Below are 72,089 nucleotides of genomic sequence, written 5' to 3' on the forward strand. Positions count from 1 at the left end.
GAGGAGAATCTGTTCAACAGTAGCGAATTAGACATTCTTCTACTGATGCTGGTGTCTGTGTCGCAGGAGAAGTGACCATGCTATGACCACAATAAGAAATCAAGTGCCATGATATTGTCCAATGGAGCCTTCATCCTCAACTTGGACTGTGATGATCACTACGTGTACAATTCAATGGCCTTTACAAAAGGCATCTCTTTTATCTTGGCTCGGGGGGTCATTATGTATAAACCCTCTATATCACGTGCATTCAAGGCCTATTTCTAAAATCCCTTATCTGTAAAATTTTCATTAATAAAATGTACCCCTTTTCTATACAAATCTGTAAATTTTTTCCAAATCTATTTTAAATAGCCCCTGATGTATATTTATTTCTGTAAATTTTAGAAATAAAAAATATCGGCCTTCTGTGGAACTTACGTGATAGAGTTACATATGATGAGTGACCCCCCCAAGCAGCTTGGTAGGGGCGGATAAAAGGCATGCTAGACCGAAATGACATGTATGCCAACCACAATACGGTACTTTTTGACAAAAACATGAGGGCTTTATATGGTGGCATGCCTAGAGATATAAGGAGCATGGGTGATTTTGGCAATGCTATAGTAAAAGAAAAAAGAAAGTCCATAATAAAGAAAAGCAATTGGAAAATAGTGATGACGATGACAAGCCCAAGTAGAATGAGGTTAAAAAAAGAGCAAATGGATTAAGAAGGCATTGGGTGGCTAACAAATCAAAGGTGGTGATAGGGGAGTCTATTACACATGGATTGAGTTTTTGCCATAGCAATGCGTGGGTTCCCACACTAGTAAACTGTGATCAAAATCCTTTTTTATTTGTTTTTTTCTCTACCATATAATTTTTGAATAGATTGTGGAAGTTATTGTAATTGTTAAATTGTTTGTTGTATAATTTCATTCTCAAACCTTTATTAAAGTGCTCTTTGATTTACTTATTTCCATTGAATACAATTTATGTTGTTTTTTAAATGTTATTTATGTAACATTACTGTATCTTTAGTTGAAGTGATTTTTAATTTTTTGATTTGTTGTAGAATTACGCATGAAATCTACAAATTAATATACTACAAAACATTTTTAAAAATAGCTTCTTGAATTTGAAAGTACATGGATGGGGTCAACGTTAGCTTGGGTGTAGCCAATCGCGGAACTATTTTTGGGGCCATTTTGGGGCTGCGATGCGATGCAGTTTTGGGTGAATATTTGAATTTTGCACGGACCCGTGCTCTCATTGAAAATTTTCCTGACGTCATGAAGGTGCACTGGCATAATAATGAGATGCAATCTATTTGTTCAGAACACCGCATAGCTTGACACATGGCATCTCTGCACTACTTCATGCAACGTAGTCTCTGGCCTACATCACTCGATCACTTATTATCTTGTAGCATTTTGGTGTAGCTTTGCCACCTATCAGTGGGCACGCACCCATGTAGATCATTAAAATTGAAGGTTGGCTTGGAGAGACCACCATGCTGATTCTTGCCATAATAATTAGACGCAATCTATCATTTTGAATACTGCTGCAGTGCAGTCCAACCATGTGTCATCATGCAGCCTTTTGCTAGTTCTTTGCCTACAACCCATGCAAATCATAGGCTAGCGTAGAGAGATCACCACACTGGTTTTTGGCATAATAATGAGACCCAATCTATCATTCTGAGCATTGCCTCAGCGTAGTCTCTGGCATGACTACCTATCATAGCCCAGAATTGAAGGTTGTCTTGGAGAGACCATCGTGCTAGTTCTTGGAGTTATAGCTCCGTTACCCATTTTTACATATTACGGGAGGAGATCTATGAAAGCCACTGTCCTGATTCTTGGAGTTATATATTTGTGTACTGAGGAAAATGTATTACGTTTTGCAACCAAGCAAAATGCAATTAACGATATGGCCCTTGAGGGGTCCCCTTTAGGGGCAAGGTCCATCTAGCATTGTTTGTTGAAGATGATGCTGTGGTAATGCATGCTCTTCGAGAACTTGCTTTAATGTTGTAGTTGCATTTATAGTGCTTCCATGGCATTTAAGCTTGTAGGTATTTCCATGAATTGTATGAACCACTTTTTCTTTCACCTCTGCCCAGATGGTCCAGTATGTGCCATGTGATAGTCTAGTTAACCATCGATATCCTCGATTGCAAATGGGTCTCCCATTAACCATGGGTTTCAATCTAGGTTTACAGTGTCTTGTGCTCAAATCTTGATCAATGCCTTGATGAAGAAAGCATGAAAACTCTTGAAGAAGATAGTTACGTCTATTAGGCGCTGTCTTACTCCAAATACCAAGGCGTATGGCTGCACAATCATCTTTCCCAACTTTTCTAATGCAAATTGTCTTGCAACAAACTTGCATAAGCATCCTTTCCATATTCTCCTCGGATAACATTACATGTCTCTTTGGTTCTAGAATTGATGCCATGATTCTTCGCCTCTTCACACTCACATACTTTCTTTTTGTAAATAGTGTCTTGCGTTTTCCACTTGTAAGACCATCAAACCTCAAATCCATTTCCCTTGAATCTTCATCTCTATAATCAAATGATGTGTGGGCTTGAGAATTATTTAATGCCTTATAATAGCTTGAAATGGCAATGTGGTAAACATGTTCATTGATGTCAATTTGTTGCCAATGCCTCTTGAATTTTGTGGTTGAACTCTTTCTAATTCGTAACTCAAGATTCTCCCATCTATATTCTCTGGCATGCTAGCAACAATATTATGAACAACATGACAAGTATCAAATTCTTTGCCCCTTTGCCCTGCATTTGAGTGGTAACATCATGATCATTGTCACTAATATCATCGATTCTTGTTATTGCATCACTTATCCCATTGATCTTTGCGTGTATTTTTCTTTTTAGTGCCATCTTATTATTCTCAACACAAGAGACAAGTCTTCTATATCAGTAAGCATGTTTGAGTCACTTGCAACACAAGAAAAGTCTTCTATACCAGTGAGCTTGTTCGAGTCACTTGCAACACAGGACAAGTCTTTTATACCAATGAGCCTGTTCGAGTCACTTGCAACACATGACAAGTCTTCTATACCAGTGAGCCTGTTTGAGTCACTTGCAACACAAGACAAGTCTTCTATACCAATGAGTATATTTGAGTCACTTGCAACACAAGAAACCTTTCTTGCATTAACATTTGTTACTATAATGTCCTCAATACTTATGAGCATGCCACTATGATACTCTTGATCACTACTATAGCTTCTTATCAATTTGGATCCCATTTGTGTTATAGTCCTTTTCTTCTAATAATATTCTGTTGTGTCTTCCATGACATTAAAGGAAACTATCTTGGGCAAACTTGATTTCAAGAAAGCTAACTCCCATTTACAAGTACTATGAACTTGTAGATGAGACGTAGTATTATGGACGTCTAGATGTGAAGTACTATCCATTGCACTTAATTATCTCCACTATACAGAGAAAACTCTGAGTATAGCTCTTAAAGTTGCCAATTGCTAAAACTTCTCCGGAGCAAGATAACATCTCTACTTTTTCCCCCTCAAAATAAGTTTTCTTGATATCTTGAAAGTATGTCTTCGGAACAATTTCATCTTGGTCCCAGAGCGTTTTGTGTGCTTGCATATCAAATATGTCACATTGTAAGATATTTCCCAATGTTTCAAAGTCTCCATGTGGATATTTTAAATGTACTTCAGGATTTACAACGTTGGTGATTATCATTACACATCTTCTCTCACCCCACAACATTGGAAATGATACACATTCATAGGATCAAGACTATGAATTCGTCCAAAAGCCACCACTTCATCATTAGGGAAGAATTGGGGTCTCCAAAGGGCCCCCAATTGGTGTTTTTTAATTTCAAGGGATTAGTGAGGTGTACCAATGGGAGTGCTCCATTCAAAGGACCTTTACAAAAAATTAGTCTTTTTGAACAAAGAAATAACCTTCACCATATAAATGCAAATTGCAGATAAAAATTTAGAAAAACCTAGTTGTTTGGCATATGCATAACCAGTTGGCTTTTCTCCCAAATCCTCTTAATTGGGATCTTCTTTACCTTGTAATTTTTTCTTCTTGTAGTCTTCTCTCGGGGGGGTCACTCATCATATGTAACCCTATCATGTGAGTTCAAAAGAAGGATATTTTTTATTCCTAAAATTTACAGAAATAAATATACATAAGGGACTATTTAAAATAGTTTTGGAAAAAATTTACAGATTTGTATAAAAAAGGGATACATTTTATTAATGAAAAAACTTACAGATAAGGGATTTTAAATATAGGCCTTGAACGCACGTGATATAGAGGGTTTACACATAGTGACCCCCCCGAGAGTCTTCTTCAAGTGCTTAACATTGGAAGAGCATTGAGAACTTGGCATTTTGACAAGATATCATTGCCAACTGAACTTCAAACTAAAAGAGCATTCTATGAACTGTATTGTAGCCCCACTTCATACCTCAAGCATCAACTTTAGCATTTACTTTAGCATCAAACTTCAAGAACTGTCAAAAATGCTTGCAAAAAATAGAGCAACCTTGGAGGATGAAATTCAACCAGATGAGAGTAGCCCTTTGAGGGCATTTGATGCACAATGAAAGGTCTACTAATGGAGAATACCCAGTACCAAGCTTGAGCAAAAAGTCGCGTATTTGCCCCTAGCATGGAGATGATTGACCCAAAGGGCACGGGAAATGGCTTAGAGATGGAGGAGAACAAGCTTAAGGAAATTTTGTGGGAACAGAGGGGAGAAATCCTTCATTGTGAAGAAGATGATGACATGGCACTCAAGGAGGGTGAATCAAGCTCTGATACCACATTTTGGAGTAGCAAGATGGATTCAGCAAATGAAGCAAAATGGAGTACTTTATTCATGAGATCTATGCCCAATATATAGGCATAAGTTACATCCAGGAGTGACCTCAGTAAAGCATGGATCTAGAACCACAAATCACTCCATTGATTTCTCAAATTAAGCCCATGAATCTCTCAATCACACTAGAACCTTCTAATCTAGTAGACCTGCACTCACACACTCCTAGCCCGTAGGCACACCCATACATCAATTTGTCCTTCACTTGGGAGAATTCATAGAAAAGAGAGGAGCATGCTTGGAACACAAGCTTATCTTGAAATCGCTGGAGACTGCATCAACATCTTCTTATTTCCACATTTGAATCTTGTGGATCAAGTCTATCTTGTGGGAAAAGTATCTTTTTTCTTTCACATTTGGAGGTCCTTGATTGTTCATCATGCAAACTATACATTGAATAGAAACTTCATAACTAAAGAAGCTTTCTTAGATGTGCAACTCTCATGCCATTTAGTGGTCCTATTGATCAAGTACTTTAACGAATTTTGTCCAGGCCTAAGGTGTCCTTTACATCTTACAGGTTCAGATGGAGTTAAAATCTTATTCACTAAGATTGGAAGCATGGTGGGACAAGAACGTGCTTATGACTTGATGTATATGCTACATAGTGCAGGTAGTATGAATAGGCTTGCACACTTGGAATGCAAAGAGGATAGTCCTCTATTTACAAGGGCACATAAGAAGCAATAACATGTCCGTAGAGAATTGAATCTCAAAGAGAACATGCCAGAAGCTAATCTAGGAGACTATGAGTGTGTGTCAACAATTGATGTAAAATGCATCGAAGCATTGACAAAGGGAGGACTAAAAAGTGCTCAAGAAAGGTGTGAAAGTTTGCATATGAAGCCAAAGGGTGATAATATGAAGGGGTGGATAGTAACTTGGTCAAATGCATTTGCAGATGCATATTCACAAGAATATGATTCTAAAGAAGAAGACCAACAAGCAGATCATGTGTTAGAAATAGATGATAATGACAACAATGCCTCCATAAGTCAAATCAGACATGTGGTGGATTTTCTCCTAGATGAACAAGAAGCAGTGAGCCAAGTTGCTACCATTGATGGTAAGACTCTCTACCTATGTTATATTTTTGTAACTATAGTGATCCAATTTCTATTTGATTTCTTCACACAATCCCTTGGTAGTACTTTTGAATACCTGGTGCTCAGTTAGTGATAGATTTCCCTCTATGATAGTATTTGCACTCTCTCTCTCTCTCTCTCTCTCTCTCTCTCTCTCTCTCTCTCTCTCTCTCTCTCTCTCTCTCTCTCCTTCTCTCTCTCTCTCTCTTCTAGTGTGGTGGTGAGCATAGTGGCATGGCAAGGGTTTTGGATTGTGTGATGGTGGTGCAAAACTCAAGGCACTGGCGATGGTTTTGAATGTTGTGAAATGGTGTAGACTACGCATGGCTCTTGAGGGCGCACACGATGGCAGGTTTATGGTGGCAGAATGGACTTTAAGGCATGCATGACGGGATCACCGGGTGTAGTGACCAAAGATGAGAGAGTGGCTAGATTGAGAGGAACATCGTTCAAAGTCTAGAGTAGTTGGCAATGCACCTTTCACAGCCACTAAGGCAGTGTGATGCAGCCGATGAGACCACCGCCAAGGTGGCATGCATGGTGTGGCCACTAAGGGTGGAGTTCCCAAGGTAGTGCACATGAGGTGGTACCTATCGACACAACTCTTGAGGGTAGAGCATTCAAGGTGACATGTTTACTTTAAAGGATCCCTCCCACCGATAGCACTATGCGCTCGAGCTATCATGGGCATCAAGGGAGTTTGCACCCAAGCCTCGATTATGAGGGTGTTGTCATATATGTCCCAAGTCCCGGTTCTGAGGGTATTGGTCACCTACAACCATATCATTTCTCATTGTAGCATAGGTGCTCACAAGTGTAGAATAGGTCTTCGGGTCATATTTCAGAGAGAAGTGTAGGCTAAAGTGTGGAAACCAGCTCTCGTACTTATTTAGGTGTGAAAGAGGGCTTGATCACAATGATGTATGGAGGCTCTTGCCTCGACGGGAGTTAAGGGTTTAGAAGGGGGTTGCAGGGTTTGGAAGTGAGATAAGATTGAGAGATCTAACTAGGAGTTCCAAGGTTGATAGAGGGTTGCACGGTTTAGGATATTTCCAAGGTTGAGAAGTAGAGAGCTAGTCTCCTTGACGACTTCACAAGCGGTAAAGGGTTGAGAAGTGAGGAAGGACGAGGTGGAGGGAGGAGGAGGAGGAGGAGGAGGAGGAGGAGGAGGAGAAAGGAGGAGGAGGAGAGATTGCAAGATTAGAGCATGCTACCACCATGATAGTGTTGAGGGAGCATGGACCCAAGGAGATCAAGTACATGAACACCATAGTGAATCCTAGAGTGAAGTTGAATATTGAACCCCAAAGAGACATATCTTCATTCCATTGAGAGATATTAATACATGTTGGTCTCTATAGAATCCATAAGAGCCTCAAGGGTGGGCACTGGGACTTCTTTTGTAGGAGACCCCTTGGATAACATTCCCTCAATTTTTGGAGGAAGCTTGAGGGTTGGACCTCATTTGTAGAAGACCTCTTAGATAAGAGTCCCTCCACTTTTGATCACGACAATAGGTCATCTTCGATGTTAAAAAATCTCACAACAAAAAACTCCTCAAAGTATTTGCCCGCCGTTTTGTTTGAAAATGCAACAAAATCCGAATCACAATCTTCTTCATTGGCATGGAGTCATTCAACATAGGCCTTTAGAATTATGAATCGTTGGGGAAAGTAGAAAGAGAAATGTAGAGGTAGGAAAACGGCCTCTCCAAGAAAAAATAACCTAAAGGCTCTTTAATAGGGTTAGGTCATTATGCTTGCCATAATAAACCTAATTATCACTAAAAGCACAACCTAATGAAGTCAACATGACTTTTTATTCATCAAATCAATATGTCTACACACAATAGTAAAATTTTTAATGGACTCTCCATAGATCCTTGGAGGGGCAAAAATAATTCGTGATCCTTGTTTTCTATTTTAGGCCATGGTAGTGTTGGAATACTGAAAAGAAAGAGTAGAGTGGACACAAACTCAGAATACTTGCTTATAGAATGAAGAAGAAAGAGGTCCTTAAGTAGGCACCTCATACAAGGTCACTGACATCACTGATGACCTCAAAGCTCCACAATCATCTCCTCAATCTGCTCCTAGATTCACTCAATCATCCTATGTGGCTTTTCCACCACCTAACTGTGCTTGTGGGCACCTAACTGTGCCTCTAGCACTCACACATAGAAACATAAGGTGTGCCTGAGGCATACACCTTGAGATATCCCAACAAACCCCCCCTCACGGAAATGCCTCAGGCTATGTCAAGGATACATCTAGTCTCATAGTTTCTCATGCCATCTCATGGTGGTCAAGGATAAATCTATGGCTAGGTTCTCATGCTAGCAAGGGTTCCCTTGGGTGTAAGTTAAACAGAAAGGGATACAAACAGACCTTCCAATGGTTATCTCCCCTACATGTACATGCACACAATGTCTGTAGGAGGTACCATGGAACAAAACATACACATGGCCTACATCATAAGGTGACCAGAGGTGTTTACAAAACACACAAAACACAATAGTTTATTTGCATTCATTTTGGAGGACTATCCAAGCTGAGTACCTTGACATAAAAAGAGAGATCTGGAGCATACATAGAGATGATTTAAAATGCATAATCTTCATGGGATGCCTCATCTTGTGGAGGCAAATTCACTATAAGTAGATTTGCATTTTCTGTCTTTGCTTTGGCTCTGCAGAACTTCTCACTATGGTTGTTTTTGCCACAGTGCTTACATGGATTAACTTTGAAGCAGTCCTTTGAAAGGTGATTTGTCTTTCCACAGTGATTACAAGGAGAGTACTTGCCCTTCTAGAATTTCATAACATAAGCAGTGTCATTGCCTTTCCTTAACTCCATGTGTCTTTCTTCTTCTTGGAGAGCTGAGATAATGCCTTCAAGGTTTGGATTGGGAAGATTCTTCAAAGTGCTTACAATGTGATCAAAGCTTTCAGGCATACTCTTAAGTAGTACTGCCATAGCATCATCAGGGGCGATAGGAGAGTTGATAGAAGCTAACTGAGTCATAAGACTCCGCATATAGTTGACATGGGCAGCTAAAGTAGTATCACTTGCCATCTTTAATTCAAAGAAAGAGATTTTAAGTGATAGTTTAGAAATATGAGAGCTTGCACCAAAAATCAAATCTAGCTTCTGCCATGCTTCCGATGGAGACTCCAAGTCAGATATATGATGTATGTAATCATCACCCAAAGCTAAAGCAATTATACCATATGCTTTTTCTTCTCTTGCTGGATCCCTTGCCTGTCGTGTCGGAGCTGAAGATTCCCCAGCATTTGAGGCCGTAGAAGAAGCGGTAGGAGTAGATTTGACAAGTCCCCATAAGTTCTCCCGCATTAATGCAAATTTTACCTTCATTTGCCATGTATGGAACCCCTTTCCATTGAACTTCTCAAGATTATATATGGTAGCCATGAGAGGGTCTAACCCAGATATTGGGCAGTGTCTATCTCTCTTACAAGGCAAAAATAACTGAAGGACTTCCAAAATATGAGCACTTAATGTAGCAAATAGTAGTGACTAGATTTCAAACAATGATGCTTCTTCTTACATGCTTCATAGAAGTGGATGAAATAAACATTTTCCAATCAAAACCAGGTCTAGCAAGTCAAAACAAAACTGAATCCACACTTGTACTGAAGTTATTGAAAGCTTCAAAAAACCAGAAATGCTAGAGTAGCATTTTATGTAGCATCATCTTCAAAAACTTGTCCGAAACTGTCAAAACTGAAAAGCTGAACTTGGAGGGCTTGTAGCTCACTCTTCAAAAAAAGGAAAAGAGGGCTTTCTAAAGCAAAAGAAAGCTCATATACCAGAGAAGGTCCAGCACAGAGGTTGGACGAAATGGTGCGCACTTTTGCCCGGGAGAGTTGCTACAGGCTGAAACTGATTTTTGACAATTTCTCCCTCGTTACTGAACCAAATGACCTGAAAAATGGCTCAAAATCTTTGTCTTGAGGTCGCCCATCTACTCCTAAGAGGGCTCAGGCAATGGCGGAGTATGTAGGGAGTATTGAGCAACAGAAGAAATTCGCTGTTTGGAGAATGGCAGCCACCACAGATGTTTTTTCTTCAATTGCTTGCAGGTGGAAGTTCGCCCATACTAGAGGAGTTTCCAGCTCAGAGGGTTTGGGCAATGGCTGTTTGTAGATGGAGAACCAAGCTCTCAAAGATTTTGGGAAGAAAGAGGAAAATGGAGAAGAAGAAGATGAAGAAGAAGATGATGATGTGGCAGAAATGGGCTCAAGGAGGATCAAAGGGCTCTGATACCATGTTGGAATACTGAAAAGAAAGAGTAGAGTGGACACAAACTCAAAATACTTGCTTATAGAATGAAGAAGAAAGAGGTCCTTAAGTAGGCACCTCATACAAGGTCACTGACATCACTGATGACCTCAAAGCTCCACAATCATCTCCTCAATCTGCTCCTAGATTCACTCAATCATCCTATGTGGCTTTTCCACCACCTAACTGTGCTTGTGGGCACCTAACTGTGCCTCTAGCACTCACACATAGAAACATAAGGTGTGCCTGAGGCATACACCTTGAGATATCCCAATAGGTAGATGAAGGAAAAAATAAGGTAGAATATTACTGTGTATTATTGGTACCATCAGAGCCTCAGAGTCAAAATTCCTTCGATGTCTCTAGAAGGAGCATGCTTGTTATGGTAGGTTTGAAACAAGGAAAAAAGATGGATTGAAAATAAAATAAAGGTTTCAACACAAGGGCATTTGCGGTTGTAACATCTCTAAACATTTAGCCTAGCTCCTTACTTCAAATTCATTCTTTTATTATTATTATTATTCCTTGTTACAACCCCCCGCACACACACACATGCCCAACTAAGAAAGGCCAACTGCATGTTGCCTATGTGGGGTTTCACAGCTACCCACTGATTTTTCATCTGCCCACAAAACAGTAAATGGTGTGCTGCCCCCAATAAAAAAGCATGCCCTCTGCCTTGAGTCTGCCTTGCATCTTCACACCCATGTGCCTATTTGCAATGTGAGACCAATGAATGATCATTCCCATGATTTGATCCTGTGCCCCTCCAAAGGTATGTTCCCATTTCCATCGGTTTTTTCAGCACAACCTCGCTAGGGGCAGCAGGCTAGAGCAACCAAAAAATTGCCATTTTAGGTACCCGTCTAAAGAGGACGTCCTAAAGTGAATTTAATATTAGAAAATAAGAGTTTCCTCTGCCCTCTCTCCCTCCACTGAGTCACGCCTTGGCCCTTGTCTCCCTCTCCCCCCATCTCCCTCTTTCGAGAAATGTGAGCAAGAAAACTGGTTTTTTCTACTATTGTTTGAAGCAGGACAGTGCGCTCGGCACCAAGTTCCTCTTGGTATTTGGGGGGTGGTTTTTTTATGATACTTTTTGTAGTGAGTTTGAGAGTTCTTTTGCATTTTTAAATTCAAAGATCATTGGTGATAGAAATTTCAACCATGAACCTTACAATCCATATAGTCTATTGCAATGAAATGTTCAAACAAAGTCCATGATCTTTAATAACCTACCATCGGTTTCTTTGATCCATAAACATAGCAATTTTGATGACTAAAAAATTTTGATAGAGGTAGCAAAAAGTATTTCCTATTAAATGTTGAAAACATCCCAACAGTATCAAACAAATAATCCATGTAGTCTATGGAAATGAAATGTTGAACAAAGCTACAAGTGCACTCTCTTGATTGTGGTTGCAATGCAATGTTCAAAAAAAGTCCATGCACTTGAATATCTTATCAATTTGTTTGATCCATAAACACAACAATTTTCAGGACTAGAAGGATTTGATACATACAATCCAAAAAGTACTGCCACATAGCATTTACAACCAAAGGTTAAAAACATCACAAAATCATGTGAAGTATCAAGCCAAAGGCATAGCTAGCATAATCGATATTAACCTCCATAATATCAAGCTAAGTTATCATGGTTGCCACATACACCCTTAAAGAGGTTGGCAGCTAAAAGACCCCTCTCAATGTGAGATATGGTTGGTGCATCACCATGTATTCCACATTGTGTCTCAATATATGAATGTAGACAAGGTGCACATGCTTGCAAGGCACAAATGGAACTTGAGACATTTGTTGTGTGAAGTCTTTGCAATTGCATGTGGGTTTACGAATTTTCATAGTATATGTTTGTCCTATAAGGTTGGAAGAATTTCTTACCAGTAAATCTTCATCAATATCCAACTGATGTACCAAATTCAAGGGTCTCTGAAGCTATTAACCTAAATGAACAATCAATGCACACTATTGTACAAGACTTTGAAAATAGTGTCACTTCATTTTGCGATGGTAAAAGAGGGTGAAATTGTTTCAGATTCATTTCTTATACCTCCCTATTTGTTGTGGAGTCCACACATCCGTTTATGTTAGAAAAGATCATGGACAAGAATGAAGTGTAATGCATGAAATTTTGTTGCTTTAAGAGATCACAAATTTAATTCCTTTTTCAATGGCCATGCTAGAGGTGCAAAATGGTGCACCAGTGATTCTATTTCTTAGTGACCATGCATGGGAGACATCATCTCCACAAAACTATAAAAATTGTAGCTTCTAACCCTGACTAAATTCCATTAGTTAGTTTTCCACACTTGCAACCAACATGTGAGAGCCATGCTTGAAAGTGAACCTCACTTTCCATCTCAACCCTAGATATGTATTGGAAGACATCACCTATGCCTTGTTCATGCACCATATTGTCAATAATAGCTACATTCCATTATGCTAAAATGCTATAGAAGGTGAAGGCCTCTCTCAACTGGAAAATTATTCTATTGTGGCAACAAATGCTATGAGTCCTCTTCTAGGACACACCATATACTCAATGCTCATATTCATGTTGATGACTATCATGAATCTCCAATTCTTTGTCAACATGACTATCATAGTCATGATTATCATGTTGATGACTATCATGAATCCCCAATTTTCCACCCACCCCTTTTTCTTTCCTATACTTTCAAGGTGTCCAAGGAGATATATAGGGTCATTTGTCAACACTTGCAACAGCAATGGTATACTAGTTATACAAAGCTAATTGCCTACTCTAGGTTAATATATAACTTAATCTAGTATAACCATCTAATGAAAAATATTTTCCAAAGAGGGACCTAATACAAAATGCATTTCTCTTTCATGTTGCTCACACTATGCAATTTGCACAATGCAGTAATCAAGTACCTAACACAAGCATCGTACAATGAAAGCAGTTGGTGTTTATGTAGCTCTGTAATGCTCAGAGTTCACCATCCACAAAGAAGTCACCATCAAATGCATTGCAATCCAAAAGCAGACAAAGATCACACCCAAATGGATGTTACTTGCATGAACCATGAATTTATCCAATGAGATATCCGATCCCCCCACCAAGGCAAGAATTGTTCAAGAATGGAATGTTGCTTGGTTGGGAATGAGTTTCTTCTCCACTATGCTCTCAAAATACGCGATTGCTTTATTGCCCATATGCTTTCAAAAAACGTGATTGTTGGGTCATTGTTTGCTTGGGTGTAGCCATATTTGGTGAGCTTCAGGGACTTTTCTGTATATAGAAATCTTGCATGACCCATAACTTATGCATTGCTCAACAGAATTCGACAAATTTTTTCTTGAAGTTGTAGTACACATTCCAAACTTGAACATGAGAGCAAAAAAATATGAAATAAGGATCTGGAACAAGACCATCAAAGCATTACAAGTGCTATGTTGCATGTGAAGCATGCATCTTGGAGACTATAGGGTATAGCAATTTATTCAAAAACATCAAAAATTTGTTCTATACATACATGCAACCAAGTAATCATTCAAAAGTACACTATATGAGCTTCTCCTCAACCCAAGGACATGCCTACATGAGAACATTAGGCATGTTGAGAGATGACGCTCAACATCATGTGATTATATGTGCATAGCACCATCATGTGATCATATGTGCATGGCACTAACCCAATAGAGTGCTATAAATGAAAGGGTTAGATGCCCTAAACCTAGATGTGTTTGTATATATTCTACATTTTCAACTAAATCTAGTGTACAGTTAGTCATTTGTGGTGTGCTCTCTAGCTGTGCCCTCTCTCCTCATCGCCACTCTTCTCCTCTCCCCTCTTCATATTTTGTCATGGTATCAGAGCTCCCTTCTCTTCCGCTAAGACATGGTGATCCTTGAAAGAGAGTGTGAGAGATTCAATGACTGAGAGTTCTCTTGAGTGATCCTAAGTTCCTTTTGTTCACTTCCATTGATTGATAGAATTTTCGTCCATTTGAATATTTTTTCCATTCATTGAGTGTTCATTGAGAGACTTTGAATGAGAGAGTGTGAGAGTATTCATAAGTCAACACCACCCATGGATCCCAAGACAAATATTCTAGACCAGGGAGGAGTCAACATCCTTTTCTTCTTCAACAAAGATGATCTCTAGCACAAGGAGATAAAATATAAATGGATTTTTTTCAAGAAGAAGGAGCCTTGGCTCTAAAAATTCTTGGCCACATGGTCAATTATTGGGTCCCCCACCAATGACCCAGCACAACAAAAGAATGGTCTAAGAAAGCTAGACACAACTCACCTCGAGTAGTACATAACACTTCAGGTTTCTAAAACCAAACTCCAAGGCTAGGTGGCCAATCTCACAACACAATTGGCTAGGTTAAAGACAAAGAATGCTACCCTCCAAGCTTCTCACACTACATTGACACTTTAGAAGGAGAAAGCACACACAACCCTTGCAATTTTTGAAACCAAGCTTGAGAATTCACAAAAGTGCAACAAGTCATAGAAAAAGTGCATTTATGAGTTGGAGGTTGTATGAGTACTTCATTAGCATATAATCACCAAATGAGAGTTCCCTAAGCCTAATGTGACTCCTTGTTGTTGTAATAGGTGAGTACTTGTAAATGAATTCAGAGTTAAATACTAAAAATGCCAATGTCCAAGGAGATTCCAAGCAAGTTTTCATGCAACAAGGTCCGAACAACCAAGAAGGCCCTACTGTAGTCTCGAGTGGCCCAAGGGCCTTTACTAAGATTGTACTATCCAAGTCCCACACCCCAGCCACTTCTACAAAAACACTTGGTTAAAAGACCAACTCTAGAGGAACAAGTTCCAAGCTAACTGCCACCATAATTCTATTTTTAGATGACAAATCAATGGCCCGTGCATTATTATTGCTGAAATCTAGCACCTAGGGCAATTGGTTTGTTCTTTGTAGCTCACCTCCCCACTTCTTTACTAATGTCTTCTCTTGAGTATTGGCCAATGTGACCACCCAAAATGTCTCCCTGGCCTATCATCCTTGATGTCAAACCCTTGCCCATATACCTATAATAGAAATTCTCCAAGCCATTCTAAGAAAGGAGAGTAAGCCCATGAAGTTTTGTACTCTATACTTTGCCATTGCGAATGCAACCCAGCACCACAAAATTTGTACTATCCCTCAGCCCAGGTGATTCCATACAATTACTTGCTGGCCAAGGTATGCCTTTATGGTTACTCATGACTTTAATCTTTCAGCTGGGACAAGGCCAAGCAACAAAGAACAACTTATCTAACCAAGGGTGGGTTCTTATGACCAAGGTGCTTGCCCTTCCCAAGCGTACTATTTAGATATTGTTAGAGTACTTGTGCTACTCCTTTAATTGACGAAGAAACTCTTGGCAATTGCCATCATGGAAGCCACTTCCATGAAGCATAAACTATTGAGGTGCGCTGAAGACTAATAACACGATGGATTGAGTAGTAAGCTATCCATAAGCAGACATAGATGTTGTACACATCATCAATGAGGTTCTAATAGGGGTTAATGCTCTATATGCCTAGCCTCCCCATATCTCCTCAAGTGATCCTAACCCTTATGTTTTGTGGGATCTAGATGTAGTACATAGCTCCTCCTCTGCTCCTCCACCCTAAGCAACTCTCATAAGCTCTAAGAACAAAGGCACGTGCCCAAGCACTAATGCACATCAACAATAGCTCCTTGCCAGCATTGACAACCAATGTGGTCACTCATTTTGAAGCCCATCTTGTTCTAACCAGCCCCTGATCCTCCTACCACTTCACCACCCAAACTCAGTCTAATCTTGACTCAAAATCTAGGTAAACTTGACTAACCAATAAACCTCAGGTATCCAAGTAACCATTCATTGCTAAGAAGAGCCATTGAGTAGCAATGCAGGTGGTTATCTTGTGTATCAGGGGTAAGAGGTAAGGCAAATTACCAATGTAATATAAGAGAATCACGTAGCCAAGGCAATAACCAAATTTCTTTTTTTTATCAAACTCGACGTAGAATGGGTCAACTTGGACTTTGACTTTTGTTCAGTCCAATTGATGCTTTTAATTATAGAGGCTAGTGTTGTATTTTAATAGTTGGCATTCCTTTGTAAGCTCCTCAATGTTAAAAGTGCGTGTCATCAAAGATTGTTGCATCTATACAAGCATTTCCTAGCAATCCTGGGGTCCTTCTTTATGAATTAGAGTGAGCCAAGCTTATAGAAGTTCCTCCATTTGTTGAGCATGTACTGATGTCAAGTGGTCATAGGAGGTCTGTAGGATTATTGTGGCTTGAAGTGTTGTTGTTAGTTGTATTTGGCTCTGGTGGAGGTTGGAAGTCACAACTTGCACTACTTTCTCCTGAGCTTGAAGATCTTGGTTCATGTACACTACTTCAACCTCTTTCTTATCTATTTGGGCCAGAAGTGCTGTGACCTCTATTGCAATCCCATGGAATTAGTCTTGGACATCTACTACAGTTTGTCTTTCCAATTCTTGGGCATGCTCCTCCTTGGCCAAGCTAGTGAGTTCTGATATTTGAAGCATCTCGTTGGCTTGACGATGGAGGATGGTAGATAGTGATGAGGTTTGGCAAAAAAATTTATACAACCGGTGCCCATGTATGCATCCTGATGACCCTAGTATTGGTGGGGGGTTGCTCCATTGGTAGGTCTGACATTTGGGTGCAGTAGTCATGTTTCTAATCTTGCACTAGATCCCCTTGTGGCTCATTACTAGCATGATGTTGACCGTTGGAGCTTGCACTGATGTAGCCCCTGGCTCTTACCACACTGTTAATGGAAATCTATTGGTTGTAACCGTGCACTGAGTTGTAGACTCTCTTGGGGAAATTCCACGTTTTTGACCTCCATCATAGGCATTTCTTCTGGGACATCCTCATTGAGAAATGTGGTATGAGGAGAAGATTGTGATCAATCCCACACAGGTGATAAGAGGATGTTCAGATCCTCAATAGGTTGTGGTGATGGGGGAGTCATTTCCTTTTCTTGCACTTCTTTACTGATGATTACTGCCAATAAGTGGGGAATTTTACATTTTTGGGTAGATGAACCATCAATTTTCTTTGTGAAGAAGATGACTAAATGTTGGATCTAGTCTTGTCTTAGCTACCTTGAGTAAAACAAATGTGCAGAGTGGGAGGGATCGATTCTTGCCACAATTGACCCCCAATATTGTGGATAGGAATGTAGCTTCTTCCTTGAGTCAAGGGTTGATGATTGTGCGAAATAGTATTCCATCCCTATGGAACTTGGTGCCCTCGACAAGGAGAGGTAAATTCCTAGAAATTTGGCAATGGCAAGCCTTGTGGAGTATTTTGCTCCTTTAGTTGGAAGTGAAAAGGCCCTTTGAATCACTGTATTATAGAATATAGTTTTGGCTGGACTCTGATTGACTATGATGGTGCTATATTTGTCTTTCACAACCTGTGCATCCTTCGAGTGATAAGAATAAATAAATTCTTGAATGTATATAGTCATGGTAGGATTTCTTATATAGTTTTTTAAGGAATTTGGTACTTCATGGATATCCACTTCTAATTGTTTTGAATTGGTTGAGCTCGTGGCATCATCACTGGGGGGTCTTAGTATCATCCTCAATTATTTTGGTACGGGGGGCATTTCTTTTGCTATAGTGTCAGGATTGCTCTTCATTCTCACATGGGGTTTGAATTTTTGAAACTTTTTATGTTGGGAATTGTGGAGTAACTTTTCCACTAACAAAGTATTCCCAAGTAAAGGTTCATTGGTTGTGCACACTCCTTCATGGCCTTTTGAGTACCATTCCAGTTGAGGAAACTCCTTGTAAGCATAGTTTTCTCTTTTGCCTATGATCTCCACGGCCACATCATCACTTGGAACCCTCTTCTTCATCAAAACTTTAACAAGCCATATTGTTCAATCCAGGAAGAATTTGCCGTTGATTCAAAAATGAAAAATGATTTTCTTTTTGAGCCCTACGCACTAGTAACATCCAAAGTATTGTATACAATTAGAGATTATCAATATTGAAAGTATTTTCAATTGATAAGACCTTTTGCAATGGTGTTACACATCCCAACCATTGAAAATTTCACTCAGAAAGGATTCCACGCTTGGTCAACATAGTACCCACTGCATAAAATGAAACCTATAAAGAAAAAGAGGAAGCAACACTATCACTCATTGGCTTGCACTTGGGTCCGAATATAATTCATCACATAAACTCTAAGGATCATTCAAGAGTTGAGCACAATGTTTGGAGCAAAACCAAAGAACCAAGAAATTCATCTTAAGATTGAATTCTATGGTTTGCACATGAGCTTCCATGAATTCATGGCACAAGTTTTCAACAAGATCAAAACATTATGACCTAATTGGAAGGAACAAATGCAAAAGTAGGAGAAAAGGATGCATTTGCAAACCTCCTTAAAAGCATGCCTGGAGAGTATAATGCATTGAAAACAACCTTGAAGAATCTTCTAGATCCAAAATTTGAGGAATGTGTGTCATCTCTTCTTGCGAAAGAAAGAGAGTTAAAGGCATTTATGTTAGCATACACATCAACACGCAGCAATAACAAGCATTATTTAGCAAATGAGCCCCAATGATGACAAAATATTGCCAAGAAGAGCTACAACACCATTGTAGAGTGGGAATTGAATACTCAAACACTTCCTACATAGCCTAAAATATTAGTAGAAATTCACTATCATGAACTAGATAGACCTTAAACATACAAACAATAGGTTGAATCTTTAATTAAAGCAAAAAGTTTAATATCTAAGAACTAATTAAATAACTAGACTTGATTATAGGTTAATGAACCTAACCTTCAACTGTGGAAGTTAGTCAATCTAACTAGTCCCTTTGAAAACTTCCACTCTACCCAGCATATAAGTAATTAAAAGGGAATGTATGAACAAGTAATTAGCCTAGCTTCCTTGGGTTATAAGTTAGGATAGAAAACTTAGATTAACCCTAAACTACTACCAGCACATATGTTCTCCGAGTTAACTAATGTGCATGTGCATGTCAAGCATATAATTGAAAGATGAGAGAGGGATAGCATGCCCCTCACCATCGAAGGGCCTTAGTCCCATATACAAGAGGTACATTAAGCGGTCTTGCCATATAATGGTTGAGGACGATAAAGGACTCAAATATTTTGAGCCCAAATTTGGGAATGAGTACCTCATCGACAGGTGGCTAGGCGATGAGGTTGGGATTGCCATCTTTGGGCTTCATGACACATGGCACTACAAAGATAAGCCACTTTAATATGGTACATAACACAATGGGCATGATAGCTTATAAGGTGGATTATGCACAATGAGGCACTACCACATGGGAGTGCTCGATAAAAAGCAATACAAGATTAGTTGCATGAAGGCAATTTGCATTGGCCACCATAGTGTGCTAGTATATGTAGACTCTAGGGCCTTCACCTTATCACACGTACAAAAATATTTCTCTAATATGGAACTAGCACCCACATCCAAAACTTGCAAATATGTAGCCCATAAAAGTTGACCACATTAACTTGTGCAATGATTGACGATAATGGTGGTGATTGTGTACCCCTTGCAACATATGCCTCCATTTGATCACCAAAAATAGGACATTCATGGTGTCCCATTGTTGACAAACTACGTAAAAGATGACTTGGCAAGTTACAGTGGCAAGCTACAAGTGAATGGTCACATACAACCTTCAAGATTGATAGGCTTGCAACCAAAATAATGGAGCCTAAATCCTAGGTAGCTTTCTATGCTTGAAACAGGAATTCTCAAATGTTTTAGGAAAGTTATTGACTAAACCACCTTGTCCCCTTAGTGGTTAGGGTCAAGGGAGCATGACAAAATAAAGGGGAGAGAACTAATCTACCCCTCACCCTCATAGGTCACTAGGCAAGGTCTATGGGGCCTTAGTCCCATGGCTAAGGAAACGATGGAAACATTTTGAAGAATGGCAATTTTATGGATCTTACCTCATTGGGTATTATATTTGATCTCACTTTTCCCTAATAATCATGAGTCACTATCCAATGCACTGAGGCCCATTCCTAAGACCCATTGAAGGTGTTGCAAACTAGTTGGTAGGTACACAAACCTCAAGATGTGTGAAGCATCTCAGCCTTGTATATCAGTGTAGACAATGGGGCAAAAATTCTACCTGAGTCCAAGGGGTTCCATTGAGAGGAATGCCCACATGCAACAAATTTACTATGTGAGTGTTGTAATCTTACACTATCATTGTGAAAGATGCCACCACCATGACTACTAACTAATGCATTGGACTTTGCCATAGAAGATAATCGACTAGTGTGTGAAGTTCAACTAAAGATAACCACTCAAATAACAAACAAACATATGTACATACATGATAGTAATAAAATAATGAGATAAAATGAAGCAATGGTTTGCTTAGCTTTTGTCGAAGTCATATTAATGCTATTGGCATTCATTTTAGAACATAAGATTAAATTTGAAAACCATTGCAATGAATAGTGCAAGACAAAGATGCACATTAGTATTTGTCTTGCAAACATGGAGACCCATTCCAAAAAGAAGAGATTAGCTTCCATGTACTTATCAAGATCAATAGTAGTAATCTTTGTATCTTGTTTTGGTTCCATTGGTCAGATTTGGTCTCCAAAAGGCAATTCTCTCTCTCTCTCTCTCTTTCTCTCTCTCTCTCTCTCTCTCTCTCTCTCTCTCCAAACTATGTTGATATTACTATATGCAAACCATATTGTCCTCATGTCCTCTGCGGATGGCCTTGATAGCCTTATTTGGTAGAGTGCCAGTGCTCCAAGCACACTTCCAAAAGCCAGAGACTAAAATCTTACTTTTCCATCCATTGGCACAATTAAGAGCCATGTATGCAAAGGCTATTAGTAAGGCCAAAGAGTGGAGCAAGATCAAGCATGTATAGATGATGATGCTCCAATGTGACATTCCAAAATAAACCATCAATTTCACACCAAAGTCATCTAACTAATCCCATCTCGAACTAGATTGGCCTTTCAAAAAAGCATGTACATGTAGTGATAGATGTTTGCATTAGCTTCCTCCTATGAGCTCCCTTGAGGGGAGAGCAAAGGATGTTGATATGCAAAGTGAACACAATGGTTCCCTAGATGGGCCCCATGAGATCTTCTACAACTATACAACCCTCAATCTTGGATACCCCTTACTTTCTACAAGGATACATTGGAAAGAACATGAATGGGGAATCTATTGGCAAGAACAATTTCACAAAATCTAAGATTAAAGTAAAAGATTCTGCCTCTATAAATTAGCTTTATATGCATGTGTTTTGTTCCATATTAAATCTTGTACAAGATTTACATTATGAAAGTTCTCAACAATCCTAGTCTTGATTGTACCTTGTATCATCCAATTTTGGTCTCCAATAAAGGATTAAATCTCTCTCTCTCTCTCTCTCTCTCTCTCTCTCTCTCTCTCTCTCTCTCTCTCCCTCTCCCCCATGTCAATTGCACTATATACAAGCCATGTAAAGAATTACCTAATGTTAATTCCCCATGTGCATAAAGGTATCATTAAATGTGCAAGTAGTGCAATAATCTTGGCGAGGTTGCCCCTAAGAGGACCTGTAACCTCGAATCTTGCCACCTTATGCCTTGTTTTGGTTTTTCATCCATAAATTCTAGGATACTGGTACACCCCAAAACCTATACCTAATTGGGGTGCACCATGGTGTGACCCCTAATTCTAGCACTCAGAGAGACGTATAGGTGCAGGTGTGTATTGATGGTGCCTGGCAATCATCCCAACTACATCAAAAAACCTAACCAAAATATTGTGGGCCCACCTTACCAAAAATGAGTCACTTAACCATGGTGATTCTTGTCGGGCCTCAATTTTTCAACTTCAAAATTTGATTCTAGGTTGGGCCTTATCAAGCCAACTCTAAGATTCTCACCCCAAAGTTACCATTGGGTGGATAGTAAGTCTCTATCCTCACATAAACACATTTATTTTGATGTAATAAGGAAAAATAAAACCCTCATGTCATCCCCTACAAATTGCTTGAATAGAATCTCGATGCTCCACAAGATGTTAATGATCTTCTGGGGCACTTGCATGCTCCACAAGATGTCAATTATTAGTGACACTTAAATGTCAAATTGGATAAAAGTAATATTATGATATTCAACACATTGAGAGTGTATAGGGAGATTTTCATATATCTTGGAGTGCCAAGTGAGATTTTATCATTCTATGCATGCTTGGGGATGATGTTTTTGTGGACTAGCTTCTCCATGAAGGGAAGATGAGGAGACATAAGATAGAATTATTAACGGATTCTCTCAGGGAAGGTAGAGTACTAATGATCCAAGCACACTTTCAAAATCCTTAGACATTCATTGGGCCAACTGACAACATGTATGCGATGGCATTAGTGAGGCCAACCAGAGGGGCAAGATGGAGAAACTATAGATGAGTTAGATATAATCAAGACAATAACAAGGATATATTGGAGATGAGGAGAGAGGAGACGTGTAGATTACCTTTTGAGAGACCACATGAATTGCCGAGATACCATACAAACACTCATCACTTATTTCTATTTGAGGAGGACAATGATGATGATAGGATTGTAGCATGCCATGATGAGGCTCAATCCTCTAACAAGTTCCATGGACAAGTATCCCAAACAAACCAGTCCAAGGGCATGTGCCACCTTATGTATCAAATGTGCTAGTTCAACTATCACTCATGTGACCAAGATCTCATACATCATTTAGCCTATACAGAACAAGGAGGAGGAACAAGCAATAACACCAACTTAACACCATCAAAGAAGTTACTCTTTCTAGCAATTGTGAATGAAAAATGAGATCTTTTGGCTATAGATAGCCAAGGATCACATGAAAGACCCTTTAAGAGTCATTTTCTTCAGAAAGAGATTGAGATGTTGAGACACCACAAAGCATCTCATCCCATAAAAGGGTGTTTCTCAAACTCCAACTAAGGCACTAAACTGGCTATTGTTGCAAAGGAAATGACTCTAAAGGAGATTTCTTGTGATCCTTCGATACCTCAAACCAAAAGACCTCTTTTTCATTCACGAGCACTAGAAAGAGTACCTTCTTTGTTCGTATTAAGTTGGTGTTACTGCCTCCTCCTCCTCTTTTATAGGGTGAATGATGTATGCTACTCAAAGATGGATGAATGACCAATGCTTGTTGTTCTGTGATTCAGATTGAAAATGAATTTGGAGCTTATAGTCAAAAAATGGACACATATGTGTTGCTCTAGCAAACAAGAAACAATAAAGCCACATTTTAGATTTACTAGTGCTTCACACATCTTTTGCGATACACGGCTAGCTACAAGATCGAGAGCATCTAGTTGTTTGCACATCATCCATGAAACTCCTATGTTCAATCCCATTTCCATCTCTACTACCGACATTGCATATACAATGAAGGTGCTACTCTAGAGAGGGTCATGGACATGGTTGTCTGACTGTTTCCCCCTTCCCAGCTCGTTGGAGGGAACAGTGAGGGGTGGTGGTATCACTAATGGATATAATGGCCCTCTAGATTGAATCTAAAGACAACTAGATTATTCATATCCTAGTAGTGTCTACATGCTTGGACCATGGACCTAAAGATTGGAACCAAATTGTCCAATAAAATCCTTTTGTAACTCTAGCCGTTGGACTGAACACCTTGCTTTCTATGAAGCATAACTTTTATGATAATCATTTTCTTCAAATTAGAAGGGATGCTTAAATTCAAAGACCTCAGATACAATCGTCACATGCATTCAAGATCATCTGTGGCTAAGTTGAGAGTTAGCTCTAAATAAGACAATATGGGCATCATTATCGGAGGGTAGGTTCAACATGCAACTCCCAGAAGGTTCACACTGAGGACCTATAGATCGTCATCTGTAGCCCCTATTATTGCGAGATGAAACACCAGTTCCATTGCTTTTTAAAGGAATTCTTTCACTACTTGCCTCTATCTGTCAATGATGCTTGACCCTTTTATGAGAAGCACCTTTGCTCTCAATTAGAGGCTGCTTTCTTCACTCAAAAGCCCAATATTGTGAAGGACACCCCTCTTTTTGTGCCACCCTCCCTTGTAAAGGACTTTATTGAGGGGCCGCTCTATTACACGTGATGGATGAACAACAACAAAGCACATAAGGACCACATTCTAAAAAGGTATCTTTTTGTCCTTTCTTTAGTGTTTGTGCTGAGATATCGGAGCCATCAGCCTTGAAGGACGATAAGGGGAATTAATCAGATGGTGATGTCAAGGTAATAAGTTGACCATGTCAGAGAGACCGTCCATATCCCAAAAAGTATGTCTCATGGTATCTATTACAGAAGTAGAGGCAAGCAATGCAGGGAATGTCTCATGGTATCGAAGCATCAAATGCTTTGAAGACTTGTCATGTCCAGATAGGTAATACGAAGGATTGGTTAAGGCTTGCCATGGAGGGGTGCATGACTAACATGATTTATCTCAAACCTCCATGAAGTTGATAACACATCTACCTACAGTCCACCCTATCCACAACTCACCCGCCTGCCCCCACCACATCAGACACATATTCAAATTCCCTTCCATCATAATGCAAAGGCATTTAGAACATCAATTTGCACACCCTTGTAGCACACATACATGACCTTGCTTATTTTATCAATACAAAGCTTTCTCTATACAAAAGCCCTACACACTGCGGTATGCAAGTCCTTCCCCTACATTGGTAGATCCACCAAGGAACATCCCATATGGAGAGAATGTAGATCCTCACACACTGTGGCTTCTCTCCACCTGATTAGCAAGGGTAACGTACAAGCACAAGAAGGGATCCTTCCTTGCAAAGAATGAAGATAGAGAGTTAGCAATGCCACTAAAGAACTATGGCTTCATTTGCTAAAGCAAAATTCCATTATAGGCCTAGACACTTGGGGCTGTGAGAAGTCAGATCAATACAATTCACAGGATTGCAGAGTTATAAGCATGAGTAAAATAAACATGATATCTAAGAAACACTCGAGATGAAACACGAGCAAATATTGATACTGTACTACCACGACACCCGTACACAACTCATAATATTTACAGCATCGTCAGCCCAAGGACTATTATGAAGAGTAGATCCTCCCATCTCCTCCATAAAACTAGCTTCTTACACACCTGAATAACCAAAGCCCCATCAACTCTAGACCTTCCATCTACGGCTAAAGCCTCTAAGTCTACTAACATGGCTACATAGCAACATAGGCATTTATTAATACTCTAGTAGATTGCTCCCCCCCCCCCCTTCTCTTCGAGAAATCATAGGAGGTTTAGTTATCTTCCTCCAAATGAACTGCTATCACCGATTGTTCATGACCACATGTCTCCAATTCAGGTGATCTTCTCATGTAATGAATATTCAAAATGAAGAAACGGAAACCTAAGGATGGCTCACAATGTCAAGACCTTTGTATGGTCTATTCTCTATTCAAGCCACAACATGGTAGATACCCTTCTTGATGAAGTCCAATCCTTACCTACTACTTTGATGCCAATACGGTTCACAAGTTTGCGGGATTACAACAGTAACACAGGATCGAAAGAATTACAAGCAAGAGGATCAGAGAGAATCGAGTTGAAAGAGAGATTGCATAATCATCACACCCAAAATATATAAGCAAGAACTAGAATACTAGGCCATGGTGGGCCGAGGATGCTCTGATAGTCAATGCCAGCAGATCTGCAATCTCCACCATAAATTTGGCCTACACACCCCTGAACAACTATGGTGACATCAACTATAGACCTTTCATTCATCTCTAAAGCCACTAACGTGGCTACATAGTATGCAACCACTATTCGTAACAACCAGAACAAGCCCAGCCTATAATGACATTACAAAGGTCCTTTATAGCCAGTCCTATATCACAAGGATTTTAAAACGTCATCAAGGGTGTATTGATAACCGCTTGTGTAAGAGTCATCATTCTGAACCTGGTTGAGGGTATAAGTATATCTATTTCCATTACTTTTATAAATTTCAAGCTCACTAATGTGTGTATATCTAATGTATATGTTCTCAATAGATTTTTAGTAATGATGATGGCTTTGTATTGTGTGGTGTCTATCCAAGAAGTTTCCAATGGGAGATTGATCAAACCACCTCTATGCTATCCTTATTGGTGTGCATGTCTCTCATGATGATCGAACAAAAATTTAGACCTAGGGATTTGCCTTCATTCCTCTTATCTTGAACGTCAATCAATGATTGGAAACACATCCACATGCTCACAAGAATCAAATCGTATAGTTGAGAGAGAGAGAGAGAGAGAGCAAGAGAGAGAGAGAGAGAGACACTACCTTTTCCTAATGGGAAAAGTGGCATATAGGCAACATGATGCTAGTGCATGCATCATATTGAATATAAACACTTGTACTAAATCAACATAATGCTACTACATGCATCATATTTAATATAAAACTCCCATTGGATCAACATAAGATTAAAGTTTGGGCCATCTTCTTATAAGTTTGTTCTATTTTATTCATGGTTCAATTCAATTTACTTCATGCAAAACTTTAGTAGCTAGTGACATTTTGGGAGCATGTAAGGGAAACAAAATTGGATAAGGTGGAGCAAATACATGAGATTTTGGGAATTGAAAAGATCAAAATTTGAAAATACGTTCTATTAGGTACTAGTATGGGTGTAAAGCATGCATCTCCATGACATACAAATTAAAGTGTTTTACTTAATTATACATTACAATTTCTCATAAGTAGCATCTGTTTCAACTTACACTGAAATGTACAAGAGGAGGGCAAAAAATATAGGCTTCTCAAATTTCACATTTATTGAAGTGATATAATTATTGATCCAAAAATTCACAGTAGGGGTATATAAAATTGTTACGAGAATTGGAATTATCCCATTAATTTAATCCTTCAGTATTTAGTTTAGTGAGATCCAGCATTTTTGTCACGCAACTGATGCATGTGTGCTCGCTATTCTGTAGTGATGCATGTGTGCTCCTATATGGCTAGATATACGACTGCAGCTGTATGAGTGTGTAGCATTGTGTGCACCACTTACGCGATGAAGGTATGTGTAGCATGTGTGCACCATCCATACGATTTTATTCATGTGTAGCATCAGGTGCACCATGAGATGGTATGTGTCGCAAGTTATCTTATGCTTGAAATATTTCATGAGATGGTATGTGTCGCAAGTTATCTTTGCCTGACTCTTCAATGACGTAATCTACTCTCGTGGATCTAAACAGCTACAATGCAATCACATCACATCCCAGGTTTATGGCAACTAGTATCACATGGTAGCAGAGGCAGCGATACCAAGAGCACTACAAACACTCTTATATCGGATCCCTCAGAGCAAGCAAAACAACAGTGTGTAGTGTTGCTTGTGGGATTAGATACCAAGGGGGAGACCACCCATCTAGGTGCCTTGTCTGAGATGTATTCCCTCCGATGCCAGGATAATGACCTAGCTCACACAAATACTCCTGAGAGACAGACCGTAGAGTGGACCAGAGAAAATGTTTGCCATACACGATGCGACGGAGCATGCACCTGCATCAATCAAACATATTTGGTCCATAAAAGGTTTTGGCGGCACGAGGTTTGCAACGGCCAACCATGAGGATGATCGACAATCGCTCATAGGTTGTGTTATCCCTCCATTGTCGGGAGGTGATCGGTTCTCCATTACCAGCCTAGTGTAGTCTCCTCCACTGCAGGGAAGTTGATCTCTCACCCTACGATGAGAATCCGACCTCCACTCCAAACTAGGAGATGGGCGTGCCAGTGATGTGCTAACCTGCCAGTCCTACATGGCGAGGAGCTGCATCCACTCTGGCCTTCTCTCCCCTGCTCAGGTTACAAAGATGCACAACCATCCCTGGATGGAGATGGCACAAGGCTGCAGCCTGCATTTTACCATCGTCCTCAATGCTCCACATTTTGCATATGGGACTTTTGGCAATATGAGGTGGGCCTTTTGTAATTGCTTGTACTAGATTGAAAATCTCCATCTCCATATGAATAAAAACTCCTTAATCAGAGCCATAACAAAGTGAGTTATACACAGCTTGTGCTCTTATGAGCTACTAAAAGCCTTTTATCCTTGTACTTTCCTCCGCTTAATATATACATCGTTTTACTGCCAATAAAAAACAAAAAATATCAACTTGTTGATCACAATTCGACTATAACATGGGCTAGTGCAGAAATGACACCCTTCCTTGTTGCCCTTTTGACATGAGCCTTGTTTCCCTCTTTTCTTGATAGCATACATTTGCCTTGTCTCACCTGCGTAACATGTAATAGATATGGCAAACAAAGAGCACTCGTAACATCGAGGAGGTGGTAGCACTATAGGAATACAAGGTCACTACAACTCCACACAGTGAAATCAAGGATGTACATCCCATCATACCCTTTGAGATTGACATGGCCAAGCCAAACGAGCCCATAATGGCTTCATGATTGATGACTTAGACTCTAGAGTGAGCTTACATAATAGAGCTCAAGGCCCTTGATGGTGGCCAACCTCATGGCTCACATTTTCTATCACTTAGCAAAGAGCATAAGTTTCGTCTTGTGACACTACCAATGAGCTCCTAATATTGTTGATGATTGGTATGTCATACCCTGAGAGATTTCTATGGGATTGCATGTGTGGAGTGGATAGTAAGTAGCTTACAACCATGCAGCTGAACTTTTGCTTCAAAACTTTGTGTATGTTTGCAATGTGTAGGCATCATGATGCCATTTTCATGCCGTACACATATTTCAATGCCATGCAACTAATCAAGGTCTCCCATGTCAATGAGAAGATATCCGAGCCTGTCATGCTCCCATTTCAAACCATATATGGCTTGGAAGGCAATTCGCGCATTCGAAGCATTTGCTGCTTCTTTCAATCCATAGAAGGACAACCGGCCTATAGCTTGCAAGGTTGCTTATCTTTGCTTACATCATGTAGATTTCTTTATCAACATATCCAATGAGAAATGCATTTCTTACCTCCACTTAATTATGTATAATAAAAAAAATCCTCAATCGATCATGTGAGCCTTTTTAAATATCAATAGTATCTTGAGGTTTTTAATTCCCTTTGCCTTGTCTCATGGTAGGGGACTAAATACTTTTTTTAATAAATAAAAATGCGGGTTTATATTAAAATAGAGTCAACCGTATTTACAATAGTAAAAAAAGACCAACATAATTCCGACAGATCTGCTCAACATCTCTGAGCCCATAGAGCCCAAAGAATGGCACTGCACATGATATTCCAGTTCTTCGGGGATCTTGTTGGTCTATCACCTAGCAGTAGGCAAGCATAGTTGATTAAAAAAAACCAAACTATTTGTGAACCGCATCCCAAACATCTCTAAAAGACCTGCAATTTAGGAACAGATGGGGGATATCTTCCTGTGCTCTGATAATGTTCTACAAGATTCCAACTAGACTACAATTCATCAAGTGAACCATTCTTGCATTATGCTTCTATCCAATAAGGTGGTGTATACCTTGTGTCATCGTAAGGGACTACATACTTTTGGATATGTTAGGAAGTCCAAAATAGTTGGAGTCAGAAACAAAGCTGACAAAATTATGTCTAGTTAACCAAGGTTGCTCAAAGTATACAAGGCCAACATCTCTACATGTAATAGGTCTTCTTTTTATTGGATTATAAGAGTGGTAGTGGATTATAAGGGTGGTATTTTTGTTTCTGCACTGCAACTTGTGAAAATACGTTTGATTCATTTCATTTACATTTTATTCTTGAGCTCATCTAGAATTTTGTAGATGAAAACTATGAAGAATGCTCAACACCTATGAGCAATTCTTTGGGGACTAATATTCCTTGCAAGTGATTACAATTTATGAACTAAACCGCCATCACATATGTAGTACCAATGGTATCTTGAACTCTTTATAGCAGCAGGTAGCCTAGGGAGATGTTTGGGTTTTCTCACACCCCCTTGAGCCATGTGTCATGAATCTAAGCCCTTGATTTGGTTTTTAACATCTTATGCCCTTGATTTCATTTGTTGTAAAAGCTAAGCTTTTGACTAAGGCACGAAAAGCACATAGGTGCTTTTCACAATAAAAAGACTATATAAACGTTTCAAACCTATTCGATTTGAAGATTAGATGGTCTACTTGATTTGCAAATTTGGGCTTATTGGCATGTGAAGCTTTGGAGAGCCTCACGATGACCTTATGCTCTACTCTCACAAGCATCAAAGCTCGACTTTGCAAATTTAAGCTTATTGGCATGTGAAGCTTTGGAGAGCCTTGTGATGAGCTTATGCTCTACTCTCACAAGCATAAAAGCTCGACTTACTACAGTGATCAAACTCCCATTTTCCTGAGGTTGGAGAGTCACCTAACACTGGCTAAGTGGATAGTGAGAATGTTATGTGCTCTACTTCGAACTTCCTCTAATGATAGTTGTCTTTTTGTGCTGTCTAGAGTCTACTAAACGATCTGAGAATGTTGGAATCATCCCTCTCAAGGACACACACAGATCCTCTCAGGGTATTGGCAAGTTTTTTAGATATTGTCTCTCGGCGTTCAACTACGATTATGACTATTATCTCTCAACGCTTGACTATAATTACGACTATTGACATTCAAGTAATATGCTAGTTTCTTATCCATTCATGAGACTTATCCTTTGCACTAATATTCTTGGCATTATCTCCACACCAAGGGAAGGGCTCGTTCCCTCGAATAATAACTCTTTGAAGAAGGAAGCGCGCTGCCTCCCTGCCCACACTATGTGTGGTTATAATAATTATATATAATGTATTATAATATAAAATATTTTCAATTATTGGTCCATTCAAATTTCATGTTTTTAATCCGAATTCTTACAACAATCCTCTCGTTTAATGCATGTTATTGATGCGAGGGAGCAAGGAAATCCAATATGGATGCAAGATTGAAGGATGACTACACCTTTATTCATATGGTTGTAGTCCATGTGACAATATTGTAAAAACTGCAATGAGGATTTATTGTATCGCCTTATTCATGGGTGACTTCAGCTTCCACAATAATAAATCACCACCCCTGACATTTGCAGGGAGGATTGGGTCCTAACGAACCCTATGTCGCATCTCATGTCCACTATTTTACTCATTCTCTTTTTTCCTTAAACAATTGATAAAATATAAGGATTCATCTTCAATTTTGAGCTAGTAGTTACTTGCTCCATGATGGAAAGACTGCCTGCCGCAAAGCTAGTTATTCCCTTTACCTCGTGCCATCGTAGGGGACTAAATACTTTTGAATATGTTAGGAAGTACAAAATAGTTGGAGTTTGAAACAAAGCTAACAAAATTATCTCTGGCTAACCAAATTGCTCAAAAGTATACAATGCCAACATCTCTACATTCAATAGGTCTAATTTTTATTGGATTATAAGAGTGGTAATGGATTATAAGGGTGGTATTTTTGTTTCCGCACTACAACTTGTGAAAATACGCTTGATTCATTTCATTTACATCTTATTCTTGAGCTCATCACGAATTTGTGGAGATGAAAATTGGGTATTTTTGTTTCCGGACTACAACTTGTGAAAATATGCTTGATTCATTTCATTGACATCTTATTCTTGAGCTCATCACGAATTTGTGGAGATGAAAATTGTCTATAGTGAAGCGACAAATTTGTGTGCAATGAAGCGGTAGCTAATAGCATCCTTAGAATTGCATGCAAATAATTACTCCATGCCAGAGAAATCGCTTATGTGAGGAATCCCAACAAACAAAGATGCATGCCAAGGCACAACCATATACGATACAACAAGGCACAATCACAACGATAGGTCATCTTCGATGTTAGAAATTCTCACAACAACAAATCCCTTAAAGTATTTGCCTGCCGTTTGTCAAGAAATACAACAAAATCTGCATCAGAATCTTCTTCATTGGCATGGAGTCATTGAACATAAGCCTTTAGAATCATGAATCGTTGGGGTGGAGCCATTCAACACATTCAAAGTAGATGAAAGAGAAAGGTACAGGCAGGAAGAAGACCTCCGCCAGAAAGAAAGCACAAAAAAAAAACCTAAAGACTCTTAAATAGGGTTAGGTCATTAGGGTTGCCCTAATAAACCTAATTAGCACTAAAAGCACAACCTAATGAAGTCAACATGACTTTTTACTCATCAAATCAATACGTTTACAAACAATAGTAAAAATTTTAGTGGACTCTCCATAGATCCTTGGAGGGGCAAAATTTAAAATTAATTCATGATCCTTTTTTTCTATTTTTGGCCATGGCAAATGAAGGAAAAAAACAAGGTAGACTATTACCGTGTATTATTGGTACCATCAAAGTGTCAGAATCAGAAATTCATTCGATGTCTCTAGAAGGAGCATGCTTGTCATGGTAGGTTTGAAAAAAAAAAAAAGTTGGTTTGAAAATCAAATAAAGCTTTCAACACAAGGGCATTTGGGGTTGTCGCATCTTTAAACATTTAGCCTAGCTTCGTACTTCAAATTTATTATTTTATTATTATTATTATTCCTCCTTACACCCCCCCCACCCCCATGCACGCACAACTAAGAAATGCCAATTGCATGTGGCCTATGCGGGGTTTCACAGTAGCTGCCCACCGATTTGTCGTCCGCTCGCAAATCAGTAAATGGTGTGTTGCTTAGTAAAAATGCATCCCCTCTGCCTTGCATCTTCAGACCCATGTGCCCGTTCGCCACGTGAGTCCAATGAACGACCGTGCCCGGGCCCCTCCAAATTTTTGTTCCGATTTCCATCGATTTTATTAGCACTCCCTCGCTAAGGGCAGGCTATAGTAACCGAAAACTTGCCATTTTAGGTACCCGTCTAAAGCAGACGTCCTAAAGTGTAGAAAAGCCCTCCACTGAGTCACGCCTTGCCCCTTGCCTCCCTCTCCTCCCGTCTCCCTCGTTCGAGAGATGTGAGAAGGAAAACCTGTTTTTTTAAATTTTGTTGGAGGGCGGTGCGCTCGGCACCCTGTGCCTCTTGTTATTTGGAGCCCTATTGTGAAAGCAGTCTTGGGTGGGGGACGCAGGTCTTGAGATCAATTTGGGGGCGGACAAAGAGTTTGGGGACGTGACACGTCCGCAGACATGGTGCCACCCCTATATGCTCACAAGCAACGGGTAGAGACGGAATAGAACATGGATATTGAAGGGTATAGCTTCATTTGCACGTTCTTGTTTCAATCCACGGTTAAGGCAACCACACTACAATCTTAAGCGTGAAGCAATGACCGTCAAAATGCCCAAAATGAAGAAGTAGAAGAGCTGCTTAATTTTATCAAAAGAATTGTATCAATCAAATGAATGAAACTCGGGCTGAATACGTTAATTTCTGCTGCAAGTGCTTCATGAACAGGCAGCAGACAACTTGTTCGAGTGACGAATTGTCCCCCTTAGTAATGGCTTCATGATATTTTAGCTTTCCCCACTGGATTGATCATCATACCCATTAAGGAGATGCTGAATATCGAGATAGCGTCAGGATGGTCGACTTGTGACCTGACAGGCCGCATGTAGCCCTGTCTGATTGCGCAGGTCTTCGCGCTCTACATCTTGTTTGCCAACGGTCTCAACAATCTTGTGCATGTCTTTGTCGTCGGCAATGGCTCGTCTAGACCTTCTCTGGCACAAGAGATGTTTAAAACCTAGAGTGCCATTAATTGTTTCTAAGCAGTTGTCTATTTTGCAGCTGGTAGATCTTTGGGTCTTTTCTGTTGATTGCAGGTGACGATGCATTCCTGAGCTTTCTGGTTGCGTGTTTCTAGAGGTTACATTGTCAAGTGCCTTCACATAGCTCCGTTGCTACTGATGCAGCCTTCACCCACGCGTTACAGAGGCCCTTGCTACATGTCTTCTCTCCTGTGAATTGTTGTCCGGCTGTGTCTTCTTTAATTCAGGAGGGCCACTTAAGGGAGACATTTTAGATTCTTGAATGTTATGATCCAGCAAGGCATTCCTGCCTCCATTGGCGTATATGCATCCCTTTTGAAAACATTTATCAGATTGAAAGCCATCACTGATGGTAAGCAACTTCATTCCCATATGATCACGAGTGGACTGGAATCGGAAATTTTATTATGGAGCATCCTCATTGACATGTATGCCAAATGTGGGAGTGTCTGGGATGCACGTTGTGTTTTTGATAGAATGGAGAACTGCAATGTACTTTCGTGGACTACAATCATTTCGGCTTACGTGAAGCAAGAACAATGCGAGGAGGCTGTTGATCTATTTCTAAAAATGCAACAGGCTAATGTGAAGCCAAACAAATTCACCTTTGTGTTTGTCGTTAAGGCATGTGCCAGCCTAGCAGCCATCGAACAAGGAAAGCAACTTCATGTATCTATTGTCAAAAGTGGCCTTGAGTCAGACGTGTTTCTAGGGAGCACACTTGTTGACATGTACATAAAATGCAGGTGCACAAAGGATGCACGCCAAGTGTTCAACAGAATTCATAATCGGGATGTGGCCTCCTGGAATACCATGATTAGAGGATATGTTCAGCAAGGGCTTGCCAAGGAGGCTCTTGCATTGTTTGAACAAATGAGGAGTGACTGTCTGAAGCCAAATAATGTTACATTTGTCAGCCTTTTGAAAGCATGTGCGAACCTGGCAACTCTGGAACAAGGCCAAGAGATCCACCGACATGTTACTTCCAGTGGATTTGAGTCAAACGTGTTTGTGGGGAGTACAATTGTTGACATGTACATCAAGTGCGGTAGCATAGACTATGCACGGAAAATGTTCAACAAAATGACCGAACGAGATGTGGTAGCATGGACTGCCATGATTGCAGGTTATGCTCAAGAAGAAGGTGGGAACGAGGCTTTAGCACTCTTTGAACAGATGCAGCACGAAGGTGTGAAGCCTAATAGCGTTACATTTGTTAACATTCTGAAAGCATGCGCCAGCCTGGCAGCCTTGGAAAGAGGGAAACAGGTGCATGCGGTTGTCATCTTAAGTGGCTTTGAAACTGATGTCTTTTTAGGAAGTACTCTTATAGACATGTATTCAAGGTGTGGGAAAATAGAATCTGCGTGGGAAGTGTTCAATGAACTGCCTGAAAGAAGTGTTGTATCTTGGAATGCCATGATTACAGGTTATTCACATCAAGGTTTTGGCACAAGAGCTTTGGAACTTTTTGAAGGAATGCAACAAGAAGGTGTGAAGCCGGACAGTGTTACGCTTGTCAGTGTCTTAAATGCATGTTCTGATTTGGCAGCTCTCGACAGGGGGAAACAGGTTCATATCTTTGCAAAGAAAATTGGCTACCGGTTGGATGCTTTTGTTGGGAATAGCCTTATTGACATGTATGCAAAATGCGGGAGTATAGTTGATGCTCGCAATGTGTTTAACATGATGTGCGACCTGGACATAGTATCATGGAATGCTTTGATTGGGGGGTATGCTCAACAAGGGCTTGGCAAGGAAGCTCTCACTGTCTTTGAGGAAATGCTTCTCACAGGTATGAAACCAGACAAGGTCACCTTTAGCTCCGTACTCTCTGCATGCAGCCATGGGGGCCTAGTGGAAGATGGCTGCTATCACTTCGCATGTATGAGTAAAGCTCATGGAGTCAATCCAACAGCTGAGCACTATGCCTGCATGGTTGACCTTCTTGGCCGAGCTGGGCTCTTGGATGAAGCAGAGGATTTTATTGACAAAATGCCCATTCAACCTACTGTTACTTTGTGGAAAGCATTGCTTAGTGCATGCAGAAGCCAAGGAAATGTAGATCTTGGAAGACGTGCTTTTTCACGTTTAGTTATCTGGGACTCAGCAGGTGCTGGGGCATATGTCGTGCTAATGAATATATATGCTAGAGCTGGCATGTTGGAGGAGGTATCAAAGTTAAGGGAAGAAATGAAGGCTGCACTGCGATAGAGGATCCTGGATGCAGCTGGATTGAGAATGATGAGGTTCTTTGTTCTTTTATGTGGATAAGCTCACCTACACATTAAGAATTTTGAGGTGGAGTTGAAAATATTATTGCTAATGTAAGAGCAAGCTAGATTCCTGACTCTGGCTTTGTTGTGAGATTTAGGAAACATGCAGAAGGAAGATATTCTTTATTGTCACAATGAGAAGGTTGCCATTGGGTTGGGACTCATCCTTACAGCCCCATGCTCTACAAAGAGTATGGGTCAGTATTCTTGTCCGAGAGCAACATTGGTTGAGGAGAAGGTGCCATATGAGGTCTCCACTAGGATCTACTTGTGTTTATAAACCAGCTTCTGGCTGAGGAAGATATTCTACTTAGTTTGTCTGGTGGCTGACGTAGGCCTTCCCATCAGACCACGGATGGAGCAGATGCGGAGAGATGGTACATACCTCTGTTGCCCAGTGGGAGAGCTGGAGATTATCGCACATCGCCTGAAGAAGATTTGCCCTGCGGTCCAGAGGATTTGGTAGGTCCTTCGTATTATTGTGAGGATGCGAATGGATCCATTGGAGTGTTCGCGTGGGGTATGTTGGCCTGGCTGATAGAGGTGACATGCTTGCTCCATAGAGATAATAGTCCCTGCCTTTTTGGTGGATGGGGACCATGTCACGAGCCAAGAGATCCAAGATTCAGTGCCTCTGTTTTGTTAAGACCTCGAGTTCTCACGAGAGGGCAATGTTTGGAAGACATGCGGCCAGCATCATTCCTTGGATGATCATGCGGCCAGCGTCATTCCTTGGAGCATCTGGGTGGCCACAGCATCATTCATTGGCCAGCATCATTCCTTGGAGCATCTGGGTGGCATGTTGCGGGAGAGACATGTTATCCGTAGAATGCCACCCTTGTTAATATTTGGTATGAAATCACTTACGGCTTGTGTGCCATATGGAAGTAAGGTACCAAGGGTGTTGGAAGAGATGAATCTCTAGCTCAAAGATCCAACTCAAGACACCATATAGATAGAATAACGACCTTGTATCAAAGATGAACCCTGACCACAAGTCATCTTATGTTAAAACTTTGTGAGGATACCATACCCACAATTTCACATCAATGCATGTGCACACAAGCAATATGAAGAACACTTTAAATCCGAAAAGATGACAAACAATAGTATAGGGAAATCTTGTGTATAGAGAGATAAAATCAAGTACAAAACTTGCATCATAGTAGGTCACTACTTTTGTGCGCTGTTGGTTATTCCTATTGTTGTACAACTCTCTCCAAAACAACGTGTGCCTCACAAACTTCGGTAGCTATTCATGGTTTAGCTCTTTTGCTCCCCCCTATGCACTCACTTGTGCTCTCCTACAAGCCATAAGTTTGCACCAAGTAGCTTGGTGCAAGTAGTGCCTTAGAAAGTTGAGGGAATGCTGTAGATTGAATTGGAGGATGAATTGGGTTCTCTTGTGAAACTGGGTAAACTCGACTACCGAAGTAACCCTCAGGTATCCAAGTAACCAGGCACCGCCAAGAAGAGCCATTGAGTGGCAGGGTAGGTGATTATTTGCAAGAATGGGTAAGTGGGGAGGCAAGTTACCAATGGAAGCCTAAGAGAATCACACAGCCGAGCGGGTGACTGACTTCCTTTTGTTTAAGTATCAAACCTGATGTAGGATGGGTGGACTTGGACATCAATTTTTGTTGGGTCCAACTGATGCTGCAAGTTTTGTGTTAGGAGCCAGTGTTTTAGTTGAGGCAAGAGAGGGATTGAGAGTTGATCCTTTTGCAACTAAGGCTGTTTGTATAGCAGGCTACGAGCCCTTCTATTGTGTAACAAGTTATCTTAGAACGTACTCTCTTCCCTCCATACGATTCTATCCACACTTGTGACTGACTCAAGTAGACACGCTCAATTTCCCACGTCCAAGTATCGATAGGACATTGAGTGTTAGGAATATAAGGAGTGCAAGAGAGGGCATCTTTGTGAGGTGAGCACCACTACGAGCACCAAGAGCAAAGCACTCACCAAGCACCAAGCTATCATCAGCCAGTAGAGAGAGAGGAAAAGTCTGTCAACATTTGGAGATCTTACTGGGGAAGAGTTGAGAAATTGAGTGGAAGACATGAGTGGAATAACGATCAGTAGTTGCTAGTCATGAGTGCAATCATCGCGATGATTGCATCAGCTCATGTTGCTGGGTAACGAGCTATGGGAGTTCTTGGAATAGCATGTTACTACAAGCGAGTAATTTGAGTGTCAGACGATGACTTGCAGCTTCTCAAGACCTGTGCATCGATAGGTGTCTGGATGGATGGGGCCATCGTCTACCCTGAGTCGTCGCCATCAGTCATCCATCCTGGCTCCGCGTTCAATTCTATGGTTCTGCCAACTTCTACGGCCTCGATGCAGGTGCTCTTCTCACGCAGCCGTGTATCGCTGACGACATTCAAAATGTGTCTCACACATTCCCAGCTTTGCAACCAAGATATGCCAAGGAGCGGCATACAAAGGGACCCTCGAAGTTGTCGCATGGTGAAGACTTCGAGCATTCTTCTACGGAGAGTCGGGATTGGAGTTCGTCTAAGGACTCGGCTATGAGCCGAGCTATGAGCGCGGCCATCGACCAATTGAGCGAGCACCAAGTCCTGAGGCGAGGCATTCCTTGGATCGAGAGTATCACATTGCAAAAGATGAGCTACGGCATCGATGAAGAAGGGTACACTCTCCTTCAAACCCAAGAAGGCAAAACAAGAGATGTGTATATCCAGAACCAATGAAAAGTGGTGTGACAAACCTATGACACGTGGTCGTGCCATAGGCACACCAAGGAGGAGTATACAGCCAAATACTCTCATGCGTGTACCAAGTTCAAGCACGATCGCTCGGAGTGTGGGTACGCCAACAAACACACAACGAACGTCAATTAGGTTGCTCAAGAAAAGAAGAGCACCTACACAGGCCCAAACAAGGACAAGGAAGAGGTAGAGGCCACGATGACAGAGGTCAGTGCCAAGACTGAGGCCCACCGAGGGTAAGATGCTTTTCAACTAGGACAAGTAGTCCTCACAAAGGTGTTAAAAGCAGTTGAAATTAATGCAAGCACTCAGTCTCTGGGGACTAGTGACTAGCGTTGAAAAGCAATGCCTTCAACCTGTGATATTAATTGGAAGGAATAGATCTATGTGGTGTCCAAATTGGCCAAGGGATTGCAAGATAAGTCTTCTGCAATCGAGCTCCTAATTGAAACAACCTAGTTTCAAAGACAATTGTTGAGCTGAAAGAAGATTCATCAAGCACATTAGACCCTGAACTAAGACAAGATGGCGCACCAAGTCCTGAGGTCACTAAAGCTTGGGAGACATTCCAAAATATGAAGGTAATATTAATTATGGCTAAACTTCTACAGTAGACTCCTCAATGTCGGGAAGTTTTGCCAAGCGGCTTAATCTTAGGATACAGGAGAATACACTGATGGTTGATTCCTTGGTCACCATTCCAGTGATTGACACTCCCATGGTAGACAAGGTAGTCCCAGTAATCATGGCAAAGATAAAGAAACATTTTTTTTTGAGAGTCATTGTGGATGGTCGATCAGAAGTGAGCTTCATTCCATAGACTTTGGTAAAGAGATGAAGCTAAATATTTAAAGTCCTCTAGTTTCGAGTATGTTGATAGGATGGGTAGAGCAATGAAGAAATTGCCTTTATAGCACTAAAGATACGCCACATTTCATATAGAACCTGAGCATACACACACATAGCTTATAAACCACAAGATTTGAGAACTCTGAAGCAAGAAGGTAATCTAATCATCAAATCACACAATAGTGAAGAAAAGCTGCAAAACTTGTAGAACCCCCATAGGATCAGATAGGAAGTTCCCTACTACTCAAACTAAACAACAGCTACCCACAGAACCTTTGAACATGTCTCTACTACACTGTTAATCTTGTAAATCAATTTGCCATCACGTGTCCACGCATTGGCTCCTCAACTCTCTAGAAAACTTTCCAAACTCTTGCTTCTCAGTGCATGAAAGCTCTAGCTTCTAAGCTAGCAACCTGATGTACCTACGGAAAGCTCTTAGTAGCACTAAGACACTCTTTTAAACAAAATCCAAAATCTCAACACTAGACTCAGCGCAAGAACAAGAATCCTTAGACCACAAAACATATCAAACTCTCTTCCTGCATGTGTGTACACAAGCCCACAACAGCACTTAGAAACTTGAGCCAATAACCAGTGCAATATGTCTCCATCACCTGCCAATCCTTTTGTAGAAATGATAACTTTTTATACATAAGTCAGATTGATGCACTATAAAAAGTTAAAAATTATGGCTCTCAATTGGCTCTACAGCTTGCTTTAGGAAGCACATTAATATTCTATGTATAGCTCTAGATATGATCTATGCATTGCTCGCCTATTTGTGAAGACTGTAGCTATGAAGCAACTCTCACGGCTCTCTTGTGCAAGGTTTCTCATTCAAAAATAGCCTTTAGGCCTCCCAAATCATCCCGTCACTCTAAAACATGACTTCCTCATCTTTTGGGACCCTTAAATCCCTCCAAAAGCAGCACTTCATGCAAAAAACTACCTCAAATCTATTTTTAGCTAACATGCACCCAAAATGTCTCCAGGTGACTCACAAGACCAGAGTGTAACTAGCTGATCCTCTAGACGCCATGCAACCACTAAATTTTTCATAAATACTCCAATAGAGTGCACTCGCCTTCTAGTCCTTCTCTCCGTCTCCATCGTCCTCATCACTTGTACTAAGTTGCTAGTTCTCTAGATTCACAAGAAGAAATCTGTGGGCAGGCCAGCTATCTGTGTGAGTAGCCATGAGCAATTCTTCATCACTTCCTACAGTTAGGATCTCTCACAAAATCTATTAGAAAAATCATGATTGTTTACAAAAGCAAAGGCCAGATTCACAATCAGAAGTCTATGGGCAAGGTAGTTATCCGCCGTGAGTAGCCATGAGCACTTCATCATCACTTCCTGCAAAATCAAGGTCTCTCATAAAATCATATTAGAAAAATCATGAATGTTTACAAAATCAAAACCAAACATTTTCATGGGTTCTCTATTGCTACTTCCTCGATTCTATGCCTAGAGCTCATCCATCTCAGCCTAAATTTGAGCCTAGTAGTGCTATTCTCACCTACCTACTGGTGGCACTTCTAGATGTGATATATACAACATATGTGATTTGTATAGTCATTTCTCAGGCTCCAAAAATTGCCCCATCAATGTATAGCAAATTAGAGATTGGTGGAACCCAAAGGCATGCTTTTTAATGTTGTGATTACAGTTGGATGAGTCCACTACATAGTAAGTCTATGTGGGGGTTAAAGGCCACTGTGCCTTTACCTCAGTTATGTACAATACTCAAACACACACACACACATATATATGGATGAGATAGAAGATTAGGGTGTTCTGCACCCACCAAACGAGTGTCCACTCTCTCTTGTGTGCTCTCCTCCTCTCAACATTTTCCATTCCACTTTCGTTGTTGAGATCTCTCAATTGCTATCGAGCGCGGGTGTTCTAGCTGAGCCAAGGTGTGTGCATGGAGCCCGAAGTCTGCTGTTGTAGCTTTATGGGAGGAAGGAGAAGCTATGTTGGGTGACTTCACCTGCGTCCTGGTGTGCAGAGACCTTGCAAAAACCTTTCAAAAGTTCTCTAAGTGGTTTTGGAAGATCCTAGAGTGGTTTTGCAAGCCTATAGGTATTGGAAGCAAAGAAACGTTTTTTGAGAGGAAATATGAAATTTCCTTATGGTGGCCATTTTTTCCTTGTGTGAACCTCGTGGGTGTTTATACTCTGTATTTTGGACCAGCCTGGGTCATTCTGTGAGCATTTTGGAGACTTTGAGAGCGTTTTGAAGCCATTTTGTAAGTCCTCTTGATGCTATCTTTTGTGAACCATGAGCTTGAGTCTAGCTACCATTTCTAAAGGTCTTCCCCCTCCATCTAGCTTCCAAGACGCTTGAGAGAAGTAGCACGAGCAAGAAAAACTTGCTAGAAGCAATCATTGCACCTTTGGCTTTTAGAGTTGGAAAATTCAGAAGGGCTCTATGGTTTTGGTAAGGGGTGACAAGTGTGGGACATTGTATCCCTTACATGTATCAGGGGTGTCTGATCACATTGTTTCAATAACCGAGAAGCCAAGTACTTCTTTGTGTCATTGTCAGTTGGGGCACCATATGAGCCAAAATGGAATGAAACTCTTATGCTATTTGGGTTATGTACCGCAATGGAGTTTTTCTGACTTTGAATTTTGTGAGCATTGTCTCTATGGGAAGCATACTAAATCAGCCATAAAAGAAGGTAAAAGAAAGAGCTTGAAATACTTGATTTGATGCATTCATACATATGTAGTCCCATGCCTACCCGATCATTAGGCAAGGCTGAATACTGTGTGACATTCATTGATGATGCAACTAGGAAAGTGTGGGCTTATGTGATAGATCGAAGAACGATGTGTTCCAGGTATTTCAGAAATGGTTGGATTTGGTTGAAAATCAGTCACGTAGAATGCTGCAACTAGGAAAGTGCGGGCTTATATGATAAATCAAAGAGCGATGTGTTCCAGGTATTTCATAAATGGTTGGATTTGGTTGAAAATTAGTCAGATAGAATGCTTAAATGCCTACAGACTAACAATGGTGGGGAGTATCTCTCTCATGATTTTTAGTAATACAAGTGGGATCACAAGAGGGAGCTCATGTCCCCTCATACTTTAGAGCAAAATCCAGTATGCAATCAGAGATTAATTCACTCATGAAAAATAAGACTTGGGACTTGGTTTCTTTGCCACATGCAAAGAAAACATTGCCATGTAAATGGGTCTACAAGATAAAGGTCACATGTGATGATGTGTCTAAGTATAAGGCACGTTTGGTTGTGGACTTTGATAAGACCTTCTCTCCAGTTGTGAAGATGACCACACTTAGATGCATACTTGGACTTGTGAGAGGAGAGGATATTCCAAATGGATGTCAAGACAACTTTCTTGCATGGGGATCTGCATGAGGAAATTTACATGGTACAGCTGGAAGGATCCGCACAAAAGGGAAAAGAGAATCTAGTTTGCAAACTAAAAAAGAGTCTCTATGGCCATAACCAAGCGCCTAGAGAATGGTATCAAAAGTTTGATGCTTTCATTCACTCCCAAGGTTTCAGAAGAAGTGAGATTGATCACTGCCTCTACACTAAAAGGGCTAAGGATAATAGCTTGATACTCCTGGCACTTTATGTGGATGATATGCTATTGGCTAGCAAGAACACTTATAAGCTGAATGCATTGAAGGCCAAGTTGCATGAGGCCTTTGACATGAAGGATTTGGGACCTGCAGATCATATTCTTGGTATGCGCATCACACGTAAGAGTAGGAAACTCCTTTGGATTTCACAGAATGAGTATGTTACAAAAGTGTTGTAGCATTTCAATATGGAGGGGGGGGGAATATGTAAGTACTCCATTTCCTCCATATGTGAAATTGAGTCAGGAAGATAGTACCAAATCAGATGAGGAGAGGGCCATGATGGCCAAGGTTCCTTATGCATCAGTGGTTGGGAGTCTTATGTATGCTATGATAGCTACTAGAATGGACATTGCATTTGCAGTGGCAGTTGTTAGCCGGTATATGGCTGACTTAGGAAAGAGGCATTGGGAGGTAGTTAAGTGCATCATGTATGCTATGATAGCTACTAGACCAGACATTGCCAAGGCGCTGGCATATGGCTAATCCATATGGTATATGGCTAATCTAGGAAAGAGGCATTGCCAAGGCCTGGCTGAGTTGGTGGAAGCTGAAAAAGAAGAGTTTCTGCAGAACAATGGCACCTCAGCCCCAGCCCCATCCCCAACCCCAACCCTAGCTCCACAGCCTCAGCCCCCTTTGTTTTGCTAACTCCTCCTCCTCCCTTCTCAGCTCCTCCTATGTCACCTCTCCCTACTGCTGTGGGAACAAGTGTCATTGCTACGTCAGTGGATCTGATCATGCCTTCTCATGTGCATCCCTTCAAGAGACCAACCTCGTGCGCAGATCCTTCCAGTGACTCATACAAGGTTTGTCGAGAAGCACTTAATGCTGAAGAGTTCAAGGAAAGAATGTGCAATCATGTTGCTCCTCCACCAGCTTCTGTGGTTACTCTTACAGCTCCTAATCCCTCTCTGTCTCAACTCTTGCTGAAGTCAAAGAAGAATTGGAATAGATGTTTAGCTTACAAGCATGCCATCTTCATGGATCGGATCATGTTCTGGGGTATCTCTAAGGACTACGCGTTTGAACTCATGCCTCTATGTTTTGATAGTATGCTTGCATATCACAGAAAGCTTTTCTGTCGATAACGCGCAGTTGTATATAAATTTTTTGATAATATAATATAACCCTCATTTTTGGAAAAAAATGAAAAAGAAAAAGGAAAGAGGCATTGGGATGCAGTTAAGTGCATCATGAGGTACATGAAGGGTACCAAGAAGATGTGCATCTGCTTTGGCAAAGGAGAGATACGTGTACTTGGGTACACAGATTCAAACTATGTAGGGCATGTGGATAGCATGAGATCCACTTCTAGTTATGTGTTCACCTTTGCAAGTGGTGCATTCTCATGGATGTCTCACACATAGAAGTGTGTTGCTTTGTCTACCATAGATTCCAAGTATGTTGCAGCCATAGAGGGTTACAAGGAGGCTATATGGCTTGATTGGCTAGTAGGAGATTTGGGGATTCATAAACCTTATCAGCAAACAATGGTTGAGAAAGAGAAGAAAGAGTGCCTACCATGTGGGTGGCATATAAGGTTGCCACATGGGCATCATATATAGCCTAGCCAAGAGCTTGTGGATAAGGTCAAAGGGCTAGGGTGTGTCATCCCATTCTTTCAAAAACGTAGTAGAAGGACATTCGGAACATGGAGCACAATCCATGGAGAACAAATTCAAGCAATGCTACAAGAATTATATAATGTTTCTACAATGAAGGTTGCCTTGATGTACAATATAGAATATCCAAATTATGGATACACAATAGAAGAAACAATCAAACTTTGATTGATAGATATTTTTGAGTCCTCTGAAGCCTCATCAGCCCTTTTGGGGAGAACGATGGATAGTGAGAAAGGAACCAATAGATAAAAGTCTTCTGACACAACATCACTTGCTATTGTGCACACAATCGTATAGTCTGATCGAAAATTCGATGCACACACAAAAAATTTCTTTGTGTCACACGGCATGGTTCCAGGGTGGTCACACATTTGTCACGAACAGAGAGTGTCATATTAAATTCTAAATTTCTCACTCATTTTAGATTAAATGCTATTGAAACTTTGTAAGTGGTCTCTTTCCATTATGTAGAGCTTAACTTGATTTATTGGTAATTTTTTGAATGATTTATCTAATTATAAATAATTATTTATAATAAATAAAGTCATAAAATACATGCATTTTAGTAGCACACCACATTTTTTTAGTATTTTGAATAATTAAGCAAATCCAATTCGGTGGAAGGTTAGTAGGCACATAAGGGTGTGTGGTTGAATCATCAAATCCCAAATCCAACGGTTAGATTTAGGAAGATTGAAGTTTAATTTTTACTTTTACTCCTTAGAGGATAAGAATAATAAAAATAAATCTAGTAATTCTCAAATATGACCAAACATTTCAAAAATGTCAATATTTTTAGTCCTCTGCATGATGAATAAGAGGAAAAAATTTTGGTTAAATTTGAGTAAGGGAAACGTACGATATGGCCTCCAATAATGAAATCTCCCTTTTGTGGGGGAAAAAGGGCCACCCAAGCCTAATACCAAGACAAGGTAGGCTTGGTATTAGGCTTGGTGAGGTAGGCTAGGAGCATCACCGACCCTAGTGGCAAGCCTTTGGAGTCTGCATGCTACCCATGCGGAAGGCTGAGTCATCAAAACCATGCCACGTTGTTAGACCACGTGGTGCCATCTCACCAAGGAGATGTGACATCACTCCTTGCCACGTCACCTTACATTGCCACACGTGCTGCCACATGTGCCACCTCATCATTCCACATCATGAGCCATGTGATCACACAATGCCACCTTGGCATACCTCCTCAACCTTGCCACGTCACCAATCCCTCCACCTCAATTTGCCATCTCAATGTACCACCTCATGAATGCCAACTCATCATGCCACATCACCTTTCAATGTCATGGAAGAGACTATATTACTACATCATGACCATGCATGGTGCCACATCAGCCAGATGTATACACATGATGATGTGCGAGGCATACAATACCTCGATCGAGGTATATGACCGAGGACACCTAGGGATACCTCGATCGAGGTATATGACCTGCGTGAGGCATACAATACCTCGATCGAGGTATATAACCGAGGACACCTAGGGATACCTCGATCGAGGTTTATACATGCGTAATGCATTGAATACCTCGATCGAGGTATATGGTCTGATCGAGGTATATGATCTGGGCTCTGGGCATAGCAGACCTCGATCGAGGTATTTGAAGGTACAAAACTTAGCCAATTAGTTTCAATCTTAGCACCAAAACTTAGCCAATTAGTTTCAATCTTAGCACCTCTCCACCAATAATAATGAAGAGCAATCTAAGAGCAATCTAGTGGATGAGTTGAGGCTCTCTATAAGACACCATGCTTTGGTACATTTCACCCATTCTTAGCCATTCTTGCCTCCTCATCACTTTGTCACACCTTCCATCCTACTTTCATTGAGAATGGGTTCTCAAAGCCGTAGAGCTAGTAGACGTGAAAGATGTAGGACCCCCCCCCCAAATCTCATTGACGAGGAGCGCAAGCGGAAGGCTCATGAGCGCAAGAGAGCCTCTAGAGCTCGAGCTCGCGCTGCCACCACTGATCCACCTCCAGCTCTATCTCTACATCCCACCTCCACCCCCACCTCCACCCCCACCCCCACCTCCATTGTTCCCCCATCCTCATCCGCTCCCCTACCTCTAGCCTCCGCCCTTCCCCTAGCCACCTACATTTTGGCCTCCACCTCTACCTCTTCCCCCTCCACCCTCCCCCCTCCCCCTCCCCCCGCTCCGCTTGGCACCTCCCTTCCCCCATCCACCCTACCATCTCCCATTGATCCCCTTGCCCCACCTTGCAGCAGCAGTGTTGCTTCACGACGTGACTTGCCGAAGTCCACTATCCGTCGTCGTACTAGCAAGATTGTGCAGTCTTTTTTTTGTGACCTCACGCCAGTTTCGCAGTCTTCTCTTCTCACGTCCCTGATTGATCACCCTGACTTGGTAGAGTGTAGGAGGCTTGCTGGTCTTGGTGCACATAGAGATAGGGTTGTATCTAGCGAGGTACTTAGCAGTGTTCGACGTTCCTATGCTTCTATTAAGCATAGGAACTCTAGTGATGCCTTGGCAGCACGTCGTGCTATTGTGGCTGCCATTAGTAGACCTCATATGATAGGCCATGTGCGTACCGCTTCACGTCTTCTTCAGATTGCACCGCGCACATTGCGAGCAGGCATCATTAGGAGGCAGAGTCTAGAGGATAGTGAGACTGATGCTCTTTGGGCTTCGAGTGGTCGTGCACCTCGCAGCGATCGATTGTTGGATGATTCCACTAGGTCCTTCATACAACAGTTTTGGGAGGAGCATTGCAGAGCATCCCCGGTGTTCAAGAAGGCATTGCAGAAGAGGGTGTCATGCGGTGTGTACATTGAGCATGGTGCATGTCTTTTGGAGTGTACCCAGACTGGCGATGCAGGCCATGGTTTGTGCGATGCTCTCAGGAGCGTGACACATGCTGTTGTCGCTACCATGTGGATTTTGGATTGATGTATGACGTATTTTGTTCCCTTGATGGTCATAGGGAAGTGGTTCCTACTAGCCCTCGCGACTTCATTCATTCCATATTGTGTACACGAGATGGTGATGCCTTATTCCACTCCCTTGATTGTGTGGAAGGCACGTGTACTTTGTGTGATGACTTTGCTAGAGTGCCACGAGTTGCACTAGATACTTGTGATGTGCAGATGGTTCGTTGGCAGCAGTATGAGTACTGTACCTTGACATTAGATGGTGGTGCACAGTCGAGGAGGTTGCAGCTTGGGGGGAAGGAGACACCACGTGTTGTATTCATTGACAGTTTTTGAGGGAAGCTGTACCGCTACATACACCACTCGCACACTGCGAAATGGGAGGATCGTCAGTTCCGTGCATGTTTGAGGACATTTCCTATAGGGGTGGTTGTCTCAATGGTGGACTTTGCGGAGAATTACACCTTTGCACCACAGCATGAGATCCAATCGGAGTATTATTTCTCCGAACAGGTGACGTGTGATTGAGTATTGATTTTTTCCCCGCCTCATTATATTGTTTTATTTCAATAGTCATATTTTTTTTCAATGCCATATTGCAGGTTGCTATATTTGTGCACATTAGCTATCGTCATGCACAGGCTCATGTGGATGGCATTGATAGCACCATGGACTCATGCGTCATTGTGCGAGTCTTCTACATTAGTGATGATCGATCGCATGATGCCCATTTTGTGCAGCATTGCTTCACTTTGCATGATAGTTTCTTGAGGGATCATGGTGTCACATGGCAGCGGCGCTGGATTTGGTCAGACGGCTGTGGTGGTCAGTTCAAATCCGCTAGACAGTTTTATTGGTTCTGCAGATGGCATCGTGAGACAGGCATTCTGATCACATGGAGCTACTTCGAGACAGGGCATGGTAAGGGAGAGCACGATGGTGCAGGTGCTTGCGTGAAGCATGCTTTGCGTCGATACCAGTTGCATCACACTACCGATCGCTTCAAGGATGCACATGATGTGGTGCGGTGGTGCAGCTAGCACTTATCCACTAGTGCTACCTCGTCGTTTCAGTCGCGTGACAATAGGGTGGTGAGCCGGTATTTTTGGTGCATGGACATTGGGAGTCTTGATCGGTCTAGGCCTTTTGATTGTCGTTCTGTGCCTGGCACTCTTGATTTCCATTCCATCAGGAGCGTAGGTGAGTCTCACCCCGTGATCTTTTCTCGACGGTTTGCATGTTTTTGCTCTGCATGCATTGATGATGATTGGGGAGGGTGCTCCATGATACCATGGGCTGATCCATGGGTACGGCAAGTGCTTTCTCCCTTCCAGCCTTGGGAGGAGGTACATATGATGATCAGGATGCGGGATTCAGTTCCTCTAGAGATTATGACCAGCTTACAGATATTTTGCGTATTGGTGATATCTTCGCGGTTATTGCTTCGGAGGGCAATGAGGAGGGTGTGGATTATTACTTGTTGCGATGCTCTATGCTGAAGAGTGCGCTGAATGAGGATACAGTGGATGGTCATGGGATGCACTTCAATGCTCATAGCATGATCGTAGGTGGCCACTATTTTCAGTAGATACAGAGGCGTGGTCGCTATATTGAGTTCCCGGAGTACATGGCGGATCAGGAGGCATACATGTATTCTCATCTTGTTGTTGGGATCAAGATTACTTTGAGTCGTGTTCGCACTCGCAAGGCGACGTCCACTCCACGATGGCGCCTTGCAGTGGCGGATCACGAGAGCATACTTGCAACTATTGGCATGAGAGCTGATCCTGAGGAGTAGCACATTACATATCATATTTTTTGGGATCATCAGTTGATCAGATTGATTTTTATTGGGTATCACTAGTTGATTACACTTTTTTGTATTCGATATGTATAGGCTCACTGTGTGATCGTACCATTGTAATTTTCATGGACTTATATTTTGTATTTCACTATGATGGCTGTATACACGTTCATACACATCATTGTATTAGATTCTATTTTATACATGATGTCCGATGTCTTCTCAATGGGATTTGTTGTGTTTGTAAAACAAAAAATTGTTTATTAGTAGTAATGTTGTAATTTGTTTTGTGCTTTAGGACATTTTAAAAACGTGACTAAGAAAATTCACGCACGTACTAACAAAATACGCGTGTGGACTTACTTGTTGGGGATGAGACTTCGCACGACTCTTAGGCCACCCTAGACATACATCCACGTGAGATTTGGTCTGAACTGATTTGGTATGCACCACGTGGAAGGTACAATGCATACATTTTTACAATCCCTACTAGCACGACTGCGGCAAAGCTATGGCGCATGTACTAACGAAATACGCGTGTGGACTTATCTGTTGGGAATGAAACTTCGCACGACTCTTAGGCCACCCTAGACATACATCCACGCAAGATTTGGTCTCCAACTGATTTGGTATGCACCACGTGGAAGGTATAATGCGTACATTTTTACAATCCCTACTAGCACGACGTGTGAAAAATGGCGCACATACTAACGAAATATGCATGTGGACTTATCTGTTGGAGATTAAACTTTGCATGGCTCTTAGGCTACCATAGACGTACATCCACGCAAGATTTGGTGCCCAACTGATTTGGTATGTGCCACGTGGAAGGACAAATGCATACATTTTTACAATCCCTACTAGCACGACTACGTATGAAAAATGGCACACGTACTAATGAAATACGCACGTGGACTTATCTGTTGCGGATGAAACTGCACACGGCTCTTAGGCTACCCTGGACGTACATCCACGCAAGATTTGGTCTCCAACTGATTTGGTATGCGCCACGTGGAAGGACAAATGCATACATTTTTACAATCCCTACTAGCACAACTAAACCCTAAACCCTGAACCCTGAACCCTAAATCCTAAATCCCGTTGGGGATGAAACTTCACACGGCTCTTAGGCTACCCTAGACGTATATCCATGCAAGATTTGGTCTCCAGCTGATTTGGTTTGCAAACGTAGAAGGTATAATGCGTACATTTTTACAATCCCTACTAGCACGACTAAACCCTAAACCCTAAACCCTGAACCCTAAATCCTAAACTTTGTTGGGGATGAAACTTCACACAGCTCTTAGGCTACCCTAGACGTACATCCATGCAAGATTTGGTCTCCAACTGATTTGGTATGCGCCACGTGGAAGGTATAATGCATACATTTTTACAATCCCTACTAGCATGACTAAACCCTAAACCCTAAACCTTGAACCCTAAATCCTAAACCGTGTTGGGGATGAAACTTCACACGGCTCTTAGGCTACCCTAGACGTACATCCACGCAAGATTTGGCCTCCAACTGATTTGGTATGCGCCACATGGAAGGTATAATGCGTACATTTTTATAATCCCTACTAGCACGACTAAACCCTAAACCCTAAACCCTGAACCCTAAATCCTAAACCGTGTTGGGGATGAAACTTCACACGGCTCTTAGGCTCCCTAGACGTACATCCACGCAAGATTTGGTCTCCAACTGATTTGGTATGCGCCACATGGAAGGTATAATGTGTACATTTTTACAATCCCTACTAGCACGACTAAACCCTAAACCCTAAACCCTGAACCCTAAATCCTAAACCCTGTTGGGGATGAAACTTCACACGGCTCTTAGGCTACCCTAGATGTACATCCACGTAAGATTTGGTCTCCAACTGATTTGGTATGCGCCACGATCTGGTATGCGCCACGTGGAAGGTATAATGCGTACATTTTTACAATCCCTACTAGCACGAATAAACCCTAAACCCTAAACCCTGAACCCTAATTCCTAAACCCTGTTGGGGATGAAACTTCACACGGCTCTTAGGCTACCCTAGACGTACATCCACGCAAGATTTGGTCTCCAACTGATTTGGTATGCGCCACGTGGAAGGTATAATGTGTACATTTTTACAATCCCTACTAGCACGACTAAACCCTAAACCCTAAACCCTGAACCCTAAATCCTAAACCCTGTTGGGGATGAAACTTCACACGGCTCTTAGGCTACCCTAGACGTACATCCACGCAAGATTTGGTCTCCAACTGATCTGGTTTGTGCCATGTGGAAGGTATAATGCATACGTTTTTACAATCCCTACTAGCACAAATAAACCCTAAACCCTAAACCCTGAACCCTAAATCCTAAACCCTGTTGGGGATGAAACTTCACACGGCTCTTAGGCTACCCTAGACATACATCCAACCAAGATTTGGTCTCCAACTAATTTGTTATGCACCACATGGAAGGTATAATGTGTACATTTTTATAATCCCTACTAGCACGACTAAACCCTAAACCCTGAACCCTGAACCCTAAATCCTAAACCCTGTTGGGGATGAAAATTCACATGGCTCTTAGGCTACCCTAGAAATACATCCACTCAAGATTTGGTCTCCAACTGATCTGGTTTGCACCACGTGGAAGGTATAATGCATACATTTTTGCAAGCACCTTTTCAATGCTTAATGTTTACAATTATGACACACTTCATTATTTTTAAAATACATTATGTATTAGATGTGTGAATTGAGATATTTGAAATTCAAAATCATACTCTTAATTTTAAATACGCACATGGGGATGAAACTTCGCACAGCTCTTAGGTTTAGTGTAATAATTGCAAGCATTGATATATACGAAATCCAATATGATATTCAAAATGATAAAGTTGGAACTTGAACACTTTTTCAATGCTTAATGTTTACAATTACTTCACATGGCATTCTTTTTTAAATACCTTATGTATTAGATGTGTGAATTGAGATATTCGAAATTCAAAATCATACTCCTAATTTTAAATGTTTATGTTATATTTAAACAAACTATAAACTGACATAAACAAAGTGTGAAGAACATCATGAAAGTACCAAAATGCTCATACATCATAAAAGTAAGAACAATATCATGAAAGTACCAAAATGAATCTGTACATCATCATCATCATGCTGCAGAAGTGCATCCCTATACAAGAAATGTGTGAAGCCTAAACAATCATCCTGAATCAGAATCTGATAACTCCATATATGATCCTCTAGTGGAACACTAACGTGGCTCCTGTATGACCCGCTACCCAACCGTCCGCTGTGTGCCCTCAGGCAAAGCTGGATCAGATGGGCCAGCCTCATCACCTGCATGAGATGGGCCAGCCTCATCCTGATGAAGAGGAGGGCATGCTGTACGTGCCACCGCTGCCATCTCTGCCTCCCTCGCCTCCTCTATGTATGTGCGTCTCAGCTCCCATAGCCGTGCATCTGCGAATACTCGTGCCTCAAATCTAGTGTGAGTAATCGTCTCTACATGTAGAAGACGCTGGTCTCAGCCCCGCCCTCCTCTGCTCGTGCCTCATCACCTGGCATGAAATCACCATATGAAAAGCGTCGTGGAATGCACGCTGCAACCACCGATGTATCAGCACCCTCCTGCATCAGCAACGCTCTCTGTGCCTCCTCCCTGTAGTGCTCTGTCAAGACTACACGGGCGAATGGATCAATGGCCTGACGATGACCAGGATATAGATCATCCATGCCTAGTCCTCTGTATGTGGCCACATCAATGTCAGCAAAGCATACAGGGCACACTGATCGTGCCACCATGTGGCGGGTCATGCAATGGAGATGTGCGATGTGGCCGCACCCTAGTCCAAACCACCCTACGGTGTCAAACTCATTGTGGCAAAGGACGCAAGTGGCAGTAGGAAGCCTGGCTATGACTGTTGCGGCTATGGGTGTCCTAGTCGGCACATCTACAGGAGGAGCGGGGTATAGGGCCACGCTGAGGTCGATCCTATGGCGAGATGGATCACGACTAATATGCCTCAACTGCAAAATATAGTGCTCCGCATGATGGTATGCTATGCATGTCCGAATCCTCTGCTCCTCCAAATCTGTCTACAACAGTCGTACACAAGACTCCATCTCCTGATGCAATAGATGTGCCTGCAATGCAAACATGTCGCGTACATGGTGAGAATTAACCAAAAAACTTCAGTTCAAAACACGCTATAAAAAAATAAACTAACATAATCAAAATAACTAACCTCGTCCCTAGACTCGGCCAACAATGCCTCCAACTCTGCAGTCCGTGTGTCTCGAGCCTCCAACTCATGCTGAGGCGGTGTAGATGTGGGAGGTGGTGTAGATGTGGGAGGCTCCATCGATGATCGAGGTGGGGGAGGTGGAATCGAAAGTGATCTCGATAGGGCAGAGACCATGTGCTGTAAGGATGATGCCACTGAATGAACATCCCCCCTAATCTGTCCTCCAACAGCTTGCAATGCTGATGCAGGGATGGTGTGCAACTCTGGTGCCTCGCGTCGATGCCGAACACCTGCAATCTGACGCTCCTAACGCCCCATCCTACCATGTCCCGCTCCTGATCCTGGACGAGTACTAAGGTAGTCTACCCGATGACCAAGCACAAACTCAGCATATAGCTGCATGGCAAATGACCTGGCTATCTGACGGTTGTGAGGCAATCGACCACCATTCACAGCGAGATATCTCGGATAAATGTGTGCTGCTATGATGGGGTGCCTACAACGTAAAATATGCAAGGGGAGCCCTGATCGTGGTCGCATCGCCTCAGTGTGACCATCCCAAAACATATCCTCTAAGGCCTACCTGTGATGTGACTCACGCTCAAACAACTGTCGAATGGCTCTCCAATCCAAGCCACCACTAGTGATCTCTGCCTCAGCCTGTGCCTGAAAGCTATCCATGACATCCTCAACTGTGTCCAATCGACCCAGAGCCTCAATAACTGAATCTAGACTCGCAACCAAGTGAGGGGGTGCCCTAGCATCCTGCAGTGCCCTCATCTCAGCTCCCAGCATCTCTATCTGCATACGAATAGTGGTGCTAGAACCTGTGCGCTGGCTGGCGCATGCTCAAAAAAAACACATGGAAATTAATATTCTCTTTGGGTAATGAAAATAATATTCTATTCAATATGACTTATAATCTATTTATGTAATGAAAACTATTTGTACGTACTCCTTGATGAGGTAGGATGTCGTTGGGATCATCCTATGCACCTACCGGTAGATGGGCCAAATGTGTGGCTCAATATTATGTTTATCAAACTCAATATTATTAAAAATTCTTAATTTTGATTAAAATTTTTTCAAACTCTAGTTGTTGCATTTTTAAACTTAGATGTCTCAAATATTTTTTCCTTATATGTTTCCCTTTTTTCACTTTTTGTCCAATATGAAACTTTTCCACATGTGGTGTAAGGACCACATTGTCCACTTATGGCCCCTATATTAAGGACAGATAGTGGAGAGGTTTGGTTAATAAGACCTTCTTTGAATGCTTTACTGCCTTGGGTTTGCAATAGATATGGAGGAGATAGAAGGATACCTAATACATTACTTTGAATGATACACAAGCAAGGCGCATCTAGTATTTCTCAGACTACACATTAAAAAAGAGAGCGGGTTGACACTACAGACCTTTTAAAGCGAGAACTTTGAGAAAATAATTAAGCCTTTTCAATATTATCTATTTTGGTTGGGCAATCCACCTCAACTAGTGGCCATTCCTATAGATCATCACTTGGTTCCCATGCTTGGGGAGAGAGGAGACCTTTGGACAATCATAAATTACGTATGTGTTTTCGATGCGCTGGTGCATTTAGAAGATCCAATTAGCCATATGCTTATGCATCTAACCACTCTAGTGTTGGGGTCTTTGCCCATGTGGTGTGGTGTTTTAGGGATAATGCCCATGTGGTGTTTTATACAGCCTACTTACTCGCCTACTTACTCTACCTAAATTATGAAACAACTCTTAACCAACTATATAATCTATAATATTCCACATAAAAGATGATTTTTTAAAAGATGATTTTGAAGACTAAAATTTAAACGTTTTTTTATTTAAATAAAAATAGCACCAATTTTAAAAATAGCATAAAACCTACTTTAATCTCTCTTTTTCTTGTTCTTGTTTTCTTGTTTTCTTGTTTTTAATACATGATTTTCTTATTTTAACAAAATTCTTATTTTCTTGTTCTTGATACATGATTTCTAAAAACAAAATTTAAATGTTATATTAAATTCATGACTTCAGTAATTTGTAAACTTCACTTATAAATTTTTTTTAATAGATTATTTTAAAAAACAAATTATATACTTTTTGACATTTAAATAAAAACTTCACTAACTTAAACTCTTATTTTCTTTTTTTAAAAAGATCATTTTTAAAAATAAAAGTTAAACGTTTTTTTATTTAAATATAAATAACACTAATAAAAAATATCTTTGATCTCTTTTTTTAAAAAGATGATTTCAAAAAAGAAAATATATACATTTTCAGGCTTTGAATAAAAAATTACGTAATTCCAAAAATAATTGAAAAAACTTTAAAATGCATTTCAAATTTAGAAATATTTTATAATTATTCCTATAAACTAAAATTTAAACGTTCATTTATTTAAATAAAAATAGCACTAATTTAAAAAATAACTTTAATCTCTTTTTTTTAAAAGATGATTTTAAAAACAAAATATTTACATTTTCACATTTTAAATAAAAAATTACGTAATTCTAAAAATAATTTAAAAGAACTTTAAAATGCATTTCAAATTTAGAAATATTTTATAATTATTCCTATAAACTAAGATTTAAACTTTTTTTATTTCAATAAAAATAGCTCTAATTAAAAAAAATAACTTTAATCTCTTTTTTTCCAAAGATGATTTTTAAAAACCTAATTTTTACATTTTTACATTTTAAATAAAAATTTAAAATGCATTTGAAATTTGAAATATTTTATAATTATTCCTATGAACTAAAATTTAAACGTTTTTTTATTTAAATAAAAATAGCTCTAATTTAAAAAATAACTCTCTCGCTGCCCCCGCCCCCCACCCCTTCCCTCTCCTCCCCTCCCCCTCTCTCGCTGCCGCAGCAGCGGCCGCGGCCCCCCCCCCTTCTCTCTCTCCCCCTCCCCTCGCCTCTCTCTCCCCCTCTCCTCCCCTCCCTCTCCCACATTTTCACATTTTGAATTAAAAATGTCGTAATTCAAAAATTTTAAAAAAACTTTAAAATGCATTTCAAATTGAAAAATATTTTATAATTATTCCTGTGAACTAAAATTCAAACGTTTTTTTATTTAATTAAAAATAGCTCTAATTTAAAAAATAACTTTAATCTCTTTTTTTTCAAAGATGATTTTAAAAAACAGAATTTTTACATTTTCACATTTTGAATAAAAAATGTCGTAATTCAAAAATTAAAAAAAAAACTTTAAAATGCATTTCAAATTTAAAAATATTTTATAATTATTCCTGTGAACTAAAATTTAAACGTTTTTTTATTTAAATAAAAATAGCTCTAATTTAAAAAATAACTTTAATCTCTTTATTTTCAAAGATGATTTTAAAAAACAATAATTTTTACATTTTCACATTTTAAATTAAAAATGTCATAATTCAAAAATTTTAAAAAAATTTACAAATGCATTTGAAATTTAGAAATATTTTATAATTATTCCTATGAACGTTTTTTTATTTAATAAAATTATCTCTATTTTTTTTAAAAAAAATTTCATTTTCACATTTTAAATTAAAAATGTCGTAATTCAAAAATTTCAAAAAAACATTAAAATTTTTATAATTATTCCTATAAACTAAAATCTAATTAAATTTTAGCAAAAAAAAAAAGCTACATAAAAAAAACCCTACCTGGACAAACCCGCTCCGTCCATCTCTGTCGATGTCCGTCGGTCGCTCTCCGTCGCTGGCGCAATTCTGTCGACGTCCCGCAAATCTGAAATCGGTCGATGAGGAGGAGCTCGATCGAGGTATGCAGAATGAGGGGGGTCGCTCTCCTTTTATAAGAAAATTTAGGGTTTCCCTACCTCGATCAAGGTATTTCGCATGCAACATACATATCAGATCGAGGTATAGACATGCCACGATACCTCCATCGAGGTATTTTGACATGCCCATACATCTCGTTACATCTACCTCGATCGAGGTATAGACATGCCACAATACCTCGATCGAGGTATTGTGACATGTCCATACATCTCGGTACATCTACCTCGATCGAGGTATTGACATGCCACGATACCTCGATTGAGGTATGTCGGTAGTAGCCGGATGCCACATGTCTCGATTGACGTATTCGACATGCAGCCAAGTCATCGGTCCAGCATACCTCGATCGAGGTATGTCATCTGCCCTGTCGGTTGCTCTGTCGGATGGCACATACCTCGATCGAGGTATGCTGGACATGCCACATTACCTCGATCGAGGTTTAGCTGGATTGCCAGGATACCTCGAACGAGGTAGATGTGGCATGTATAGGTGGCTTGCCAGCAAACCTCGATCGAGGTATAGGCTCGGTCCGGTGAAAAAAGCCCAGCACCTCGATCGAGGTATTGGCTTGGCTCGGTTGTCCTCGTGTGTGATTTTCATTGGAACTAATACCTCGATCGAGGTATTGCAGACCGAAGCAAAACCTTTGTATTTTCACTCGAGCGGGTGTCATACTCACCCGAAAGTGGTCCGGAAGTGGACACCCTTAGCTTGCTACCACCCTCATTTGCTATGGTATTCAAAGCTATTTAGTGGTAGACAGGCTTCTTGTTGTGTTATTTAGTGCGAATCTGAAATCGGTCGATGAGGAGGAGCTTGATCGAGGTATGCAAAATGAGGGGGGTCGCTCTCCTTTTATAAGAAAATTTAGGGTTTCCCTACCTTGATCGAGGTATTTCGCATGCAACATACATATCGGATCGAGGTATAGACATGCCACGATACCTCGATCGAGGTATTTTGACATGCCCATACATCTCGTTACATCTACCTCGATCGAGCTATAGACATGCCACAATACCTCGATCGAGGTATTGTGACATGCCCATACATCTCGGTACATCTACCTCGATCGAGGTATTGACATGCCACGATACCTCGATCGAGGTATGTCGGCAGCAGCTGGATGCCACATGTCTCGATTGATGTATTCGACATGCGGCCAAGTCATCGGTCCAGCATACCTCGATCGAGGTATGTCATCTGCCCTGTCGGATGGCACATACCTCGATCGAGGTATGCTGGACATGCCACATTACCTCGATCGAGGTTTAGCTGGATTGCCAGGATACCTCGAACGAGGTAGATGTGGCATGTATAGGTGGCTTGCTAGCAACCTCGATCGAGGTATAGGCTCGGTCCGGTGAAAAAAGCCCAGCACCTCGATCGAGGTATTGGCTTGGCTCGGTTGTCCTCGTGTGTGATTTTCATTGGAACTAATACCTCGATCGAGGTATTGCAGACCGAAGCAAAACCTTTGTATTTTCACTCGAGCGGGTGTCACACTCACCCGAAAGTGGTCCAGAAGTGGACACCCTTAGCTTGCTACCACCCTCATTTGCTATGGTATTCAAAGCTATTTAGTGGTAGACAGGCTTCTTGTTGTGTTATTTAGTGCAAATCTGAAATCGGTCGATGAGGAGGAGCTCGATCGAGGTATGCAAAATGAGGGGGGTCGCTCTCCTTTTATAAGAAAATTTAGGGTTTCCCTACCTTGATCGAGGTATTTCGCATGCAACATACATATCAAATCGAGGTATAGACATGCCACGATACCTCGATCGAGGTATTTTGACATGCCCATACATCTCGTTACATCTACCTCGATCGAGCTATAGACATGCCACAATACCTCGATCGAGGTATTGTGACATGCCCATACATCTCGGTACATCTACCTCGATCGAGGTATTGACATGCCACGATACCTCGATCGAGGTATGTCGGCAGCAGCTGGATGCCACATGTCTCGATTGATGTATTCGACATGCGGCCAAGTCATCGGTCCAGCATACCTCGATCGAGGTATGTCATCTGCCCTGTCGGTTGCCCTGTCGGATGGCACATACCTCGATCGAGGTATGCTGGACATGCCACATTACCTCGATTGAGGTTTAGCTGGATTGCCAGGATACCTCGAACGAGGTAGATGTGGCATGTATAGGTGGCTTGCTAGCAAACCTCGATCGAGGTATAGGCTCGGTCCGGTGAAAAAAGCCCAGCACCTCGATCGAGGTATTGGCTTGGCTCGGTTGTCCTCGTGTGTGATTTTCATTGGAACTAATACCTCGATCAAGGTATTGCAGACCGAAGCAAAACCTTTGTATTTTCACTCGAGCGGGTGTCACACTCACCCAAAAGTGGTCCGGAAGTGGACACCCTTAGCTTGCTACCACCCTCATTTGCTATGGTATTCAAAGCTATTTAGTGGTAGACAGGCTTCTTGTTGTGTTATTTAGTGCAAATCTGAAATCGGTCGATGAGGAGGAGCTCGATCGAGGTATGCAAAATGAGGGGGGTCGCTCTCCTTTTATAAGAAAATTTAGGGTTTCCCTACCTTGATCGAGGTATTTCGCATGCAACATACATATCGGATCGAGGTATAGACATGCCACGATACCTCGATCGAGGTATTTTGACATGCCCATACATCTCGTTACATCTACCTCGATCGAGCTATAGACATGCCACAATACCTCGATCGAGGTATTGTGACATGCCCATACATCTCGGTACATCTACCTCGATCGAGGTATTGACATGCCACGATACCTCGATCGAGGTATGTCGGCAGCAGCTGGATGCCACATGTCTCGATTGATGTATTCGACATGCGGCCAAGTCATCGGTTCAGCATACCTCGATCGAGGTATGTCATCTGCCCTGTCGGATGGCACATACCTCGATCGAGGTATGCTGGACATGCCACATTACCTCGATCGAGGTTTAGCTAGATTGCCAGGATACCTCGAATGAGGTAGATGTGGCATGTATAGGTGGCTTGCTAGCAAACCTCGATCGAGGTATAGGCTCGGTCCGGTGAAAAAAGCCCAGCACCTCGATCGAGGTATTGGCTTGGCTCGGTTGTCCTCGTGTGTGATTTTCATTGGAACTAATACCTCGATCGAGGTATTGCAGACCGAAGCAAAACCTTTGTATTTTCACTCGAGCGGGTGTCACACTCACCCGAAAGTGGTCCGGAAGTGGACACCCTTAGCTTGCTACCACCCTCATTTGCTATGGTATTCAAAGCTATTTAGTGGTAGACAGGCTTCTTGTTGTGTTATTTCTTATTCTATTTATTCCTCGGGGGGGTTAGTCATCATATGTTTACAAAAATTAATTTACAGAAGGGAATGTTTAAAATACTTTTGGAAAAAATTTACAAATTTGTATAGAAAAGGGTACATTTTATTAATGAAAAAATCATAGATAAGGGATTTTACAAATAGGCCTTAAATGCACGTGATATAGAGGGTTTATACATAGTGAACCCTCCCCCCCTCCACCCCCCTCCCACACCCCCCCCCCCCCCTCCCCCGAGATTTATTCTTAAGTTTCTAATATATCCTCTTTCATAGATTAGAAGACCAACCATCCATATCTCACAACACTTGCTCATACACTCTCACCACCTAATAACCATTCAAAAAGGTAATCTGGCTCCCTTAACTATTACAATACCTTAACAATTCAAAACTGATGGATAGAAACCAATGGTCCGATGGATCATTACACTGGTATATCACGAGAGAAGGGTCTGTTCCTGGTTTTTATACTCTCAGAGAGGAAGCGCACCACTGCTCCAACCACACCATGTGTGGCTATATGATATTATATTTTAGATATATCTAATACTAAGAAACTACACTCAAATATCCAATCTCATTTCTATCTTATGTTGCTTACTTTATTTTGGCTACTTTACTGTTGAGATTGTAACAACAATTGGTATTTTTTTGCTAGACTGGAACCATTGCAAGACCATCGCATGGATCGTATCTCTCTTTAAGACGCATCTCAATATAGAAGAGGTAATCTGCTATGGCTATCTCTTTGAACATCAAACATCATTTCCTCTCATAAGCCTCTTGTTACCCCTTGTTACCCCCTGCCTTTCAATTACCACAAAATTCTATCCTTGAAAACAAAAAAGGAAAAATCAAAACTCATTTCAAGTTTTTTCTCATTCAATATTTTGAGAAAAAATAATATTCCAATAATTTTTGTTGATGTTTGGTACGATGTATAGGACTATGTAATAGGATGATCTAACAAATGAATTTGAGATGGATCAAAAAGAGGAGACACGCATAGTGCACATACGTTGTAGAGGAAGAAAGCACAATTGCAAGCCATAGCATCATGTTGTATCATGAATGGACAACTTCGAGTGAGTTGGAGAGAACATGGTCGAGGCTTATTTGAGAACTCAACATTGTAGCTTTTGCAACATAATCAAGTTTTTCATACCCAATCAAAGGAAGCTATTGGCATTGAAGGAGTATGGGAATTGAAGGACACAATCGTATGACCTATCGAATATCTTCTTACAAATGTTTACTGAGGAGATTAGATGAAATAAAGGGCCATTGATTTGTGACACCTGTACGAATCACAACTGCCATCAAACATGAGTCAAGCATACATAATTACATACAACCCCAACTACCTTAAGGTGATCCTTGAATCAAGAATCTTCCATACATAGATACTATGTATCATTGACACCTCCTGGAATGTCACTGTGCAATTTAGAAAACTAGCAATGGTCCAATTGGAGAGCAGATCTTTACTGGACAACCTCGTCATTTTCTAAGATCCAAACAACAAACTATGTCTCAATATGAAGGAGAGAAGAAGAACATTGGAGCATGTACTCACCCTGAATCTTGATTCCAATCCTATCACAAAGATGTACATGAATTTTTTTGCAAACAATACTAGAGTACATCAGAGCTACTCAAGCAAATCAACTATCATATACAATAATATAAACTTGGCATTTATGATAATACAAATAAGACTAGAGTACATGGGTCAGAGCTACTCAAACAAATCAACTATCATATATGATAATATAGACATGGAATTTACTAAGCTCTTAAGAAGATAGTGATGTTTTGAAATTCCATGTATGATGGAAGAAAAGTTTGCAACACAGCGTGGTCCACTATACATGGAGTTACAAAACTATTTTTTACAGGTTCAAAAGAAGTACACGCAAGGATTAAGGAATATAACACATGGGAATAATGCAGTCTCTGCATGGAAATCATGAAACACATGAAGTTATTCCTACAATGTATAAAGAAGTTGATATCTACCATGAAATTAACATATTGCTCAATTCTTTGGGATATAAAACTTTCACAATCCATGTTCTCTTGACTATGAAACACTACATTCAAAATGGTTACTCATGCTAAAGCTAGCACAATGTCATTTAAAACTTTTTCTTTAAAATTCTAAAGAAAATATATAAATTTGTAATATGTTTTACAAATACTGTGAAACTAGAAAAACTAGCTCAATAAACTTTTGCCAAGATTTTATATTAATATATACAAATAGCTTCATCCGTACTTACAACTGTGGATCTTGTTGGCATCTATTGAGCATGATGGTCTACAAACATGGATCTATTTCATTTATATGAGCCGTTCAAATATGTCTTCTCGTCTGAGATGTCATTGTACATATTTGGCTCATCAATCAATGGAATGTGAGCTTCAATCTCACTTGCCACATTGTCTACATCGTTTAGATGGACCCATAGCATGATATGGCGTGCATGCAATTATCCATGGTTTTGTGTCTTGTAATTGATGACGTGGTGATGCACCCTTCCCAAAAGGCCATTTTGGCTGAGGATGCAGGTTGATAGAAACTCTTGCTACCTTGCATGGAAAAGGATGGTGCATTTCACAAGGCAATCCCTCCAAGTGAACTTTGGATTGAAGAGTCAGGCTAGTTTTTCAATGTTATCATTCTCGTCCCACCTTGTATCTATTACCTCATAACCATTAAGGGTGAGAAAAAAGTGTGGGAGTCCCCATGTGTCGACCATCATCATCAAGTCCTTGATATTTCTTTGATGCCATGAGGGTTCGACCAAGCACTACGAACCCATAAACATCAAGTCTAACAATGCCAAGGATCTTGGACTTGACACCATGATCCATTGAAGGTAAGAATGATCTTTGCATTCGTTATTTTAAGCCGACATCTCCGACTGAGGCTACAATCACTTGTCTCCAAATCCCCACTATACAAGGAGCGAGGAAGTACACTACATCGATTCATTGCCACCAAACATATGACTCGAGGGGGTCACTTTGTATAGCACATGTGATCACTCAAGTGGACCTCAAGGGGTATTTATATACCCCTTATACCCCTAGATTATGTATATTTTATGTAAGTCTACAAGAAAAATTAAGCCCTATTGATTGCATGTACTAGTTACATATTTCTTGGTGACCCTCTTGGGACCGATGATAGAGGTACATCCACCACTATGGGGTCGCCACATTGCATCCCATTGACACATATTTTGAAAGTCCCTATGCACTTGTGAGCATTACATTCCATGAGTATTGGAAATGGTTCGTCATACAGAGAAACCCCTTAAAAATCAGGCCCTCCAAGAGCTATGTCAATCTCTTTGGCAACTACATATATCCGATCATATCACTTCCTGTTCATCATTGATGAGATCTCAATGATGGAATCAAAGATGATGAACCTTATTGTATGCCAACTTTGCGAGGTGAGGGCCCATTTGCCACCAAAAGGATACTACTATTCGGGGACTTTGCTCAACTCCCACCCGTGTGCAGATGCCAAGTTGCAATGGGGGACTACTGTAGGAAGTGCCACATCAACAATTGCATTTTCTAGGAACAAGTTCAACTTCACTTTTTGCAAAACTTCATGCACCACCAAGAGGATCTTGAATTAGTCATGTTTCTCAACATAGAAATAGGAAACCTACTGAGGAGGAGATCGAGTAGTATCTCAGAAAACAAATAATCAATGATAAAGACATGGAGCATTTCATCGACTAAATGTGTACAATCCATTCCTCATATTAGCAAGACATGCCTCTGTACAACAACCATCAATTTCTATACAAGATGCTCAATCCCCAACATATATTCTCCATCAATGTAACATCAAATGCCTACAACAACCTAGACCTCCAAGAATGGTTGCAGGATGACAAATTCCTAGAGATCGGTATTAGAGCGAAGATCATGCTCACTAAAAACATAGACTTGACCATTGGTGCTGCAAATGGGGAGATTAGAGTTGTTACCTCGCTTGAACAACAAAAAACCTATGCAGATATAAAGCACATCCCTGCAACAATTACTTCCACCAAGGAACATGTCATCATAAAATGCTTTAAGCACAATCGAACTGTCCCTAAAGGTAAAAAGTACCACAAGACCACATTTCCCATTTGTGTTGGTATACGCAATGACTTGACACAAATCTTAAGGCTCAATTGTAATAGGCAAAGTCCTAATCGTCTTAAAGAGCACATTTGCACCAGAACTCAATTATGTTATGTTGTTGCGTGTAACTTCTAGAAGTAACCTATAGATCTCGAATTGCATCACACCAAACAACTTTATGCCAATGCTTTCGATACAATCACCTAATTCCTATTAAATACACATGCACAAGCAGTAGCAAATCTCCGACATCATAGGTTCTTGCACAAGACACTCTCTTTTTCCAATTTAATAAGAAAATTTCAACATCATGTTACTCATACATTGTCGTAGTTTGTACGGTGCAGGGAAATTATCGACAACATGGCCAATATTGTGACACCAGATGAGGTAGCTTGCACAACAAACTTTACTAACATAAGACTAATACTCAACCATGCTTCAAGCTAAATGTAAAGAGCACTAAAACCAACCAAATTTCTTCAATGAACAGATCTCCCAGCAGTTCGGACTTGAAATTACATGCAGTGGATTATAGCACTCTATAAGTGTTAGTGCTATGCACATATAATCATAGGATGTTGATCGTGATCTCTCAACACCTTCCCTCAAGAACTGAGCATTACATTCCATCACACCCCTTTAATGGGAATGTCCTTCCTCTGCGTCAAACCAAGAGCTTGTCGGTGTTTCTCGAAAATCTCTTTACATAGTGGTTTGGTAAAGATGTCTACAACATTCTCTTCATTCCAGTGACACTGTTTTGGATTTGCCATAAACTATGCTAGTGAGCTTACTGCATAACAAATGATAGTCAGATATATGAGAGATCCGATGAGTTGCCTGTAGTACCTGTCATTGACTGTAGGCTTTTCTGACTCTTTTGTAAGTTTCAAACTCTATTCCAGGGGAGTGGCTGCAATCTTGCAATCTGCCATATGAAACTTTTTCAAGAGCTTGTCAACATACTTGAGTTGACTCATGAAGGTGCTCTCGAAATCTCTCCAGAACTCAATACCAAGACAACAATGCATAAGTCCAAGATATTTCATGTCGAACTCTGCAGATAAGTCTTGCTTTAACTTTTTGATGAAGCTATCCTTACTTCAGCCTTCCAGTCACAATCAGATCATCTACATATAACAGTGCAATGACACTAGGAGAGGTTGGTCGCACTGGCTATGGCAGTGCGGGAGGTCATTGTAGGCGTGGAGTCCCTTAGATTGTAGGATCCGATTGTAGGCAGAGAAACGTCGCTATAGGAGCGTTGTGTGTCTCTATTTGGAAGGAAGCTTGGCATTGGCACTGTTGTAGAAAGCGAGGCTCGTTGTCGTGGTGGAGCATTGATGGGCAGATGACTCTTGAGCCACTATGCTCGCTGCGTTAGACGAGCTTGCATGGACGCCTTAAAGATTGCGAGCAGCTGCTGCTTGCAAGAGGCTACTGCTGTGCAGTTGGATAAGGATGGGTCATCGCATGTCCGTCGGGAGTCCGTGGGTTGAGAGTAGGGACCATTGTTGGTGCTGATTGGAGCTAGCTCGTGATTGTGTAGGAGGGTGCTGGAGTCGTAGAAGGAGTCGACTATCAAAGCGGGAGTCCGAAGGTGCTCATTCGAAGAGGTCGCTGCAGTCACGAGCCTAGAAGGTATTGAAAGGATGCTTGTTTGGTAGATGATGCCGATTGGCTCGAGGCGTGGAGGCGATGTTGGAGGTCGCTGTAGCAGGATCTTGGCTCGTTGGTTTGGCTGCCTCCTTGCTCGTTGAGGAGCGACGTGCTTCTTAGTTAGAGGTAGAGCTACACTGTAGGCCGTCTGCATGAGTAGGATGTGAGCTTTGTGAGTACCGGCTATGTGTAGAGATGGAGGTCACCCGTGGAAGAGCCTTGGAGTCGATGAAGAGGCTTCGTTGAGGCGGCTGTTAAGAGGCTCTATGGAGCCTTGTTGCTGTAGCGAGCTCTGGCATCGTTGGCACGTAAGGAAATCGCCGTTTTGAAGAAGAGTCACCGTTTTTGCATGGGCTTGGAGGTCGTCGCCAAGGTCGTTTGGTTGAGGCTTAGGAGCTTGTTTGCTGGAGATGAGCCGCCTTGCGTGACCTTGGCTAGCAGTCAGGGCTCTTGGCAGCCTTGGTCTCTGTTGCAGGCTGTTGTGGCGTAGATGCTGTTGTGTGCTAACAGCGCAGTTGGCTTCATCGATGAAGGGAGAAGCTCAATGCTCACTCTTTCTCAAAAGGAAAGAATAACAAGCTCACTCTTTCAATCTCAATGCTCACAAGGATCAATGCTCACTCTTTCTCAAAAGGAGAGAAGAACACTCAAAGACTCTCTTTCTCACAAGCTCTCTCTCTCACAGACACTCAAGAGAAGAAACTAAAATCCTCCTAAAATCTCTCAACAATGAACAGAATTCCCTCAATGAAATGGAAGGAATCAATGGATGGAAATTCTCTCAAAGGGGACAAAATTTTTCTCTCATCAACGGAATGAAAGAATGAAAACACTCGATCCCTCAATCTCTCAATCACTCAATCTCTCTCATGATGATCTCGATGCCTCAATGGAAGGCAAGGGAGCTCTAATACCATGACAAAATATGAAGAGGGGAGAGGAGAAGAGTGGAGATGAGGAGAGAGGGCACAGTTAGAGAGCACACCACAAATGACTAACTATACACTAGATTTATTTGAAAATGTAGAATATATACAAACCCATTTAGGGTTAGGGTTAGGGTTAGGGCATCTAACCCTTTCCTTTATAGCACTCAATAAGTGTTAGTGCTATGCACATATAATCACAGAATGTTGAGCGTGATCTCTCAACAACATTAGCATCAATACACTGCCGTGAACAAGAAGAAAAATAGGAAATTAGATCTTACAAGAGTTTCACAATACATACGGCCTCAACTACATAGACCCTCCAATCACAATAGAAAAGATAATAACAGTAGTCGACCCAAAACTGAAAGATGAGATATATGGGGCTCATGATAAAGATTTCTTTAGCAAGCCAAAAAAGGATAAGCTACATACCAACGATGATGAAAGAAACAATGATTAAAAAAAAGAAGGTAACACCTCATGCCTTCACTATCCTAACTGCCCAACAGACCTATCATTATACTAAATTCTTTTGTGATTCTATGCATGTGTACAGGCAACCGAAATGGGAATGGAATAAAAAGATAGGGAAAGAAAGATGAGGCAAATCAAACACTACATTTACTACATCCACTGTATAGACATGGACAAAAACTAAATTGGGCAAAGAAACCGACGTCCCCATAAGGCTCAGAGGTCACATGACTAACCCACCGATAAAAATGGTAACTAATGTGTACAGGTACAACTCTTTTGATAACCACTTCACCATCAAAATCCTAGCGACAACAGGATCCAGAAGTAAGGCAAATATGCTCCAAGAAAAGTACATATAGGACTTTCAAATGACATGCTCAGAGAAAGGATACAACGACCTTCAAGGGTCATCAAAGAAATATTATTTCTTGAAGAAGAAAAAGATAATATAGATTTCTCATTTTCAAGGGTGGCCTACATGTTTATCTATGGCACACTTGATATAGATGATAAGTACATCGCTTTTGTTGTAGAAACATTTAAAAAACTCCTCTTCTATTGTCAACTTTTACATTTACATAAATTAATATCAACAACTAATTTAAACGAGTGTGAAGTACTAATTCATAAGGACGCCAAGTACTCCTTTAGATGGATGCAACCTAAGAATTCAAACCATGCCTTACGGGATACTAGTTTTTTTGTTTTTTGGTGCTATATTGGAATTAAAAGTGCCAAGAGCGCTCCCATATAGCTGAGCTACCCCTGGGGATAGAACTCAGGACTGGCACATAAACACCCACACATGGTAATCGCTTTTGTTGGCGACGCAAGTGTATCTTACTTGAATAGGGAACGGATGGCACTAAGGTTAGGGTCAAACTCAAGCACCTTAAACTTGTCCTTGTTGGGGGGTGGAACGTCTGACCTAGGTGGAGAGTATTTGAGGAAACCGAGGAACAACTTTCCACCGGAGACCCAACCGAGCACATAGGCGAAGTGCTCCTTGCAATAACCATTACTGTCTCCCCCTATCACCTTCACCTTCTTCACAATACGGCCTAACATCTTGGTTGCATCCGCATCCTTCAGGTACCTGGGTAGCTCCGTTCGTTGGCATGACTCGTGAGGCTGAGCGTGCCCTAAGTAGAGCACGTCTTTGTTGGTCCTGTCGAAACCCACCACGAAGCTGCAGCCTGCACCGTCAAGGGAATCCCAATTTTATCAATCCCACAGCTCGACTCTCAACTTGAAGTTAAAGATCTGTGAGGGAGACTTAGTAATTCTTACCTGTGAGCTGCGGAGTGACGACCAGTCCTGGGATGCTGAGATCCAGCGTCACGAATCTACCTGCCGGGAAAACCTGCACGGGGCGGCCATTGGTAGGTTCGACCGTAGGGACAACGTGAGCGTTAAACCGGGCATGATGAGCCGGCTCCGCTTGCCCGCGATCCGGTCTCACGAGTATTGTTTCCTGATCAAATAGAATAACGTATGGTTCGATCAAAGCAGGGTTTCTGGAGACGACCACCCGATAGTCATGGCCCGGGGCTGGGTCATCGAGGTATTGCTTCAGTGCCGGAGGAAACGTGGTCTGTGTTTGCGACGCCCAGGTGTGGATTAACGTGATCGCCTCGTTGTCCTCCTGGGTTGGGTTTGCCTTGATCGGACGTACTGTTGTCATCGGCGGCTGATGTTCTGTGGAACTGAGAAAACTAATTCGGGATCCGGATCACTCAATTACCTAGAGCTATGTACTCCTGCACAAACGGTACGCCAAATCGACCATGGTACTGATTAGAGATCAGAAATAATGTTCAGAGAGTGACGAAGCCAAGAGAAACATATTATCATTTTTCACGGCACCTGCCATGCGGACGAAATGCGTCTTGCTGGTATAGAAACTCTGCCGGTTTGTGTTTAGCTCTGTGAGGACCTTCGCTTTTTAATAGAATCGGAATCGATTGCGATCGATTCTTCGAGCTTACGATCACTTGACCGCACCGAGAGGAGGACAAGACCAGCACGCAAATCCACGTCGTATTCTGTGGACGAATAGGGACCGAATTGAGCCATGTGTTAGTACTGCGGCCTGCCCATCCGAAACTCGTTCTTGTTAAAAGGATCTCTGCCAAACAAGTCACAGAAAAGTCAAGCTTAAAAATGTTTTTTGAAAAACACACTTCACCTAATGCTAAGGCCAAGCTTTGCACTCATTTCCACAAGGGTCGATGCCATTAGTGAGCCCCAATTTATGCAAACCTCATAAAGGGGAGATAGTAAAGGCTGGTTGGTTCTTACATAGCATCAATTCACGTCATTTGTAATGTAATCTTTGGATTAACTAAAGAGTATTAGTGATGATATATGCGATGATATATACCGAAAGGTTTTCAAGTGTGGTATCTACTCTCTATCTACTCCTGTATTCAACCCATGAATTTAGTAATCTATCATTCCATATTTTAGTGTTTGTGTCTAAACATCACACTACAATCATTTTTGCATCTATACTATATAACACATATATAAGCAAGCAAGCAAAGTATCAAGTAGCACGCAAGCGAATTGACAATTAGAGTAGGATACTTGAGTTACTAATGCAAAGGTTGGAAAAAATGGCTAGAGTGTGGAAAATTTTCATGGTTACATTACAATTGTAGATGATTCCTAATGTCTTATGTATCTTTCGGGTCTCCTTTGCAGAGGCTTTCTTCCCTGTACAGTTTTGCTTAAACTCACAATTTTGTTTTACACAACATTGAGAATTATTGCTGGTGACTCCTATTGGCCGAGTCTGTCCTGAGCTTTGAAACCCATAAAACCCTCTTTGTTGATGAAACCTTCAAAGCGGCTCCTCCAGGCTCCATCTTTTCCACAACCATAGCCATCGTTAAGCCATGAACATGTATCTTGATCACTCTAGTACTTGCATCCATAGTTAGCAAAAATATATGCAGACATGTTGTCGGTTTGCAGAATAGTTATTCAAGATTTCACTTGATGAGTATTATCTCACCGTCAGTGTAAGGAAACTAGTAACTCTATAAAGTTTTGAGTTAGTAGGTGCACTCGTAAATGCGCCTCTCAACTTCAATAATCAAAACCATGTTCTTATTTTTTCAAACCTTTATTTGAACTAATGAAAGTCTTTTGGGGGAATACCACAGTTACTCTGGCCCTGTGTTTGGTGGTATCGATTGTAAGTGATCACAACCATTATCAATGATATACACAAGATAACTTAGATCTTGCATGGACATTCAAAGACCAAGCCTATATATGGTATGTTTGTGTATAGATAGCTAATTGACAAAGTTTTAAAGACCAATTTGAAGGAAAATTTTGAACAACTATAAGTGTACGAGGGATTTTTTCTCATTGGCACACTCTAGGATTTTGACTTTTTGCGAGTTCGCGAGTTTTTCAAGTATTTTTATGTGTGAATTTTATAGCTAGTGGCTAGTTCTAATTCTTGCATATCACCATGCAAGTATAAATAATAATAAAACCAGGCAATATATTTCATAAACATAGGAAACACTCAATGGAAACCATGGAGCTAGTTCTATTAGAGGACAAGATCTCATCATAAATATTTACCTTGGATCAATAGATCACCGTTAAGCTATAAAGGCAAGCAAGCAGTAGCCAAGAATCATTGCATTTGTGGTTGAGCCAAGCATCAATAGCTGAAACAATA

General features: G+C 41.0%; 1 protein-coding gene across 4 annotated transcripts; it reads left to right on the forward strand.

Moving 5' to 3' along the window:
* The first annotated feature begins 33,178 nt into the window (after positions 1-33,178).
* LOC147893717 (pentatricopeptide repeat-containing protein At1g11290, chloroplastic-like) lies at positions 33,179-37,252 on the forward strand. Of its 4 annotated transcripts, none has more exons than XM_087386590.1 (2): positions 33,179-35,179; positions 35,420-37,252. In XM_087386590.1, exons 1-2 carry the CDS (start codon positions 34,258-34,260, stop codon positions 36,202-36,204), a joined length of 1,707 nt encoding a protein of 568 aa, XP_087242716.1. In that variant the 5' UTR covers positions 33,179-34,257; the 3' UTR covers positions 36,205-37,252. The 4 variants fall into 4 exon arrangements, with proteins under 4 accessions (XP_087242716.1, XP_087242714.1, XP_087242712.1 ...); XM_087386588.1 differs by having other exon boundaries at positions 33,179-33,855; positions 34,045-37,252; XM_087386586.1 differs by having other exon boundaries at positions 33,179-33,473; positions 33,677-37,252.
* Positions 37,253-72,089: the final 34,837 nt, after the last annotated feature.

This window comes from Dipteris shenzhenensis, chromosome 15 (genome assembly GCF_047967505.1).
Source record: "Dipteris shenzhenensis isolate YYH24624 ecotype China chromosome 15, Dip_SZ_1.0, whole genome shotgun sequence".
NCBI lineage: Eukaryota > Viridiplantae > Streptophyta > Polypodiopsida > Gleicheniales > Dipteridaceae > Dipteris > Dipteris shenzhenensis.

Coding starts and splice junctions, on each gene's coding strand:
- LOC147893717 (XM_087386588.1), top strand. CDS start 34,258: ATGATCCAGCAAGGCATTCCTGCCTCCATTGGCGTATATGCATCCCTT.